Source organism: Pholis gunnellus (genome assembly GCF_910591455.1).
Source record: "Pholis gunnellus genome assembly, chromosome: 12".
In the NCBI taxonomy this organism is placed as follows: Eukaryota; Metazoa; Chordata; class Actinopteri; order Perciformes; family Pholidae; genus Pholis; species Pholis gunnellus.
The window spans coordinates 23,754,169-23,826,257 of NC_136539.1; the positions used below are offsets into that span (position 1 = coordinate 23,754,169).

Consider the following 72,089-nt stretch of genomic DNA (forward strand, 5'->3'; position numbering starts at 1 on the left):
TTCTGCATGATGTCATTTATTCAATGAATGAACGCTTCACACTCTAATAACTCTTTAATCCTTTAAAACACTGAAGTATGACGACTTTCAAACAGCTTGTATGTGTTTAATACACATCAGTATAGAGTTTTACATGGTTTGAATACGATTACAATTAAAAACTAAACTTGTAAATAAAGGCCGTTAGACATAAAAATATACATTAGTATTTTAATAATTAATAGTAATATTGTTATGATTGCAGTCTGGTCAGGTTTGGGACTTTAGATCATCTGATCTTCAGAGAAATGTTTGTTCTGCAGTAAAAACAGATTTTATGTTTGAAGCCGTCGGAGTCTCACCAGCAGATGGCAGCAGCTCTGCACCACTTTACACATCAGGTCCTTTGTCTTCTCTTCTTCTTCATCATCATCAGTTTATTTATGATGGAAGAGACGGAAGCTACATGCTAATCTGCTGATTAGCGCCTCGAGTGCTGCATCATCCATCACGGCTTCATTATCCACATTCACGCGTCAGATCAGCGCTCAGCACGTTCACCAGGACGGCATCAGACTCTGTTACTGACTTCTGATCTGCATTCAAGTGTTTGGATTCTTTAAACTCTACTTTTAAAATCGCTTTTTTATTTGAACCAGGTGAACGTTGAGTTCAACTGGAGCTTCAAGTAGTCGACACGTTAAACCTGCAGCTCCTGTTTGTCATTAAAGTCCATTTATATATAAATATATATATTTAAATATATATATAAATATATATATTCATGCTCCATTAAATCGACATCTGGAGGAAATTAATTTCTTCTAATGAGACGCCGACAAATAACATCTTGTGTAAATAAATAAATAAAAAGTGAAGTGTTTGAGCTGAATGTGAACTAAAGTACGTGAGCGTAGTGAGTCAACTAGACATGAAGAGAAACACGTTAGAGAATAATGACACAGAGATGAAACGTCTCAGAAGCCTTTAATGATCTTTAAAAGAGAAAGAATCCTCAAACAGGAGCCGACATGTTTCCAGAGGACCACACCGAGATGAAGCAACGCTTTAAATCACAACACATTCCACATCTTCTGCTCCGTGACCTTTGTGTTCTGACCTTTAAAGAAAGGCCCGACATCACACCAGAACCCTAAACGTGAGAAAGTAACAGCACAACAACACACACGCATCCTCAGCAGCTCCTCCTGGAAACGACCACGTTCACCTCCCGGACTAACGCCGTAACTCACCGTTCCCGTCCGTGTGAACACAAACAGTCTGATTCTGGTTCAGGTCCAGTCTGTGAAAGCAGCATGAGGTCATGTATGAGGTCATGCATGAGGTCATGTAGGTGTGGTGCCGCTCAGAGAGCTCAGAGAACCGATCACATCGGCCAGATGGACACGAAGCGAAGCTTCTCATGAAACATGACTCACTGCGCTCCTCCAGTTTTCTAGTGTTTGTTGGGAATGTTTGCAGGAAATCTCCTGAAATCTAATAATAATAACACAACAAATCAAAGAGTTTCATCCATCACACGTCAGTAAATAACTTAATCGTCTTAGAAAATGATCTGCAAAATGAAGTTGGGGGTAAATGAGGGCAGCATTGCATAGTTTATAAACAGAGACCTGAACCAGAGTCCTGCACCGGGTCCAGGTCCACACCAGCACATGTGCAAAAAAGTGCATGAAACACACGAAAAACACCCAAAAATGAAATGAACGTCCAGTATTTAAATGTTCATCTCACCAACAAAGTAACAATACGAGTGAATAAAAGAGATTACATCTGTTAGCTTAGCTTTAGCCTACGTGGGTAACTGGCTGAGCTCAGGAAGTAACAGAGTCCTAAACGAGTCTTTAAAGCGGTAATCAGAGTGTTTGATGCTCAACGGGACGCTTCTGATCACTAGTCTGCAGGATGAGGACGAGTTTCTGCAAAGAACTGGACACATGCAGGACTCATGACAAACTATGGCTGCACGAGAACATCTTCATCAGACAGTGGGGGGGGGGGGGGGGGGGCTAACAGCCAAAGGAGTCCACACTGAGGTGTGTCCACACTGAGATGTGTCCACTGGTGCCTTTGTGTTTGTCCTCCCTGCAGTGGGGGGTTAGTCTGCGTCCTCAGTGCCGCCGTCTCTCCGCTGCGTCTCAGAACATGAAGGGCGAGGGGCCCGTCGTGTTCTCCGGGTCTTTGCAGTAAAAGGTTCCTGGTCAGACGTTGTAGTCGGGCGCTTTGCCCAGCGGCTGCCTCAGTTTGATCTGCAGCGTCATGAAGGCTCCCACCGCCACGTGGAAGAGGATCTGCCACATGTTCCTCAGCTCGTACAGATACATGTTGGACAGACAGATGAGCGCCAACGCCAGGAAGGACTTGCTGTTCCTCCACACGGAGAAGTAGGCGAACAGGTAGCACTGAAAGAACAGAGCGACAGGAAACGGGTTTATGCCGCCGGAGACACAGGAACAGGAACTCACATGTTCACGTTAACGCACTCAGAGAGCAGAATTAAGAGGCTAGATCAACAATGCTGTGCTCTATTAAACAGTTTCATTAAAGAACACAGGAGGGGGCTGCTGCTCGTGGGCAGAGCGGGTCGTCCTTTAACCAAGAGGTTAACTAGGTTGGTGGACTCGAGTTCGGCATTACAGCCGTCGCCATCTTGGATATGTTATCAGCCAGTGAACAGGAAGTGACCACATCTGGACTGAGGAGGAGTGACGTAGAGACCTGTCAATCACTGTGTAGCCCCGCCCCTAAAGCATCCCCTGCTTCATGGTCTGTGTGACTCTAAATGGACCATCATTCACTAAATGAACATCATGCTGTATTGAAGAAGACTTGAAACTAGAGATTGAGACCATAAACTCATGTTTACAATGTTTACTGAGGTAATAAATCAAGAGAGAAGTAGAGTCTGATATCAGTTCGTCCCCTCGGTGGATTCAGCAGCTGATGGAAACGTTGTAAGAAGGAAGCAGCGGTCGAGAGGCTCGGAGCTTTTTGCTAATGTTAGTGACGCTGACAGGCTGCTGAGCTGTAAAGTGCAGCGCTGTTAGTCAGCCGGTCGGCCGGAGACGAGCTGCAGAGCATCACTTACCTGATACAGACAGGCCGCCGTGCCGAGGAAGAAGGCAATCACGTAATTAAAGTCTTCATCGTCGTTCTGCAGACAGGAGGAGAAGGCAGCTTTACTTTACTCGTCCAAGTCTAGACATCCGAAAACCAACACGACAAGAAGACGAACGCCATCTTTTCATCTCGTTCAATAGAAACTAATTCAGGTTAAAGAAATAACATCTTGTTTTGAAACAGGTTCCTGGTTCTGACGATCATTACAACGTGTGATCGTGTTACGACATTACGATGGAGACGATCTGAAACCACTTAGTTAACCTCCCTGTGTTACATGATGCAGAACTACAGTCTGTACATCGGGTTCTGTATGGATTTTAAAATGAATTTACTCGTTAAAGCACTTCATGGTCTGCGTACGTCTGTCATGTTCACAGTGTATGAGCCGGTCCGGTCCGGTCCGGTGGGTTCTCCACAGTCCAGAACTAAAACCTTTATGGAGTCTTTCATCAGTCTGTCTGAAGCTCCCTGTTCAGACAGACTCTGATGAAGAACGGTTCATAGAAATGATCTTCATCATCTCATTCACTTTATTGTGTTCCAGTTGTGGATTATTTATTGTTAAAGATCATGACCGGCTGTATTTCTGAGGTTCTTAACTTTAAAGAGCAGCAATAGAACCATCACAAGCTGTCATGAGGTGTTCAGGGTCCATTAGGACCCCAGGATTAAACCAGAACATCACTGGTAGCGTCTACTGAGCTCAGTGGTGACAGACTAAACCTCCAGACAACCTGCTCACCTGCCGTCTGAGAGGAGACACACAGGTGAATTGGGACGACGATCTAAATCTCGATGTGCGAACCCGTCGTACAACGAGCGCCCTCATGAAGTCTGACGTGGTCTCAGCTCACCTGCAGGATGCTCTCTATAGCGTGGACTCCTCTCAGCAGGTTGAGGCCTCCACACAGGACGCTGAGGACACAGGACACGATGCCGGAGAGAGTCACCGGCTCCAACACCTGGGAGGGAGCTGGAGGAAGGAAAGGAGACGAGGTGACATCCTCATCTGTCTGTCTATATAGATATGCATGTAGGTGTGTGTTATACATCATTACTATGGTTTGTGTCTATTCTTTTGCTGCGCTTCTTATCTTTAATGTTAATGTATAGCTCTCAGCATTTCTCTGTCCCTGCTGTTTACTCATCTATTTATAACTTCATATATTTAGTGTATACATCTACGTCTTCTACATCTACAGGACACGTTGGATTGTCTGTTTTTGTCTCTGAAATGATAAAAAGAAGAAATCTGCTTCCAAAGGACAAAACATACACTTTACCTGAAACGTAATTATTTATAAAGACTATTATGTTCCAGATAAAAAGGATGAATCCTTGAACAGCGATGAATAAAAGCAGCACGTACGTTAGTTTGAATCCTCTGACTTCATAAATATTCTGGCACGGTGGAAACGACGCGTCACTGTTATCAGATTAGCATATTCTTCATCCCTCGGGACAAAGTGATTTATGTTCAGAGTAAAAACCAGAGACGGGCAAGGGCGACGGACAGGAAGTGAACAACGAGGCGGCGTCGCTCAGCTCGGCTCGGCTGAGGAGCGACGCCGCGTACGAGAGGAGACGTCTGCAGCAGCAGAGCAGCCGTTAGAGAAGAACTTTGGGACTTTTTAACCCGTTAAAGTCTAAACGTCTACACGTCTGAAGGGGACGAAGGCATTTTAAAGACTGGTCCAGTATTCAAGGAGAAACGCTGCAGACTGAGGCCGCTTTTTACAAATGAAACCTTTGTCCTTTGTTTTTGTGTCATGTGACTGTTATGAAGCAGGATAAAAAGAACAAAGTATCCTCATATACCTGTGTGTGTGTGTGTGTGTGTGCGTCAGCTCCTACCGATGTTCTTGTACTTGGAGGCGCTGCGCGCTGAGAACCCGTTGACGGCCTGCAGGTCCTCAGCAGACAGCTGGTACGGCGGTCGCAGCCTGACCTCCGTCTGCATGTCAGCCAGGTTGATCTTGGTGGACAGAGAGCGAGGGCTGTTGTAGCGCTGCTTGGTCTTCTGGATGAAGGTGTCTGATGGAGGAAAGGCAACAACATCCACATGTCAGAGCTGAGCTTCTGTCCGGGTTAAGACCAGGAGTCAGTGTTTACTCAGTAATAAACCAATCAACAGGAAGATACTTCACATTCACTTTAGTTTCATTATTTGTGCCAAACACTCTGGTTTTTAACTGTTTTTATATAAAATATTTGCAGTTTTCTGACATTTTACGAGCTGGACGATTAATAAATAAATGATCAATAATCATGCAGCCTCACTCAAACACTGATGTTTGCTTAAAGGGTCATTTATATACTGTTTATACTTTTTCTCTACCTGCATTTTTTACATCTGCTACAGTTGTTTCCTACATTTCCCAGAATGCCTTTTGTTGAGCTGGCAGAATGGATCTTTTTTAATTTTTTCACCAACGTCCCAAAAATCATTTCAACGCTCTGAAGTCAGAAAAACTTCAACAATACTAAATGTTGTACTTTTACTTTGTTTTAGTAATTTATAATGTTGTTTTTCATTAAACACAGTTTTACTGAAGTATAATAATGAGTTTAGAGCTCGTGTTAGAAACTTTTTTTAGTAACTTTATTTACACTCTGATGGTTAACGTTAAACTTTATTTACATTCTGATGGTTAACGTTAAACTTTATTTACACTCTGATGGTTAACGGGAAACTTTATTTACACTCTGATGGTTAACGTTAAACTTTATTTACACTCTGATGGTTAACGTTAAACTTTATTTACACTCTGATGGTTAACGGGAAACTTTATTTACACTCTGATGGTTAACGTTAAACTTTATTTACACTCTGATGGTTAACGTTAAACTTTATTTACACTCTGATGGTTAACGTTAAACTTTATTTACACTCTGATGGTTAACGTTAAACTTTATTTACACTCTGATGGTTAACGTTAAACTTTATTTACACTCTGATGGTTAACGTTAAACTTTATTTACACTCTGATGGTTAACGTTAAACTTTATTTACACTCTGATGGTTAACGTTAAACTTTATTTACACTGTGATGGTTAACGTTAAACTTTATTTACACTCTGATGGTTAACGTTAACTGTGTCATTGCTCACCAAATTCGATAAAGGAGTACGGCCTCACGGCGCTCCCGATGCGTTTGGGGTCGTACGTGACGATGAACTCTTTCTGCAGCTCGTCCAGGAAGCAGAAGGCCAGAACGTTCGGGTAGTTAGAGGTGCAAACCATCAGATACCCAATACCCAGCGCACTCGTAAAACTGACACACACACACACACACACACACACACACACACACACACACACACACACACACACACACACACACACACACACACACACACACACAATTAGTTTTGAATTCATGCACTGCACTCTTTTCTCCTGAGAGGTCACCAAGATAAAAACAGAGCAGATTAAAAAACAACACGATACACATTTCTGATCCTGAAACATTTCAGCATATTTGTGGCTAAATTTCACACGTTCACAGATAAGTTAACACGTTCACATGCAGCTCGTCTATCTTTGAGGCCCTGCAGTGTGAACTGATACGCTGAGCACAGACAGACTCGTAACGATACTTTCTTCATCACGTCTGTTAGATTAAAGTGTGTAGAAAGTAAAGAGCCTTCTTAAAATGACCAAACATTATGAGTATTAAACATAAGGTCCCATGTGACCTACTTGACGTTGTAGGGTCCGGTCTTCAGCGTGCAGCGGTCGGGGAACTGTCCGAGCTTCTTGGAGAGACCCTTGAGGTGTCTCTTGGTGTCCTGCAGCTCTTTGTCCTGCTCATAGTCCGTGGACGCAGAGAGAGGGAGGCCGTCTCCGACCCGAACCACGGAGGCAAACAGCACCGTCGACATCTTACAGCTCAGGCAGTCTCACTGAAGCCCTGGGACCAAAGCTGGGAATGTGAGATCTTAAATACTTGAGATAACAAAAACATAAATGTATCTGAAACTATTGTGGTAACGAATTAATCCATCTAATAACCAAATATGCCCAACATTTGCTAACTTTAGTTTTTGAGCAAGTCATATCACATATTCAACCCAATACGAGCCGACGTGGTGGAGCAGTGATGAACTTTATGTTCAGTTAAAGTTTCAGTCCTTGTTCACAGCATTCAGGTCCAACAGGAGGGTCTACGCGGGTCTACGCGGGTCAGACTCTGACACATCGTGTTTCTGTACTAGTTTAATGACAGATTGGAGAATTTTATGCCGCTATTCATTTATAATAATTTCCTTTTTTAGCTGCTGTAACAGCTGAATTTTCCATCTGGCGATCAATAAAAGGCTCATTAATCTTTATCGAGACAGACTTGAGTTAGATTTAACTTTCATCTTCATTCAACAGGCTAACGGGTTAAATAAACTTCACAGAGACACAGAGAGAGAGAGAGAGACAGACAGAGAGACAGAGAGAGACACACACACAGAGAGAGAGAGACTGAGACACAGAGACAGAGAGACAGACACACACAGAGCGAGAGAGAGAAATACACAAACAGACACAGAGAGAGAGAGACAGACAATCTCACGACGAGCTCATATATATAAAAAAATCAGACAAAGATGAAGTGACTCAGCATGAATAAACGGTTTACTAAACGTAAAGAACAGGAAGACGTTACGATGACGAGTTGACAGGAGAGGCGTTGCTAGCTAACGTTAGCTAATGAGCAGCGGGTAGCTAAGGAGATAGTAGGTTTATATACCGTAAACGTGACATCTAATGACGTAAAACCTAACGCATTAGCTAGCTACAAGGTTCGTGTTTCACACCATGTTCCTAACATGTTTTAAAATCTAAAGAAAGTTTAAAATGTAAGCCAACTAGCTACAGGGTTAGCCAGCTAGCTACCCGTTAGCAGCTAACTTCATTAGCTTGCTCGCAGATACATTTCTCTGCAGCTAGCGTTAGCATGCTAATGAGCTAACAGCTAGCTAGCTACTCGTACGTAACGCACAAGACTCAAAGGCACAAAGTTAATATAAATGTAAAATACAAATTACCCAAAACGAGTGTAGCATCATGTGGACATCTGTCATGTGCAGCTGTGCTAGGCGGCTAGCTAACACTCTTTATAGTAGCGTGTTGACGTGGCTGTGACGCTGTGCATTGTGGGTAAAAAAAAGCCTCTCATCAGCATCACGTCTGTTGAAATAAATAAATAAAACACCAGAATATAATATATATTATATATATATATTTATATAAATGGGAAAGGGTTTTATTTATTTTTAAAAACATTGAAATGCTTTTGAACTATGTGAACCTTTTCCAAATATAAATACAATAAAATAAAATCCTAAAAACTGTCCCTGTTTCTCATAAAGGAGTCATTCTCTCATTTATATTTATACTCTCTCACGTTGACGTATTAATGTTCTTGTTGGGTTCATTGAAATAAAACGTTAAAAATGTTTTGTGTGGAACATAAAAACATAATTTACTTACTTCATTTATTTATATTTATTTTGTTCTCAGTTTTTTTTTCCTTCTACAAAGTTGTGAATTTGTCTCTAATTGGAGATTTAATAATTATTATACCAGCAACAGTTCTTACAATTCATTTTGTGGTTTCTTATTTTTTTATGGATTTTTTCTCATTTTCTCATAATTATATTATATATTGCTTTTATTAATTACTTTGGCAACAAACACCTAATTAAATTAGAGACTATTAACTAGAATTTAAATAGTATGAATTGATTAATTGAATCATATATCCCACAGCCAATGAGAGGTATGAGAGATAATAAATAATCATTCTTTATGCAGGGCCAGTTAAATAGATTATGTTGTTCAACATCTTAACATTATGACATCGTCAGCGTCTGAAACCGGCTCAGAATAAACATAAAGATGATCTACTGCAGAGTACAGTAAACACTGAGCTCCTGCAGTAGATCTCCCTTCATTAATATTCATGAGCTCATTAACTTGATGTTATAACAGATATGATAGAGTCTCATAATCTAGATTTTAATTATATCTCTTTATTCTCTTCTTCTTTTTTCCCGTCTTAAAGCCGTAAAACAAATCGTCCTTCTCCCCCGAGCAGCGGAAGATTTATTCTAATGTAGAAATTAAAATAACATGAAAAATGAATAATGTGTATAAACCCGGAGCCCACCGAGCTTCTTCATGCTAGAAATAGGACGTCCGCTGACATCAGCACTTTTCTCTCCTCTACTCTCAAACTCTCAAACGTAGAAGAAGACACAACTGAGGAAAGAAGGAAAGAAGGAAAGAAGGACAGAAGGACAGAAGGACACAACACAGAGACGCTGAGAAGCCTCATCCTTCACACAGACCCGGGAAATCTCCCATGAGCCCCTGTGTGTGTGTGTCCGTGTGTGTGTGTGTGTGACAGGTTGATGAACAGCACAGGTCTCAGCAGCGTTGAGGTTTTTAGAGGCGGAGCCGTCATTCACAGTGACAGACACTAAACTGAGGTCTCTGTCTCCGGATGTCATCATTACACGATTCAGACCTGGAGCTCACTATGACACTTCTAATGTAGATATATATATATATGTATATGTATGTATATATGTATATGTATGTATATATACCTGCAGAACATTCTCTTAGTTGAAGTGCAGTATTTTGACTTTTTTTTAACAGAAAATTCATAAAAAGATAATATAGATATAGAACAAAACAAAAAAACTACATAGAACAAAAAACTTTAGATTTTTATTTCATGAAATGTGATTTTTAAGGATTATGTGTCTTTGGTGAGAACCAATAATAAGACTAAATGTCTAAAGTAGTCGTCCTCAGAGACCCAAATGTTCTTCACACCAAACAATAAAACCTGAAGAATAGAAACATGCTGACGGCTTTATTAGGTTTGTTCTCAGAGAAAGGTTTGTTAGAAGAAGAGTCCAGAGAGAGAGAGAGACAGAGACAGAGAGAGAGAGAGAGAGAGACAGAGAGAGAGAGAGACAGAGAGAGACATAGAGAGAGAGACAGAGAGAGAGAGAGACAGAGACAGAGAGAGAGACAGAGAGACAGAGAGACAGAGAGAGAGAGACATAGAGAGAGAGAGAGACAGAGAGAGAGAGAGAGAGAGAGAGAGAGACATAGAGAGAGAGAGACAGAGACAGAGAGACAGAGAGAGAGAGACATAGAGAGAGAGAGACAGAGAGAGAGAGAGAGAGAGAGAGACATAGAGAGAGAGAGACAGAGAGAGAGAGAGAGAGAGAGACATAGAGAGAGAGAGACAGAGAGAGAGAGAGAGAGAGAGAGAGAGACAGAGACAGAGAGAGAGAGACATAGACAGAGAGAGAGAGAGACAGAGACAGAGAGAGAGAGAGACAGAGACAGAGAGAGACAGAGAGAGAGAGAGAGACAGAGACAGAGAGAGACAGAGAGAGAGAGAGAGAGAGACAGAGAGAGAGACAGAGAGAGAGAGACATAGACAGAGAGAGAGAGAGAGAGAGACAGAGACAGAGAGAGACAGAGAGAGAGAGAGAGAGAGAGACAGAGAGACAGAGAGAGACACATACTCCTTTATGTTAATGAGTAACTTTAATGTGCCGTCCTCTCTACCTTTATGTCTCTGTACCTCTGTTCCTCTGTGGAACATGAATATTAAGTTCTAACGTCTGTGTTCTCACTGAACTGTAACAGGAAACCTACGCTGCGCTGTGATCTGATATGCTGCATTAATACATATCTGCGTTGACATTCGGTAGCTAGAGTGAGTCTCACTTACACTAACAAGATGCATTATGGGAAGTTGCACCACATCGGATCATTCCTTTTAAATTAGTCTCTTGGGAATTTATTGGACTAATAAAACTGTCGTGGAGCGCTTTAAAATATTGCTGTGCTCCTGCACGTAGCTTTAAAAAACTAAATAATAATCCTGAGATTTATAGCTGTAAGAACTCAGAGCCAGCGAGGAGTCTACGCAACAACATCTACCTTAAAGCTCATTCTACGAAACCTGGAGCGGACGTCTCATTTAACCTGCCTGGACATCCTCAGGGGATAAAGACAACGCGTGAGGTATTTGAAGGACAGTCTCCAGATTTTCAGCTTTCATATCAAGAAAAACTGCTTTCAACATAAAAGCAACAACATTAACAGTTAATTCTCCAGAATCGGACTAAACGATCAAACAGCTGTGATGATTTACAGGATGTTGAACAGACTGTGAGGAGTGAACTTTAAATGAGGATCACGTGATCACGTTCAGGTTCAGGATCAGGTGTTGGTGTCTTTAGATGGAGGAAGATCTTTACGTCCTGGAGACATGATGAACAGCAGACCACGCTCCACTTCAACACAAACACAGTCATCCTCATTAATAAACACTCATTGTGATTCACCCTTTTGTCATCTTTTATTATTCTGTTTCATTCAAACTGTCCGTGATGTTCACGCTCTGTGTTAAACAATGTGCAGCTGAGTTCTCTGTTATTTCTGTGCTCACATAAAACTCAATAACTGTAGTTTATTGTAGAAAAACAAACTTAAATAAAGATCATTTTCAGTCCGATGCAGCTTGTTGCATCATCTGACCTTAAGCGTTCCTTCTTTCTCTCAGTATCTCGCTCTATTTGCAGAAACAAGCAGCTTTTCATGATGATCTCTCGATGGTTTCTCGGCTCCATCAGAGGGAAACATCTGAGACGTTAATGTTCGGCTCTGATGGACGTCTTCAACCATAACTCACAGATTTCCCCGATCGATGGGATCATAAAGAGGAGGCAGAGGACGGCTCCATCGAGTGGATCTCTGAGGATGCAAATCTTTGTTTACGACGTGGTGAGAAGCAGCAGCTGAAGGAATCCTTCTCTCAACGAGTCGCTTCCATCGACATGTGGAGCTCATCTGTCTCGACGCAGACGTGTGTGAGAAAGGAAACGATCAAGAAAATCAATAACCCAATGAAAGAAGGTTCATGTGTGGACGTCTATGTGAAAGCTGACGTCACAGAACCGGTTCCGTCAGAGACACTGGATCCCTTCTGGTATGAACAATGTGAGCTTCAGCTAAGCAGCAAAAAGTGCTGCAGCTTCTGACACGGACTCTCTCTGACGAATCAACCGGAACCAGAACCTTCAGCATAAAGTCAGCGGCCTCTGATTGGTTCACCTGGAGGTCCGGCTCCGCCCCTCACGGTCCAGACTCCAGTGATCTGCTGAGCTGCTCACGTTCTTCACATTTCTGTCTGCATGCACACAATGAAACCAGTTATGTTCCTGAAACTCCTTATGCTCTTTAGCACCATCATATCTGTTTTAGAGAGTCGTTTGAGTTAAATGGACTAAACTGGAGTCGCTGATCTTTAACTCTTTGAGTTTAGTTTAGCTTGTTGGATGCTAACATTAGCTCATTAGCAGTAAACAGTAGAGCGTCAGAGGATTATGAGTTATTACATGAACGGATCAGATATCGGAGGAGAAGATAAATGATTTAATAAAGCAACACAAGCAGAGAAGAAGAGTGAACTTGTGTCCACTGAAGGAGCTTATGACTAAAACTCGTTAAGTTGATTTAATCGACAGTTTCTCCAAAAAATCACAAAAAAGCACCACTTTATATCAAGTTTCTTATGAAAAAACAACATAAAACAATAACTGACGTATAAACGACATGAAAATGTGAATATTATGTCTGGGGCTTTTATTGTGAAAGGTAGGAAGCAGGAACCTTTGTTAAGGTTGTAAAGAACAATAAAGTTTGAGTCTGTGTTGAGGACTTAATATTCACGTTCTGTATTAAAGTATTTATGACAAACAGCTTAAACAAATCTATGAACATGTGATTAATAATCAGTGTGAGAAGCCTTTGATTGGGCAGCACTAATAAAAACAAGTGAACATGTTGGAAATGTTTGATTTTATTATTTCTTTTTAACGGGACGAAAACTTCTTATGGCTGAAAAATAAAATATAATCAACAAAGGAAACGATGGAGGAGAATAAAGAGATACGATGACACACAAGTGTTAGAAATAAAATGTTAAAGTCTCACTGAACAAAACGAACTGAACAAACTGAATAAAACGAACTCAACGAACTGAACAAAACGAACTCAACGAACTGAACAAAACGAACTGAAAAAAACGAACTGAACGAACTGAACAAAACGAACTGAAAAAAACGAACTGAACGAACTGAACAAAACGAACTGAACAAAACGAACTGAACGAACTGAACAAAACGAACTGAACTGAACAAACTGAACTGAACAAACTGAACTGAACAAACTGAACTGAACAAACTGAACTGAACAAACTGAACTGAACAAACTGAACTGAACAAACTGAACTGAACAAACTGAACTGAACAAACTGAACGAACTGAACAAACTGGAATGAGTCCGTTAAAAATCAGAAACATCTGAAGGACGACTGCTTTTATTGGGGATAGAAAAGTAAACAATATTTAGTTTTGGTGACTTAAGGGCTCAAATATTCTTCAGCTGGAATGAACAAAAAATAATGACAGAACAAACTAGTTCCCTTTTAATTGTGTTTCGCTTTCCCTGAGAACCTTTTTCATAACGACGGAAACCAAAAGTCTGGAATAATGACACAAGTTCAGCCACAGATCAGCTTTAAATATTAATGAGGCCGAAGAGTTAAAAAGAAAAGTCACAAAACAAGTGGGGGGGGGGGGGGGGGGGGGGGGGGGTCTGGAGACCTAATTACTCAAGAGTGCCCCCATTTTGGCTCCTCGGTGTCGTTCAGCTCCGCAGGAAGCGGCAGACATAAAAACACACCCCTTCAAACTAAAAGCCCTGAACGCACCACAGTGAGGTCTGAGTCATCCAGAGTGCAGAGGGGGATTGTGGGATATTTTGGCTGGAATCCATGATTGCTTGCAGCGGGAACGAAGGGATGAATTCGTGATTCTGACATTATTTTATATTTGTATGATCATTATGTAAATATTCAGCCTCTCCGTGCTCAGTATGTAAATGAGCTTAAACCTTGTTACATCACTACGGCTCTGAATGTTAATATTTGGAGATGTAACGAGGAGGATATTTGGCGTTTCTTCTTCCCCATCTCTTATTTTCTTCAGCTCCAGCAGGTTTTTATTTCACATCTTTAAGGCCACAGTTAGAAGCAAAAAGAAAAAAAAATCAAGTCCTTTCTAAATAAAAAGTAAAAAGTAATCACAGCGGGTTGATGTACTGGACCCCTGTGGTGCCTCCACCTTTAACCACCACCACCACCACCACCACCGAGACCCCGTGTTGCATAGATTAAGTATAGGTGTCGCTTTTCACACGTGTTGTCACAGTGTTTTTTGGGGGCAAAAACAACAAAAGACTTTGTTGTTTTCTGCCCGTCAGAAGTCTCGAGGTGTCTCTGCAGGTTCAAACGTCATCGGTATATTAAAAAGAAGCCTTTTTGCTGAGGTCATCAAGTCTCCCACCGTCAGTGCTGATTGGGCCCTTGTCAGGGTCAGAGGTCACAGTGCAACGCGTCCTCAGAGCTCCTCCTTCTTCTTCACCACCTTCTCCTGGTCTCGACCTCGCAGGCTGCGCATGAACCCAATGAAGCCGGCCTCCTGTGGAGAGACGGACCGTCAGGAACCTCAACAGCAGCGGCTCTTTCTGGAAATATCGTGACTGAAGATACTTCTCAGGCCTCGTTTCACAAAGGAACTATTTTCTTTCTACCGAACTACATCCGGCAACCGCATCACCGCGCAGAATGAAGCGTGCATCTGAACCGCTAGCTCGCCTAGCACCTCAGAGCTAACGTTACAGCTAACAGCTAACGTTTACGTCTAATGATGTCACGAGACCCGGCCACGAGTAGAGGCCACAGACTGTTTTTCAGAAGTGGACGTTTTGAAGCCTCAAGTTTGGTATTTTGTCCGTCACCATGGCTTTTTTTGCAGCCAGTGAACAGGAAGTGACCATATATGGACTGAGGAGGAGTGACGTAGAGACGCCGTATACGTCTCTGCTAGAGACCTGTCAATCACCGTGTAGCCCCGTCCTAAAGCATCCCCTGCTTTATGGTCTGTTTGACTCTAAATAGACCATCATTTACTAAATGAACATCATGCTGTATTGAAGAAGACTTGAAACTAGAGATTGAGACCATAAAGTCATGTTTACAATGTTTACTGAGGTAATAAATCAAGAGAGAAGTAGAGTCATTTTCTCATAGACTTCTATACAACCAGAGGAGTCGCCCCCTGGTGGACATTAGAGAGAATGCAGCTTTAACGCATGAAGCTTTGAAGAACTTTGAAGAACCAGAGGTTGTCTCCTGGTTTCAACATGTGTTACTCTAAAGATACTCACATGAAGCTTTGGCTTCACTCTTCAGAACCGGAGGATAATAACCTGGTAGATGCACGCTTCCTTTTACGTGATGATTTAATTTTGATTTAAACTTAAGAGTTACGAAGCAGAGATTGGTTTTTAATTGAGCAACAAAGCTCTGCTTAATTCTAAATCTAAATGTACTCATTTTAATTTTAAAGAACTACTCTTAGATTAAATGAATCCTTGTTGGTGCAAACCACTATTTCACTGGCTGACACCTGCAACAAAGAGGCAACAATTATATGAAAGTGACAAGATAATCGTTTGCAACATCAAACACTAAAGGGAGTTGTACATGAAAGATGTTGCTACACACTATGGAGCCTTTTAGAATCCTTAACCACTAAAGACTGACATTTAACATTTAAAGACTGTTGTCCAGATTTACTATTAAATGTGTGATCTAATCAAGTCTCCTGAGGCTCAGTCGGGAGGTGAAAGCCTCACAGCAGGACGTCGACTGACTCTCCATCACCCTGGACATGTGTGATGGACACATTGGTATTTTAATGAAGTCTCTGGGGAGTTCCTGGCTTAAGCAGAGAGCTTATGTCTGCTTTTTACTTCCTTTATCACCCACAAAGGAAAGAAAAGGGCTCATGTGTTCAGTGTGTTCGGCACTTACCCCTCGATCTCCGTTGTATTTCTCCACAAACTTGCCGTAGTTGTAGTGGACGAACGTCGGATAGCCCTCCACTGCTTCCTGCTTACAGAGCTCGTTGTTCTGTCCTCTCGTACAGTCCACGGCGGCGTACACAATCTGAGGAAACACCAGATAGAAGTGATGTTTAGAGATGTTCCTCATCATAAAGGGAAAGAGGTGAAAATATTCTAAATATAACGTTCACTTAAACGGATATAGAATCTTTTAGGAGTCTAAGATACGTCCACAGCTGAACATCTACTGAAGTAAAACTCTGAGGAGAAGAATGTGAAATCAACCCTTTTATTGTTACACTGTTAGCACATTAGCACACTTCATAGCATGACTGCTATTTGGGTTAAAACTCATATAAAAGTCTTCTTTTATCTTTGTTTGAGGAGAAGTTGAGACAATAAAATCTGTGGTCCTTTTCTCTGATAATAAAAGCCATGATTCAGTTTAATGTAGGTCGTCATTTACTCTGCTGGATATTAAACCTGAGATCTGAAACAGCTTTCGCCTCCAACAACCTTCTGAAAGCAGGTTCATTAAATCATTTGGCTCATGTTTTATAATATGTCCCCGTTTTATTGTTCTGTAACAATGATATTAATTCACAACCGGCATGTTTTGGTTCAATTAGTTATTGTTACTGAACTCACTATATTTCCAGAACAAATAAACTTTATTATAACTGTAAATAAATACAATATGCGACTCCACTACTTTACATTTATCAACTGTAACATTTACATGCATTCAGAGCAGTTTGTATCCAGGTCACAAAGACGCATCGATGCTCGACTGAACCACTTGGAGTTGGTGGAGTGGAGAGAAACAAACAGAAAGCCCATAATAATCACTCCTACATAAAAACAACAAGAGAGATTTATGTTCCGAGGCTGTCGCATCGATTAGTGACGAGTCGCCCCAACGAGTCCCTCTGGGCGGCTGGAACGTCTCTCGGGGATGATGAGCGCCGCACACTGAACTCGTCACAGCCAAATAAATCGCTTCCCGTCTGAACGTGGAAATAACCGATCTGCTGCAGGAGGAAACACATCCGACACTTTTCTCTGCTCAAAACCTCGTCCTCATTAAGAATACAAGTGTTTGGTTTTTCTCCCCGATGCAAACACTCAAATGTTGAGAATCTGCATCAGCAGCATCGTGATGATGAGTGGACTGTTGTGTCAACCTCCGGTTCTTTAAAGTGAAGCCAAAGCGTCATGTGTTAAAGCTGCATTCTCTCTAGTGTCCACCAGGGGGCGACTCCTCTGGTTGTATAGAAGTCTATGAGAAAATGACTCTACTTCTCTCTTGATTTATTACCTCAGTAAACATTGTAAACATGAGTTTATGGTCTCAATCTCTAGTTTCAAGTCTTCTTCAATACAGCATGATGTTCATTTAGTACATGATGGTCCATTTAGAGTCAAACAGACCATAAAGCAGGGGATGCTTTAGGGCGGGGCTACACGGTGATTGACAGGAATGTAAGCAGGAATATGAATCCTCAGTTATGTAAACAGATTAGTAGGAATGTTGTAAACATTATATTAAAGCTGAGTATGTGGTGCATGTAAACGTAGTTGGTGCTAACTTTTCTACCGACTCCCTCTGAGTGAAATCAATCAGAGCTGCTGTGAACTGACGGGAGAGAATGAAGCCGTAGAGTCGCTGCTCTTCAAAGATCTTGCAGTCAATTCTCTTATTGATCCGTCTTCAAGTGACAGAGGAGCCCCGCATCACTTCATTGATCCGATAGCTACAGTTCTGAGGAGCAGCGGTTCACCAGTCGGGTCTGGTTTCAAAGTACTGGTCTGCAGGACTGGAACTGGAGCAGAACACAGAATACTTTAACTGATTGGTATCAGTTATATTAATGATGATGAGGTGTTACTGCCTGGATATTTTAACCCCAACAAGGTTTTGCTCAAGTTTTTACTTTGTTAAACTCCAATCTCTTCTTTTTTTCGTCAACAATATTGCATGTTTTATATCCTCCCCGTTAGTGTTTAAAAACGTCATCGTCCTGTCAATGTCCCGTCATCATCCCGTCATCATCCCGTCATCGTCCCGTCATCGTCCCGTTATTGTCCCGTCATCATCTTCGTTATCGTCTCGTCAATGTCCCGTCATCGTCTCGTCAATGTCCCGTTATCATCCCGTCATCGTCCCGTCATCGTCTCGTCAATGTCCCGTTAACGTTCTGTCATCGTCCCGTCATCGCCACCGTCCCATTATCGTCTCGTCATCGTCCTGTCAATGTCCCGTCATCGTCTCGTCATCGTCCCGTCATCGTCCCGTCATCGTCCCGTAATCATTCCGTCATCATTCCGTCATCGTCCCGTCATCGTCATGGAGATAAAGCATCTTGACCAGACTTTTCGTTGAATAAATTAACTCTGAAGCAGCACCGAGGTATAAATACAACAAATTCTCAGATGAAACAGTTTTCTTATTATAGAAACAACAGGTGTTGCTCCTGTAATGCAGCTATTGATTAGAATTTTGGGGGAAACACAACGGCTCAGAACAAAACCCCTGTACACACTCCCCCCCCGCTGTCACACAGCACAGAATGAGGAGTTTTGATTGTTTGCGTCTTCTAAGCTGCAGTTGAGCTGGTGTTTGTCTTTGGTAAACGAGGCGAGACTGTGAGCGTAACACACTTTGAGCTTCTCAAACAGAGGACCGCTGAGCAAACATGTTCAGCTCTCAACATTTACTCTGCTTCACACCTCCGCCGGCCACCACGAGAGGAGGAAGAGGTCAAACGTCTGGATTTAGATAAACATCAAGAACGTCAAACTGATCCAAACCTCCAGCTGCTGTGTCCGATAGATGTTTCAAAATAAAAGATTTGTGACTCAACCTTCCCCTTAAAATACAGAAGTCAACATGCGTTTCCTTGAGGTGGTTCCGCTCTCAATGGTTTGTTTCATGGTGGCCATTTTGAGAATCATCGCTCCGAGTTTGTTTGACTTGTTTCACAGTCGATGTCACAACTATTATTTCTCCCTCATGTCTTTCATACCGTAGAGGACATTGTGATGATCTATCGGATGTATTTCAGTGTTTACTCCTGTACCAAGCTCCAGAACACAAACAACTATTTCCAGATCATCTGTTGATCTTTACTGTTGAGGACAAATGTTACAAAGGATTGCCTCAGAAGAAACGGATGACCGAGTGGCTGAGGACACGTCACCGCTTCACACCATCTGACAGTGATTTTGAGAAAATTCCAACCAAATGAGAGCGACGCTGGCTGACTGCTAATGGAACCGTGCTGAGGTTCAGAATCTCAATGAAACTATGAAATCAAGAGTGTGTTTTTAAGGTGAGGTGTCGCTTTGAGATGATACATCTGAGTTTTGCCAGCTTCACCAGCTTTGGCCAAGCTTCTTTCTGTGTGTGTGTGTGTGTGAGTCACAGAATGAAAGAGGTTTGGAAATACTGAGCCCTGCAGTCAGACGGTATTAAGAGGAGGAGTGGGAGGACATGAGTCTGGAGGGAACAGGAATGAAAGGAGGAGATGATGGAGGACGAGTGAGACTGTGTGGGCAAAGTCCTAACTCCTGTAAGTTTGCAGTTTGCACACATGTCAGACATTCTGAGCTTGTATTATCCCTCTGAACCCCAAAACCCGCCAACAATCGCCAAAACTACACCGTTCACGACAGCCAGAAGCTGTAAAAACTGTCATTATCAACTTTCCTACGGCATTTGAACACATCATGTGTGGCGAAAGCTTTCATCAGAAAAAGCAGCCGAAGCTAAGCTTATAATCATAATTCATTAAAAGCATTTTATTCTACATGTTCTCATTTAAAATGTCTGCACTAATAAACCGTTTACTTTAACCAGATTGTGTAAAAACAATAAACTGTGAGCTCCTCAGTGAAACGATGACGTCATGATTGATTCATCTGAGACCAACAGTCATGTGACAACAAGAGAGGAGGAACTTTGACTGAACTTCAGGAAGTGAACACAGAGGAGAGGAGAGGAGAGAGGAGGAGAGGAGAGGAGAGAGGAGGAGAGGAGAGAGGAGAGGAGAGAAGAGAGGAGAGAGGAGAGGAGAGGAGAGAGGAGGAGAGGAGAGAGGAGGAGAGGATGTTAAAATGTAAATAGTTTAATATTCATCACACGTAGAGACTCATTTTTTCCCTCCACTGTTAACACTCGTTGAATGTAGATTCCATTGGTAGATTTTTGGGACGGTGGTTTAAAATAGTCTGGATCCTTTTAGACCAGCTGCTCTAATCAAACAACAAAGAGATCTGTATCTGTTCATATGGATCATCAATGATCAGCTGTTAGTATCAGAGATTTAGAAGTTATATCTGCTCCCTTATTAATGTAGTGCCGCTCCAAACCGTGAGTGTAATGGTCCGCTGCCCCACTAATGTGTCATCTAATGCATATGACATACATGTAAACAGCCCCACTAACCTTGCGGTCCTCTCTGAAGAGCTCTGCTGCCGTGGTGAAGTGAGGAACGGCGTTTTTACAGTGAGGACACCCTGTGGAGGAGGACGAGGACACGTTACTATTACGGCTCATCACCACGCATTCAACACCACGACATCATCAACACACAAATCACTCCCATCCATCACTCACTGGACCTCACACATCGTTCATAAAGCATGTGGCTCCTCCACAGCGCTTTCACGCCACATTAGAGCCGGTTCACCGAGGCCGTGAATCTCTTTATTGCCGTCATAAACGCAGCTCGGGCAGTCGATACTCACAGCTACATTTACACCAGGGTGTGTGAGAAACATCTGATTCTAGCTGTTACACCATAAGAACTGTGACGACGTCTTTCACTTCCTGTTCACTACGATCCAATGTTGGAAACGAGGAAAAGGTGACGAAGACATTTTACAAGAAGAAGAAGCAGCAGCAGCAGCAGCTTGTCAGCAGGTGAGTGCAGAAAAGCTTTCACGCAGAGTTCAGATTAAATCTCAAGTCACAATCAGCCGGAGGCAGAAAGTCAATATGAGAAAAATATGATGTTTACGAATGTAAATTCAGATTTATTCAGCGAGAGATGTTGAGGGATAACTGGACAGTCGGGGAACGTTTGGACTGATTAATAGTTCATAAATTAATGATAATAATAATAATAAACACTCCAGACCTCCAGATGTTGGAGACGATGTTTCTTTAATGTAGAACTCTAATGAAGCTTCAATCCTCTGCATGCGTTTATGTTTTCTGCATGTTTTTAGTCTCTTATAATGAAACATAACTTTCTTTCTATTCAACATAATTATCCCTCATCTCATGCATTTGCTTTGCATGTTGTAGTTTAAGAAGCTCTGAGTTGCACAATAGAACTTTAATCGTGTTGTTAACAGTACTTGACAATGTGGTCTAAGGCGTACTAATAATAAAACTCTCTTCTTTTGTTATTGTTTGCTTATAAATGATAAATGAGGACTATCTTTGTAATTTTAATCCCATATTCTGTTTTTGAATGCAACATCTGTCCAGGGACTCCAGATGAAAAATAGCCTCTTGGTGCATTTACAGTTTTATTAATGTGCACCGTCCCGACCAAACAAACTCTACTTTATTTAAATTAAGAAAATAAGCCACAGCGTAGATCAGCTGATTATTATTATAAATGTACACGACTCAATAAACATGGACTCCCTCACTGAGGCTCCTTTAGCTGCAACATTAAATAACCTTTAAACCTTTAAAGGTTCTCAAACAGACACCGGTAACGCTCACTTCTCTCCTCTACCTGCTCAGGTGTGTTCACTCACAGACAGAAAGACGTCCTGATAACTACAACCTGTCTGTGCTTAAAGCTTCCATTCTCATCCTACGAGACGCAGGACATCTGGAGCGTCTCTTTGTAGCCCGACCCGTCTGCTCTGTGAAGCCCTCGTCAGACTCAGAGGTCAGAGGTCAGAGGTGAACGTGAGCGCTGATGAGTCGGCCGCTCTGTGATGAAGAGGGTCATAGCGGTCGTTAACGGGGAGACCAAAGCAAATAAAACGGAGGAAATTCATCATCATGAATAATTTAAAAATGAATTCTATAAATGCGGCAGTGGAGAAAACAATGTTACCGTCTCTCTGTGACTGTGTGTGCGCTGGTCTGGAGTCAGTGTTGTGCACATCTCTCCTTTAGTTACTTTCTTTTAACATCTGGTCCAGGATGTAATCTAAAGGTTGAAGATATTCTACCTTTAAATGAACCTTCAGGTGAACCAGATGAGTGTGAGGTGAGAGATGAAGCTGCATTATGAAATGTTTTCCAGCAGAAACATTGTTTTCTTGCTCAGATCTATTCTCAGTCCTCGTCTCTCTGGGGCTCAGGTGGGTTCACTCTGCTGATGAGGAGCTTGACAGACAGCTCACGGTTACGTAAGCGCTCTGATTCAAACGCAGGAAATGATCACATACGAGTCGAGTTCACACTTAGTGTTCTGATTTAAACAGCAGACCATGAGACATGGAAGCATTGTGTGTGAGGTGTCTTTAGCGGAGCTTACAGGGAGCGTAGAACATCACCAGAGCGTGTTTCTTCTTCTTCAGCGCCTCTCGGAAATCCTCCGATCCAAGATGGCTGACGCTGGAGGGCTTGTCCTCCCAGGACTGCTCAGGTGGAGGAGGAGCCTGAGGACTGAAGACACAACGGAGAGGACAGATGTTTAAAATAATAAGAAAAAGACATTTATTAAACGAGGTAGAAGTGGTGTGAATAGAGACGTGAGGTGAGCTTATAAAGAAACAAAGGTTGAACGTTTGATTTGGCTGATAAATATTTACTCGCATACAGATTTTTAACACTTCCTGTTTCTAAAGCGTCTAAAACAAATTGTCCTTATTTGTAAAATCCTCAGACATGGAAATAGTGTTTTTATCAGTGAATATTTGTGACGTCTGGAAAGCTCTGATGGTCAAGTTACAATAATTCAGAGATACACGACTAAGCGAAGCGACCACTTGTACGACAAACAGGCCGTGAATACGTGATTCTGTGGAGCGCCGGCTTCACTACCACGACAATAAACTGAGCTCAAGTCTCAACGTCAGCCTCTTACAAAATGATGGGATGCTGGTGGACTTTGTCAGCTGCCCTGATGTCACAGCAGGTCCTCCAGGTTTAAAAAGATGCACCTGGTCCACTGCAGGAGCCCGTTAGAGGCGTTAGAGGTGTTAAAGCTGCTCACTTGTGCATGAACTCGATGAGCTTGTCTTTGTTCCGGAGGTGCGGCAGCGTGTACTTGTCCTCGCCTCTCTCGAAGTACTTGACGGTCGGGAAGCCGGAGATCTTGAAGCGTTCGCCTACGGCCTTGTGCACCGTGGTGTCCACCGCCGCCAGCACACCCGGACTCTGTGGACGAGACCCGTCACATCAGACCAACGAGGACCGAAGCTCTGCTTATATGCAACGTGCTGGTTATTGCTTTATTCCCTCAAACACCAGAGAACACTAACACCGTCTACTTTAGAAACAATAACCAGCTCACCCTGTTTGTATCTACGCTATATTAAAGCGCTGCAGTAGTTAGTAACTGTAGCAGAGCGGGAGGAGGAGATAACAAACGGCATGCTGGGTCTTCAGAGGCTCCAGTCCGTCCAGACTAGATGAGAACGGCTTTTTAACATTGACCTCCAGCTCTGGGCAGAGAGCCACGAGGAGAAGGTCCAAGCATCGGGCCGGAGGGGAGGAGGGGGGGGCGGACGGATGACATAATTGCTGCAGTCACCGGGCTGGAGTTTTACAGGAGAGCGTTAGATTACACAGAGGACGGAGGGACACGCCCCCACTAATCACAAACACATCCAGAGGAAAGCTGCAGCACATCACCACCGAGAGCATGATTATGATCCGTTACCGAGGAGCCAGAGAGCACACACACACACACACACACACACACACACACACACACACACACACACACACACACACACACACACACGAGGAGAAACTCACGTCTGAGCCCTTGTTGAGTATTTGAGCAGCTTCGTCGTACTCCGGCTTCATCTTCTTACAGTGTCCACACCCTGAAGGAGTCACAGCTCACATTAGTACTCGTGACTCGTGACTCACATCCACTTAGTAATATCACAAAAATGAACAAACACTTCTGTTTATACAATGTTGAGATGAAACGCATGAGCTGCTGCAGGACGTCTCACAGTTTACCATCAATGAGGAATGTGACGATACAGAATGTTACTGCAGAGAACGATATAAAACACTAAATACGTTCATGGTGGTGAAATGACATCATCAGGATAATCGAGTACATCTGAAATTACATTTACAACTTTTTTTAACTTTTTATTGAAATTGTATCACAATATAAATCTGTTTTTTAATATTAATATTTAAGTAATCAATTAAAGTTTTAGTATTTATTTCATCATTATTAATATTACTTAATATTATCAATTATTGAATGTTTTATTTATTATATAATGTTTGTATGAATAAACATCTGTATTAATGTCTAATTATATTGTGTTAATATTTGTTGTGTGATATGTGACTTGACTAAACAACGTCCCATAGATTGTTTATTATGATTATAATAAGGATCTTTGGTTCATGAACACTTTGTTGACACAGAACAGCTGTGATGTGTTGTTGGTGTTAAACACTCTGCAGTGTGTGATGTGTGTGTTTACAGCACGACTACGCTGCAGTATAAAGCTGCTAATGATGCTGTGGAGAGACTCTGTTAGTTTTTATAATAAAATATGAATATAATGTGACCTAAATGAACAGAAAACAGGGCTCGAGTACAAAGAGAGAAAGAAATCAAAGCAAGGCATTAAAAAAAGCTGATGTTGCGTTTTACAACAACCGAAGAGACGAACGACTTCTACACAACCGGGTTATAACCGAAGATGGTGAAGACATTTCTGAATCGGCTTCTGTTTGTTAAAGATATAAAGGAAATACAAACGCTTCAAACACTTCAAACACGGATCGGAAATATAAAATCTGTGAAAGAAAATGTTTTTAACAGCAGATACGTAACATTCTGCCTCTTTGTTGCAATTAATGAGACAACATATTTCAGTACATGTTAATAATATTGTACGTAGTCATATCTTATGCATATTCATTTTATGTTCTCTGTAACATTGTAACATTTTATAATGGAGGCTTCATATGAGCTCTTCCTGCTCTGTGATATTATTTATCTGTTATGTTTGTTTATTTTATGGTTTAAATTGTGCAAAATAAACTAAACTAAACTAACAGAGTGTATATATATATATATATATATATATATATATATATATATAAAGTCTGATTCCACAGAGTCACTGGATTAAAATATGAATGATCTCCCGGCTCTTGAAAGGAAATTGAAATAGAATCAAATAACTTTGATCATCAGGGAACGATTGTACCTCCGTGTCCTTTAATGAAGTAGTACTTGTGTTTCTTGTAGTATAACTGTGTACTATCTGGAGTGTTTGCAGCTTTTTCTCTTCCACAAATCCCCTGGAGCTCAAACCGGAACAAATAAAACCCCCGTCTGGTGTTGAGGTGCTTAATATTGCATGAGCAGCGAACTCTTTATTGTATTCTTTGCGTCTGAAGCACAATATATCTGGACTTTATATGTGATGAATATGCCGTTTGATGGAGGGTGAGCGCTGCTCGTTATGTGCTCAGAGCTCCGTCGTGCACAGATGCATGAAAACAAACTTGGTGCATTTCCAAAAGCTGCTAAATTGCCCTTGTCAAAACAGTTCAGGAATTCTTTTATTCAATAGACAATGCGGAGCCGACAGCGGCTATAAATCAAGTGTGATGTATGACTCGTGTCCTCTTTGAAGTGTGACATCACATCAGAGTGTGTTCAGAGGACAGACGGAGACACCGAGAGGACAAAAGCCTGACCCTTCAAAACTGATGAGCAACAGAGAAAAACCCTCCGAGTGTCCGTCCTGCATCAGCCGCATTCAGAACAAGTGGTGCATGATGGGAAATACTGCTGATTCAGACTGTGGAGAGGAGCTCACAGTCGACCACAGAGGCCAGAATAAAAACCACTCACGCTGAGGAGGGAGGAGGATGGATGGAGGGAGGGAGGATAGAGGAAGGATGGAGGATAGAGGATGGAGAAAGGAAGGACGATGAATGAAGGATGGATTGAGGATAGAGGAAGGATGGATGGATGGAGGAAGGAGGAAGGATGGATGGATGGAGGGAGGATGGATTGAGGGAAAAAGGAGGGAGGAAGGAGGGAGGAAGGAAGGAGTGCAGATGTCTTTCGTGCAGAATAACAGAATGACATAAATCATAAAAAAAGATACAAAAAACAAGTTTAATTTGTTTTAAAAAGTATTTTCCATAAATTGGAAACCACAGAAATCTATACATCCATTTTTCCAAGAGTCCAGAAGTGTTAACAATGTTGGAAAGAAATGGATGCTCTACGTGTTATAAATATTAAACTACCAACTTCCAGCCTCTCTCCTCCCCATCTCCCCCCTCCTCTCTCCCCTCTCCTCTCCTTCTCTTCTCTCCTCTCCTCTCCTCCCCTCTCCTGAAGTTCAGTCAAAGTTCCTCCTCTCTTGTTGTCACATGACTGTTGGCCTCAGATGAATCAATCATGACGTCATAGTTTCACTGAGGAGCTCACAGTTTAATGTTTTTAACAGAATCTGGTTAAAGTGAACGCTTTATTAGAGGAGACGTTTATAATGAGAACATGTAGAATAAAATGTTTTTGATGAAAAATCACGATTCTAAGTTTTGTTTTTGTTGCTTTTTCTGACGAGGCGTTCATCACACATGATGTGTTCAAGGACCGTGGGATTTTTATACATCTTCTTGCTGTGATAAACGGTGTCGTTTGGGCGACTACTTAAAGAAAACACGCTTTATAAATCCCGCCGGCTGGTTCTGGGGTTCAGAGGGTTAAAGCCATCTCTGCAGGAACAACCTTCTGTCTTCAATCATTTCATTTTTCTTCCTGCTAACAACATCGGCGGTCTGTTTAGTTTTTCTTCGGTCCTGAACATAATCAGGCTCACGGAGCGCTCAGCTGGAGGTTTTTTAGTTTTTTAACGCTGTAAGGAAAGCTGCACGCAAACAACCCCCACAGAGTGCTGCTCAGAGGACGCAGAGACGTGGACGGAGGCTGATGGTGGAGGTTTGGAGACCATTAATCTCACTCTGACAGCAGGGCCATTAAGAAAACTGCACTGAGGCAGCAGGGCGAGTGTGTGTGTGTGTGTGTGTGTGAGTGTGCGAGTCAGAGATATGCGGGGTAATTGTGTGCAATAAATGTTTGTGTCACGCTATGAAATATGTGTTTGATAGGTGCACAGATATTTATGAATGTGTGTGTGTTAGTGTGTGTGTGATGCCGTCTGTTTCAGCTGAATAACCTTGATGTGTGTGTGTGTGTGTGTGTGTGTGTGTGTGTGTGTGTGTGTGAGACTGGCTGCTGTCCACAGGACGAGCACAGAGCACTCAAACATTATTCTGACCGTTAAGATGAGGCTAGTGAATAATATTCAGTTATGTTTTCTGCTCTAAACGACGACGTCAACTAACGACACTAAAATAATTCTGCAGGATAATGTTGCTGAATAGTGAAATAAAACAAGATACATTGGATGTTTTGAAGCCTCCAGTTCTGCGATTTCGCCGTCGCCATCTTGTTTTAATGCAACCAGTGAACAGGAAGTGACCATATCTGGACTGAGGAGGAGTGACGTAGAGACGCCGTATACGTCTCCGGTAGAGACCTGTCAATCACTGTGTAGCCCCGCCCCTAAAGCATCCCCTGCTTTATGGTCTGTGTGACTCTAAATGGACCATCATTTACTAAATGAACATCATGCTGTATTGAAGAAGACTTGAAACTAGAGATTGAGACCATAAACTCATGTTTACAATGTTTACTGAGGTAATAAATCAAGAGAGAAGTAGAGTCATTTTCTCATAGACTTCTATACAACCAGAGGAGTCGCCCCCTGGTGGACACTAGAGAGAATGCAGCTTTTCTTACATTTTATTATATTAACATATTTCGCAGCATGAGCGAGTTAAAAGTCATAGAAAGCTTTCTTTTATCTGTTTGAGGAGAAGTTGAGTAAATAAAAGCTGTGGTTATTTTCTGTGATGTCCCTTTAAGACATGAAGGAACATGTTGACCTGATACATTAATTGTCTCGTATTTCTCTGCGGATCATATTTCCATAAATCCCTCGTCGCTACATTTCGTTGGTTTAAATCTGTGAGTTTCAGGCAGTGAGTAATGAGTCGACGTAGCAGTGAGTGAGAGTTAAAGACGTCCTCTTTCTTTTTTCATCACTTTAACAGCTGGAGTGGGTTTTTTTCCTGCGCTCTGGTGTGGAGCACAGCGCTACCGGCAACCCGGAGGTATGAAAACTCTGCAGCAAAGTATGTGATGAAATTTAGGAAAAAGAATGAATCATCGTTATGGTGAAAGCTCGGGGAAGAAGACTCTCTTCTTATTCACGGGGGAGGGGTGGAGGTGGGGGTGATGTAGTCAGAAGTAAAGAGTACACAGAATGAAAAGTAATCAAAGACCAGGGAATATATTGCGTGGCCGTAGCTGTTGAACGTGATTGTGATGTATCTGCATGAGGCCAGATCTCATGTGGAGGAACACACACAACCAAAGCAGAGCAAACTGAGAGAAACACCAGCGAGAGAATGTGGCTTCATGTTCACAAACATTGTGCGCAACAGCAGCAGCGTGGTGTGTGAACAACACAATGACAAGCGGGCTTATGGGAACCATATGGCGGCCATGATGAAGAGCTGTGAGGATGAGTGTGATGCTAGAGAGCTGAAGTCTCTGATGTATTCGTCTGACTAAGTAAAGAGTTCTGCCCGAGAGCGTGAAAGCGATGTTTGACCCGGCAGGAAGGATTGAAGTGGAACTCTCTCACATTCCTGGTATCGGTGTAGTGTGCATAACTAGAGTTCATATCTCTCAGGTTTATGGTTGTTGGTTTGTTTGGGTTCTTGATTGTTACTCACAGGGGGCGTAGAACATGATGAGCGCTGCAGGATGCTCCTCCAGGAAGCCGTCAAAGGACTCATCGGTCAGGTGGAACACCGGGGAGTCCGTCTCTGTCCACGGCACCTCAGGGGTCTTCGGCTGGGGGGGCTGAGGGCTGAAACAGGAAGTGGGGGGGGGCAGCGAGGGCAACAGAGGTGAGGGACATTTAAAAAATGTTTTTAAATAAAAGCATTCACGTTCCAGCTGGCGTGTAATCCGCACGGAGCAGAAACCAAACACAGCTGTAAACCCGCTCCCCACCCAACATGTCACACACACATCTGGACCGAAGCAGCCCCGCCCTCCATGACGGAGTCCAGCGCTGCAGAGCCAACGACCAGAAGTCTCTTCTAAAAAACATCGTGCATCTCCTCGTCCTCTCCACTTTTATCCAGAGTCATCGGTTTCATGTGCATCCCTCTGATGTATAAAGAGCTCAGGATCAGGATCAGGGTTCATCAGGTCCAGGTCTGTTCTGACTCTCACGTCTGCGTCCACTGATATACTAAAACTAGACTCCAGAGTAAGTAAGTCGGGATTGGTACCAAGTAAACGTCGAGTCATGTTTTGATGTTAGAAAAGTAAGAAACTTTCAGATTGTGACTTCTGTTGAAAAAAACACAAAATCCTCAAAGAGTAAAGATTTAATCTGGTGAGAACAGAAATGTAAAAAACGAGACAGCTGAATCTGAAGAGAAGAGAAACTAGAGTTGAGAAACAGGGCAGAGGAGATAAAATATCTGTTTATTAAAGAGCGGCTGGCAGGAGGCCGGTCCTCCTCCGTTCTACCATATGGAACATATTTAATGTGCAAATGAAGGTCAATCCATGAAGGTCAATCCATGCACGTAAAGACAGTTTAGTTTTGGGCCAAATAGAGGAGGAGAAAACAGACAGAACTCTGTTTAAAGGAGCAGTAACATGTAAGGGCTTTAGTCAATGTGTTGTATTTAGCTTAGAAAAGTCATCTTCATCTTTATAGGGAGGTCGTCTTAAAGGAGCCCGCCATGTTTCTACGGCAGCCCAGAACGGACAAACACTAACAGACACTCTGGAGACGTAGCAGGGATCAGCGCAGAACAACGGTGTTAAAGGAGCCCCGAAGCTGAATAATTAAAGATCCTAGTATTGATAAGCTCCGACGTTACCGGTCCCCTCTCTCTCTCTCTCTCTCTCTCTCTCTCTCTCTCTCTCTCTCTCTCTCTCTCTCTCTCTCTCTCTCTCTCTCTCTCTCTCTCTCTCTCTCTCTCTCTCTCTCTCTCTCTCTCTCTCTCTCTCTCTCTCTCTCTCTCTCTGCGACTCCGGTTGCATGCTCTGTGTTTCTCTGCAGCAGAAGTTTAGTAGTTCTGCTCCTCTGGCTTAAAGAGAGCAGAGCTCAGAATACATCCTCCTGGCCGTCTCGCTCCGCTTCCTGTGAGAGCGGTTAAAAAGCGGCGTGCCCTCTGCTTTGCCCCGTCGGACGGTCACGGCTGTCCAGAGCCGGGCCCTTAACACAATGAAGGGAGGCAGGAGAGCCAGAGTCGTGGAGGGGGAGACACGGGGTCACAGGCAGAGAGGTGAGAAAGGAAAAAGAGACGGCGACAGAGCAGCTGCAGATTGATGACACCGTGGCAAGGTGAGTCAGGGTGAGGAAGAGGTGTGATGAAGACCAGGGCAGAAGGAAGAGGTGATGCTGGACATTTATACAGCGACAGAGGGAAGTACTCCTCTTATTGCAGGAGGCTGAATGTACTTTATACATCAAATAAAACCTTTAAAGGGAGAGCTTTCAGACGCACCAGACTCCAGAAGAACTCAGGAGTTACTGCTCTACCGGTTAGGGTTATGGTGCTGCTGAGTGACTTTAGTAAATCTGAACTAACTCTTTAAAACACTAACGTCACATAACAACAACACAGACAGTAACAGATGGAGGCAGCAGCAGAAGCTCCTGTTCATATGGAGTCTGGTGTTTGTAGAGATCAGAGAGAACAGCTTCAGTTCCTCTTCATGAAGGTAAAGAGGAGAACACATTCTAAATATAGTCTTCACTTAAACTGATATAGATTGTTTTAGGAGTCTAAAATACACACTAAGTGCATTGCTTTGCTCCATCTACTGTAGTAAAACCCTGACTGTGTAGAGGTACCTCATCCACATCACTACTGTCCCTTTAACAAGTCTAAAAGCATCTCCAGAGGATGATACTCACTTCTTCATCCAGTCAGCGATATCTTTGGCCGTGGCTCCGTAGTTTTCATAGTGGTGGAGGAACTTCCCCTTCCTGAAACACAACAAGACCATCTCTGAACCATCGAACAGACGTGGACACCATGAAGACGGAAGAGTTTTAAAACCACATGAAATCTGTTAAATGTGATACAAAACCATTTTTCCTCAAACCTCACTTGACCGGTCGTATTTCTACAAACGTACTGCCTGCAGTATAGTAGTAGGAAATACAACCGTGTTTTGTCTGAACTACATCTAGAATGAACTTTACAAAGTCATTTTAAACATAAACCAGCTGAGCACGGACTTTCAGTCTCTGATACAAAGTCAACAAGTAGTGAGGTTTGATTTCTTCAGTATGAAGGCTCTTATAGAAGTACTCTTCTGTACGAGCATCGAGGGTTCTTCTTCTGCTTCTGTGCTTCACAGGAAACGAGACGCTACCAAGCGGACCAATCACAACCTGTTGCTGTGACGAGTGGTGACATTTCTGGGGTTAGTGCACATGAAGCGAGGGCAAAGAATATCTGAAACAAGTGAAACAGAACGGCTCAAATCCAGCAGGAAAATGTTTTACGAGGAAAAACTTCAACAGTGATTGATAGTCATTCCATGTGTTCTGCATGTTAGCATTTAAGAAATGCCAAGCGACTCGTCGTAATGCATTTGAAATGAGCTCAAAGCATCTCTGAGAAGATTTGCTTCACAGTTTATCTACTGCGCTCTCGGCCCCCCCAGGAGCTGAAGGATCCGTGTCAACAGGAACCGGCTCTGGGCAGCACTGAGATTCTGTAAAAGCACTGGAGGCTGGTTTAAAGCTCCAGACGCTGTTAGAAAGGTGGTGCACCATTACAGCACTGGGTTTTGCAGCTCAAAACTTTGCATTTTTAAGTGAACTGCTGCTTGGAATTCAATCAGGGAGATTTATGAGCGGCTCTATATTCTCTTCTTTATCTCTGCTGCAGTAAAACACACAGAAACATTGCAGGAATCAAGTCTTTCTTTTGGTTAAAGGACACAGCAAGGACCCCGGAGCCCCAGTAGTTCACTCTTATTGTTCCTCTGCTGTGTTGTCAGCTTTCTTAATCTGCAGGACTGGGAAAAGGAGCAAAGACCTTGAACGCTCGGGTCTTATGGTGCAGCGGACGAGATTAACTCCAGCGGCGGTGATGCAGATTTGAACCCAGCAGTGATTAGCTGCTGTTTATCAGCGAGGGCGCTCATTACTGGAGCCGATGGGCTCGGACGGTCGTTAGCCCTGACGCTAATGCGCCGCCAGCTAACGGACTGGCTCCGGCTCAGCTGCACACATGAGTGCACGTGTGTGTGTGTGTACCTGCACACACACACACACGCACACACACTGACTAACCACAAAGGCACTTAATCAGTCCCGGTCTAATTAAAAGGCCGGGGCTGGAATGAGAGTGTTTAATGTGGGAAATGGGGCTGATAAAGCTGGAGCAGGAGGAATTAGAAGCTCTCAGTTGTGAATATGAGGACGAGGCTCCAGGCTGGGGGGGGGGGGTCCGAAATTAACAAACACCATCAGTCACACTCTCGGCCCCCCGCTGTGTAAGCTGATTTGATGTACTTGTGAGCCAGTACACTGAAATGATCAGATTTTAAAAGCTACATGTTCTGTGACCAGAGTAGCATTAAAGCTAGCGAGCTAGCTAACAAACCAGCTGTCCGCTTCACCTGATGGCTGATAAATATTTACTCACATGAAGAGTTTTAACACCTCCTGTTTCTAAAGAATAATTGTAAAATCCCTAAAGATGTTAATGTTTGTATCAGTGATTGTTTGTCACAGTCACGTGATCGCGGCTTCACGACGCAGAGTATAAACTACGCTCTGCAGTTCCTTTGACTCTCCTTTACACCGCTGCAGGTTTGTCCGTGTGCCGCGGTCACGTCCGTATGAGAGGCCTGGACGTTTGAAGTGGCCTCGCTCTGATGTTCGCAGCCTTGGAAGTGAAGGGGCCGAGCCTTAAGTGAGACGGATGAGACGACTCAAACTCACTCAAAGTAGCAGAAGGTCGGGTAGCCTTTGACGTTGTACTCCTGCTTGAGGCCGTCAAACTCAGCCGGGTGCACATTCATCCCCGCCAGCACCTGAAAATAAATGAATACAATAAATGAATAAAAAGCAAAAGGAGCCGTAGGTTTGGAAAGAGAAGGCAGAAGAAGATGAAACATGAAGACAGGTGAGTCGTCATCAGAGGGCTTTGATTCATAAAGATGGATTACAAGAAGAAGAAGAAGAGACGGCTCTGTCAATCAATGTATTTATGAGTATTTATTTTATTAAAGTTAAATATGTGGACAGAACAGGAGAAACCTTTATCTAGGTGGAGACATTTAATGAACTTAGACAATTTAAATAGTAAAGTTATTAATTTAGCATCAGGAGTAAAACACAACGCTACCGTTAGCACGATGACGCGTTAACGCCGGCAATAAATCTACAGAAAACAACTCTCCACATTAATCTGAGACACACACTCCTCTGATCTGCACAGAGTGTGTGTGATCCTGGTAATTACATCTTCACTACTTAAAAAGCATGTTTGATAATCAAACAAACATGCAGTTAATGATCTCTTAATTCCTTCCCTGTCTCCTCAGGCAGCTGCCTCCCTCACATTCTTCTTCTGTTTGTGAACACAAAGCGTTTGTTTCCTCTAGCCGATCACACACGCCCGTGGTTGTGTTTTTTTCATGCATCTCTGGGAGAAAACCACATTACAGCAGCTGAGAGCAGAGCTCCTCGCTGTTGTAAACGCTGCTCGTCTGCGAGCTGACAACGTGGGTCTTTAGGGGACCCGAGAGACCGGAGAGGAGAAGAAAACAGGATGAAAAGAGGAGAAAAGAAGGAGCGCTAGGCGGTAAACACAAAGGGTGGACAGGCTGAAGTGACGTTTAATCCATACAGAGGGTGTAAACTTCAGCTGGAACCACATTAGGCCTTACTCGTTGCTACAGGTGCCAGCTGAAAACCACCTCAGAAACACATTATATACAAACTAATGTCATACCTGTACAGTAACACAAAGCTCTGAAATCATTAAAATAATAGACTTGTAGGTCTGACGCTGTAATATCTCCGCTGGGTCGATGCAAACCAAAAACACAGAGTAAATCAAGTCCAGCAGAGACGGGATCAGGGTCTCTATGTTACCTTTAAAGGCCAACTGTGTTCTTATCCTGCTGAAGCAAAAGCTATCGTGCAAAGGTTGCTGAGGTTTAGCAGCAAATATATACAAATATATATATATGTATATGTATATATAAGCAGGGGCCAGACGGACACACTGCACTCCTGCAGAGAGCTAACCGTGCAGACATCCACTGCTGACACATCTCATCTAATCTGCAAACATCATTAGAGAGAGAGGGACGGCTGCAGATCACAGATCAGCTGACGCAACATAAAAAGAGACTTCAGCAGACTCACGTATCGTCCTTTGGTCTCTGTGGCCGCTTGCTGAAAGACGGGCTGCATTCTCTTACAAACGCCGCACCCTGAAGGAGGAATAACACAACAACAGAATGTTTATCAGAGGGAAGCTTCGCTGACTGCATCGATACGATCACACGTCCCGTCATCTGACGAGGGGATCGGTTGTTGTTGTCAACAGCAGCTTGCAGAGTGACAACTGAGACCAACACATGGAAGACCCAATATAAAGTCTTTAACATTAAAAGAGAAGACCGCTAACTCCTCACTGACTAAACACTGCGTGATCATATATTCACTGATTAAAACACTGTTAACATGTTTAGGGATTATACGAAGAAGGACAATTCACTTTTAGATTCTTTAGGTGTTAAAAATCTACATGTGAGTAAATATTCAGCAGCCAAATCAAAGAGTTTACAGGATAATCCTTCTGTTCATCAGTAATAGTTGAATTCATTCACCGTCTGCAGCTCCTACGTCGTCATCTTTTTAATGTTTTATATTAGTGCAGATTGAATCTATTTGTGTTTGACAATCAAAGTGAAAATGTCCACTTGAACACCGGAAGCAAGTGATTCTAACAGTTTTCTGATATTTTACAGACTAAACGACTGGAAACACATAATCAGTAATGAAAACATATATAATTCAATATAATTCAATATAATACAGTACGTTCAAAGATGAGAACGTTCCAGGTCTGTATCGAGTCTGCACCAGTCCACATCTCTCATGGTATGTTTTTCATTGTTCTGCACAATAACAGCTGTTTATTCTCTGTGAATATGTTGAATCAATCTATAAAAGGTCATAATAATAATAAAAGGACTCACAGGGAGCGTAGAACATCAGGAGGACCGGCCTCTCCTCTTTCTTCAGAAGCTTCCTGAAGTCCTTCAAGAGAGAGTGAGAGAGGGAGAGAGAGAAAAATGATTATTAAGACGTTATATCATCTATTAACTAAAGATATGTACACTATATATATATATAATAAGCAGAGTGTTGACTAAAGCTTGGTGTCAGGGTGGATTTATCTGTTTAACATACAGAGCTCTGAAATTAAAAAACACATCATCATCATCTTTGTTTTCTCAGCACTTTATGTGACTGTTTACACAACATGAAGAGAGAGAACACAGGACTTTCTTCTTCTCCTCCTTTAAAAACACACCCGCATTCAGCACCATCCTCTGTTGACACCTTCAACAAGCCTCCGGGTTCATTTCATCAGAGCGTTCAAAGCTGCTGCATGCATCCACGGTTTTTAGGAGTTTGATATGAGTGAAGTGTGACTTCATGAAGAACGCTGAGCAGCTCTTTGATCTTTGATGCTGAACCAAGATACGATACTTTGTTTCATTTTGTTGACATGCTGCTGAGTCAGATTATGCTGCTGATCAAGAGAGAAGAGGAGAGGAGAGGAGGAGGAAGAGAGGAGAAGAGAAAGGAGGAGAAGAGAGGAGAGGAGGAGGAAGAGGGGGGAGGAGTGGACTGCTACCTCCTCAATACCCTCTGATCTCGGTCTTGATACCATCTGGTCTCGGTCTTGTCTCGGTCTTGATACCCCCTGGTGTCGGTCTTGTCTTGGTCTCAATACTCTCTGGTCTCGGTCTTGATACCCCCTGGTCTCGGTCTTGATACTCTCTGGTCTCGGTCTTGATACCCCCTGGTCTCGGTCTTGATACTCTCTGGTCTCGGTCTTGATACCCCCTGGTCTCGGTCTTGATACTCTCTGGTCTCGGTCTTGATACCCCCTGGTCTCGGTCTTGATACTCTCTGGTCTCGGTCTTGATACCCCCTGGTCTCGGTCTTGATACTCTCTGATCTCGATCTTGTCTCGGTCTTGATACTCTCTGGTCTCGGTCTTGATACCCTCTGGTCTTAGTCTCAGTCAGCTACTTAGGTGAGTGAAATGTGGGGGAGGGGGAAGGGGGGGGTGTAGAGGCAACGTTGGACAGAAGCTTGCGTGCAATGCATCCTGGTCCATGTAGTTGAATTTTCCTCTTTAACGTCCAGGACGCCTTCAGTTAACAGTGCAGCCAAACCTTCTGTACAGTTCACCCCAAAGCTCTAAAGGCTCTTTAGGTCAGTACTTACTTTCTCTGCCTCTATGTGGACGATGTCTTTGGCCTCAGGGTTCTCCTCCCACAGAGCGGGTCCTGACGGGTCCTTCAAGAACGCCACCATGGACTGAAGGGAGCAGAAACAAAAGAAGAAGACTCTTTTAGAACTTTAGATCATCCAACAACTTCACTAAATGATCCTGTGAACGACAGAGTGTGTGTGTGTATATATATGTATGTATATATACACACACACACACACAGTATATATAGACAGATCTGAGCTCATATAGACCAACATGTTCGTCCATCCAAGAGGTGTCAAAGCTACTTCAGTACCTCCAAGTCTCTGCTGATGGGCCCGGTAAACCTCCGTGTAAATATAATGAACCATATGTTCACGGAGGCAACAGCAGGAAATATTTCCTCCAGCAGCGCTGCAACATGACAGCGTGGACACGGGCGGAATATTTAGTGTTCTTGATGCTATTATCGGGATTAACTTGGTTATTAATAGTTTAAAAACTCAAGACTTTTTGGAAGTTTTATAGTTTCAGAGGCCTTTTCCCATCTGCCAGGGAAAGAAACACGAGCAACACACACCAGCATGTAGAATAATAAATCAAAAAGTTTAGAGTCTCTCGTGAGTTCTCATTAACTCAGATGAAGTTTGAGGATGACGAGTTTGAAGACGTTTAGTCCGTCGCCATCTTGGTTTTTTTACACGAGAGGGTGGAGCTTAAGTACAACTGAACGCTGAATACTGCTGTCAAGTATTTGATGAAGTGAAAACACACTTTGAAAGTATTAAGATTTGTAAATCAAAAACAAGTACAACGCTCTGGTAGAGACCTGTCAATCACCGTGTAGCCCCGCCCTAAAGCATCCCCTGCTTTATGGTCTGTGTGACTCTAAATGGACCATCATTTACTAAATGAACATCATGCTGTATTGAAGAAGACTTGAAACTAGAGATTGAGACCATAAACTCATGTTTACAATGTTTACTGAGGTAATAAATCAAGAGAGAAGTAGAGTCATTTTCTCATAGACTTCTATACAACCAGAGGAGTCGCCCCCTGGTGGACATTAGAGAGAATGCAGCTTTAACACGTGAAGCTTTGGCTTCACTTTAAAGAACCGGAGGTTTGTCTCCTGTTAATGTATGAATCAATGAGCCACTGATGCTGAATGAAATCAACTGACACGGCAAGAACAAAAGCAATGTTCCACGATCAATTTGCAACAGAATATAACAAATATAACTAAATGTAAGTGCGGCCTTTGTTAATGAATGATGTAATAATAATATAATAATAATAATAATGTTTCTGAATGATGTAATAGTGGAGAATCTAACCGATGTAACGATGTGTAACTTGTCCATATTGACTAAAGTTACCTGGTGGTTATTTGTAGCCACACCTGGAGAGTAAAAAGAGCCTGAGCTATTCATTTAATTAATTTAATTAAAGTTTCTTTTACGTTGGACTATTAATACAGGCCTGGACATAATACTTTGAAATGGAACAAAATTAGTCAGAGATATCACATTATTTATTTATATTTCCCTTAATTGCTCATCCACAATCTTAATGAACAGGCGGAGTGAAGTCGCTCTTATCAAACTAAATGAACACATTAAGTGGTCACGGACACACTGGGCTGCACAGGGAAGCACAATATAGTTAACGTCAATATAATGAATGGTGCACGTGAAGAGCCATTAGTAAACACACAGCTGGTGTAATGAATGCAGGGGCTCAGATGATGAACTCACCTTGAAGGTGGCCGGCCGGCTGTACTCCGTGTGGAACGTCCCGTCTCTGAAACACCAGGAGAGTAGACGGTGAACTACTCGCCTCTTAAGACGAGAAACAGCGGCATCACTTCCTCAGAAAGCAGCGAGGCGTGTTAAGAGTTCCTCGTTACTCACTTGTAGTGCAGCAGCTCTGCTCCTCCAGGCTTGGAGCTCGGGTCCACCTTCACTTTCTTACAGAGCTTACGGCCCTCTGAGTCTCTGAGAGAGGGGACAAAAGAAGAGTCAAAGACACCACAAGGATCTGTTACCTGGTCCTGAACCAGCCTCAGTGTAGTCCTGGTCCTCTATCAGACCTCCATCAGTAAAGAGACCATCAGAGTGAAGATGGTCTGTTTCTATAGAGTTATTCTTGATGCTCGTCATCGGAGCCACCGGGTCGGATTCTGGTGAAACCAGATGAACTCATGCAGGTTCACCAGAACCTCCTTCAGCTCAGACTCCAGCAGAGACCGGTCCACCGTGGACAGACCCAGATCCTCCAGCAGAGACCGGTCCACCGTGGAGCTTCTCCTCTCTGGGAGTCATCTTTATATAATCCACATGATTCTCCTTCAGCTACAGCTTGTTATAGATTCCCTGTACCACTACTATTATTTATACGATACTGTTTGTGTATATGCTGTGCCAACATGTTTTTCTTTCCAATAAAGCTTCACTGAATTGAATTAAGAGAGGAGAGAAGAGGCCACATAACTGCATCAACACTTTACGTTATGAGATCAATCTACTCGGATCCACTGCGCTATTTAAATAAGGCTCGCTGCCACACACACACACGCACGCACACCACAATGTGGATTACATCCTACACTCTACATCTGGCTCTCTAGACGATTACTCCTGTAAATAAATAAATATGCATCTGGCCGCCTACACATACTTCACACTAACTACAGCGAGGCATTAAACAATAAAGAGCAGGACTCTATGCATGCATTTAGAGAGCGAGAGAGAGAGCGAGAGAGCGAGAGCGAGAGCGAGAGCGAGAGCGAGAGAGAGAGAGAGAGAGAGAAGGCCGGACGCTGATAAAGTCAAAGAGGTGGAATTCAATTATGGCTGTAAGACCCACGGCGAGCAGAACATTTGTTCAGTGTACTTTGTGCGTTATGTTGAGCAACGGTGTTTCAGGTAATGACTGTGGGCTTAAAGGAAACTTCTTAAAGGAAAAAACTACATTTTACAGATGACATGTGAACACATCATGATGACGTTATAATGTACCTTCAGCCAGTACTCATGTTCACTGAGCAGAGCCTGAAGGCATCATGATGTCACTGAAGTGAACCTCCGTTGGTTAGCCGTTAGCGGTGCTGCTAACGGGACTGTAGACTGAGGGGGTCAGTACGGATCGTGGATCCACTACGGCCCGTTACATCACTAACATTTTCACATGTTTTTGTGTCTTGTGGGGACTCAGATTGTTATTATATGCGTCTGACAACATTATGGATGATTTCGACAACAAGTCACCTCTCGTGATATTTGAGAACGAGACTTCTCAAAGCAACACTTGGTTAGACAATAAAAAACAGGCCTGATCAAGAAAAAGGTTGTATTTGTCTGTCGGGTTCCTTTCCATAATGTTTTTAGACAGTTACAATCACAAAAACATCACTTTTAATGGACGTACTTAGAGCGATTACGTTACAGCCCGTTCAGCGGCTGCAGCCTTCTCCTTCAATACCGGACCAGTTTAAAGAAACTGCTGAAAATGACCAAAGGTACCCTTTTAATGCCCTCCTCTGCTGACTCATGGAGGCAGATGGCACCGGTTGGGGCACACCAGGAGCAGATGTGACCTCGACACGTATCTGGAGATGACGCTCAGTCATCCGATTCAAAAACCAGTCTGCTACTTCTTGAAGCGTTGCCACAAGTGACAAAAGACTGTGGGGACAACAATGTCCCCAATAAACCCTCAAGACGAGATTTAAAAACCCATCACGCCAAGGAAACAACGACTTGACGGAGTTATAACAAACCCTGAAGACGATCAACCTTGTACACTAACTAAGCCCTGATATGGAGGCCACGATGCTTTAGCTGCTCACTCACATGCATGCTGTCAGGAAGTGAAACTGCTCATTTAATATGATTTTGACGTCGAAATGTTTTGTTGATTTAATTGTCAGATCTGTAAAAAAATCCCAGAAAAGCTCCACTTTAAATCTTGTGTTTACCATAAATGTGCTCATATTTTTCTAAAAAACGACTGATTGAAGAAAGACATCTTAGTCGACTGAGACCTAAACTACCGATGAGTCGAGTAATCGACTATGAGGGGACGGCCTTAATACAAATATTCTGACAAAGCACTGACCTTTATAAAAAGTCAGACTTATTCCTTCACAGATCTTTGTTGCTCCAAACATCTCCTCATTCTTTACCGTTTCCTTTTGGTCTGATTTGACTGTTATTTGAATCTCCTCAGACTGCTGCTCTTCTTTCTCATTTAAATGTCTCAGACACTAACGTTTCATACCAGACGGACGGGGAAAAAGCAGCGTTATCTTTTTACACAACATTCTTCAAAGAGAAGATTCCACGGTGCATGCAATACCATGATTAAATTGCACTTTTTTGGAAGAAAGTGAAAAGGCCACCCAACTGGGTACGGAGCAGTGTAACAATGAAAATCAGCTTTCAGCCTTTTACTCATTTGGTCGTAGAAACACAAGCAGACCGACTCAGAGCATAAAAAGGCTGCGTGGCATGTTGTTTCTGTGAATCAGCTAATGAAACAGCAGCGCTCTTCAATCCCAGAACAAAGAGAAGAACGGGGACAGAATGAGTCATTAGCTAATGTTCAGAACAGAGAGAACAAAGATCACGAAGGGCAGCACATCAGAGGCCCGTCCACCAGACCACCGCCGTGCATTCACCTCTAAAGGTAGAGTCAGGCGGTGCGTCAGCGCTAAACATTCAGCTGTGACGGTAGGAAGGATGTATGAGTGAAGGATGATGGGAAGTTATGAGGTGCTGATGCACAGATGAGGTGAGGAAATGCTTAGGGGATCAATTACTTGCTTATAACCAATAGAAACATTGGCAAAACCAATAACAATAAGTTTTAATAAACCACAATTAAAGCATACTGAGGAATGTTTGAAGAAAAAACATTTGTGCCCTTTGTCTTCTCCTTTTGTGACATATTATGTTGTTAAATAACTAAAAATACTTGATGTAACGAGGTTGTTGTTCAAAGAGCAATCATTAAAATAAAATATAAAAAGTTGGAGTTGCAACGCCGCATGTTCCCTTTGTAAAGGCTTAACAATGCATTCATCCTGCAAAGAGGATGGAGCTCTGCACGCCATTTAAATCACCACTCTTTCAAAAACACAAATCATAATGCGCGCTGTGCCCGGTTCTGCTCCGTGGTTCTCCGGTTGATCCGGACTAGAACGTGTTCTAAATCTGCAGAACAGAATGTGGGAGCAGGGCAGCACTTCCTTCCTGTATGACATCATCCCTCCCTCTCTCTCTCTGGTGGATCCCAGTTGGACCAATACTCAAGGTGCTGTCATCTGTTCAAAGGGTGTCATCCCTTCAGTGGCCCCTTCTTCCCTTGGCAGGAACAACCATTCTCACGCTGGGATGTGGCACTCTGCTTTACTCCCTCACTCCTTCCTTCCTTCCTTCCTTCCCTCCCTCCTTCTCTCTCTCTCTCTCCCCCTACCTCCTTCCCTCTCTACCTCACTCACTCCCTACCTCTCCCTCCCTTCCTACCTCCTTCCCTCCCTCCACCGTGGAGCTCACAGCTGGAGCTTTTGGATTTGGGAAACCGGCCCGTTTGAGTGTTGAAATACGCCGAGTAGCACAATGCTTCTCTGCGGAGGCCTGGCAGCGGATCCAGGCGTCCTGCAGAGGATGAACCCGGCTCAGTGTAAATAAACCAAACTCTCCAGTGAAACAAAAAGTGTGTTTGGGGAGAAACGTGGACTCCAAAACTTTCCTTTCAGCGTTCAGCCTCTCTGCGTCCGCTCCGGTGTTCGATGCCGGAGAAGCTTGAGAGGTGAACGCTGCACTGAGCAGCAGGCGTCAGAGGGGAGTTACTGACTTCCTCTACGGTTTACCGGTTCTATCAAACATTTCTTTCCTCTCCGCTGAAGAAGACGGTTCACGCTGTTGACGAGTTGACAGGTATGTATGTAAGTATATATATATATATATATATATTATATATAAAGTGGAATAAAGGAAGTGGAGCGAACAGCAGGAAGGACAGAAAGAACAATAAGTCAGATGGAGCTCAGAGTCTTAATGTAAACTCTTCCACGGTGAGGACCAGAGATGTGCTGCACAGAGAACAGTCACACGTGTGTCGTTCTAAAGGAATAAAGAATAAAGTGAGGATTTTAAAAATAAATTGTATTTTCCACTAATGAAAACACTGGTGGAGCAACTTGTTGATGAAAGAGTTCACTTAGTAAACAGACATAACCGTGTCCAGCAGCGCTGCCAACTAATCACTTTATGTATCGATCAAGTGATTAACGGCTCGTCTGGAATGTCAGAAAATTACTCTGGATTAAAAAATGACCAATAATTTACTGAAGCTCATGTTGACATTTTCAAACGGCTTGTTTTGTCATTTTTCTATTATATTAGACGATTAGGTTTATTAGAGCTAGACTTTAAATGATTTAGATTATTACAATAGTTAATAAAGGTATTGTTTCTGTACCTCGTCTTGTTTACTCCGTCTTTACAACAACATCATCGCTGCATCTTGAGTTTAGCGCCACAATAAAGACGTAGATAAACGTGCATATTTTCATAAAAAGCATAGTTCTGGTCTTGGAACCAAAACAGTATTGTGTTGGCACGTGTATCAAAAACACCAAATTGTTCAGTGAATGAATGGGTGAACGGTAATAAGTAGTGTGAAGAGCTTTCAGAAGAAGGCTCTCTATTAATGTGACTCCATTTATTCTTTCACGACTCGTCTTTTGGCTTTTCCCTCAGAGGGCAGAGAAACATTAGTGCCGTCATTCATTCACCATGTTCAGGATAAAACACACAACAGGGAGAAGAGAAGAGGGGAGAACTTAAACGGTATAAAAGAGACGTATCACATTAGACCCGATGCTGCAAAAAGCTCCGATAAGTGAGCGGCCTGCCGTCAAATTGAGCCTTTACAATAGAAAGAACGGTGGAACGAGGCCATTTACACCTCGCTGGAAAAGCTATAAATCGTGCAGACGGATGGCGGTGGAGACATTCTTGAGAAGCACACTAAATTGTTCTGCTGTCAGAAAATGTCTTGTACAAAAAGAGGCTGTGATGTCAAAGAAGAGAGGGAGTCAATGGGAGGGATGGAGGGAGAATCCTCCCATTACTTACCCACAGTTGACCCAGGCAATAGTCCCCTGGCCCTTGACCGTCTGGGCCACATCTGATAGCAGTTTCAGGTGGGAGTCCCCTGATGTAGCTGCAGACACAGAGAATAAACCGTCAGCCCGGTCACCAAAAACCTTCAACCTCCCCCACAACCTGGAGACACAGGAGCACAGTGTGGAGCCGGACACAGCGAGGAGGAGTTGAGTTTCAGTGTCTTACTAAAGAAAGAGATCACTGAGTTTGGGATGGAGGGAGGGGTTGTGTAATACCTTTCACTGGATTTGAGTTACATCAGCTTTCAACATCGCACAATAATACAATAGTGTGGCTTAGCAGGGGGACGGGGAGGATTATACGGAGGCTCAAAAGACCCAACGTTTGCAGCAGCAGGTGGGTTTTTTTGGTGGTGTTTGCACCTGCTGCTTACTGACATACTGTTAAACCACGACGGCCATCACGAGGGAACTCCTACACGGAAGAGTTCACGACCACCTATCGGAGAGTTGCACAATCTACCGTGTCAGAGAGGAGAAACTAGAGACGTGATTAACTGAACCAGCTACAGCAACAAGCGCAGGGAGATTACCGATTTCAGATATGGCGAGCAAAGCAGATTCCTGAAGGAGTAAAGTAAACAGAACGCAATACATCATTTTTATACTTCCTCCCCTTCCCCGAAACCAAGCGTGTCTTACTCTCGATTCCCCTCTCAGCGCTCCGGGGCCATTGCTATATTTAGATTTAGGGGCGCTGACATGACTCCCCAGGGTGCCGCCTCCAACAACATCTGGCAGCTCGGTGTCAGTTTATTACCGTGTACGGAGTACGGTGGGGTTTCTAATAAGCTCAATGTTGAGTTTGATGAGCGCTAAGCAGAGCAGAACCTCCACGGGGATGTCATGTGACTGACTGCAGGAGGTCAGAGCGTGAGGATGAGAGTAAGTAGATAGAAGTGATCAGGTCAGTGGACGGTGAGGAGGGACATTAAAGGAATACTTCAGCACCTTTCCCTCATGTCTCCACAATGAACGAAGAATCAAAGAATGTCTTGATGAATTCAAGTAAATGGGTGCACTTGACAAAGCAAAACTATATCTCACAGCAGTATGATCCTCTTTACTATCCTCTAGTTTAAGTTACTACTTAACAAACCCATGCATCTTCTCTAAAACACACTCCTCTGGTTGTATAGAAGTCTATGAGAAAATGACTCTACTTCTCTCTTGATTTATTACCTCAGTAAACATTGTAAACATGAGTTTATGGTCTCAATCTCTAGTTTCAAGTCTTCTTCAATACAGCATGATGTTCATTTAGTAGATGATGGTCCATTTAGAGTCACACAGACCATAAAGCAGGGGATGCTTTAGGGGCGGGGCTACACAGTGATTGACAGGTCTCTACCAGAGACGTATACGGCGTCTCTACGTCACTCCTCCTCAGTCCAGATATGGTCACTTCCTGTTCACTGGTTGCAAAAAACCAAGATGGCGACGGGCAAAACTCCAGACTTAAGGCTTCAAAACGTCAGTCCACAAACCAATGAGTGATGTCGCGACGACTACGGTTTGAAATAGTCCGTTTTTAGCAAAGATGCATGTGTTTCAGAGGTAGTGAGCATACGACTGGATGAACTCATATTCAAGCAGCAACCTCCGGTGTTGAGAAATGAAGCAAACGCAGAAGTGCCAAGAAAACTGCAGTTCCTCAAATGTCCACTTGAGGCGATGTGTGTGTGACTGTCAGTCTGTCTGTGTGTGTGACTGTGTGTGTGTCTGTGACTGTGTGTGTATGTGTGTGTGTGACTGTGTGTGTGACTGTGTGTGTGACTGTGTGTGTTTGTGTGTGTGTGTGTGTGTGTGTGACTGTGTGTGTGACTGTCAGTCCGTCTGTCTGAGAGTCCTGTGGGTTCACTGATGTACAGGAGGAGTCTTTTCAAATGAAAAACCCACATTTAATATCAAGCAGCTCCATCTAGAAGCTGCTGAGTGTGTTCGTCTCCTCAGAAAATATGCAAATGAAAATGATATTCAGATCTACTGGGGTGCATTAAGGATTCCCTCACGGCTGGAAGAAAACTCTGCTTTATAACTCTGACTGAAGAAAGTGTTTTATTTTCTATTTCATTTCTCTAATTCGATAAGTATTTCCAGGTTCATTACCGAGAGAAACTGCAGCGCACATCGCCTTGAAGCAGGCTGCAGAAATCTATTCTATGTATACGTCTTAAGATGGTAAAATGCTTTTTAATATAACAGCTTTGTGCAAAGGGACATTGCACAACTGCATTTTCATATTCCAGACAGAGGGTGACCAAAAGCATTCCACATAATTTAGTGTTTTAATTAAGAGTTGGGTGGATTTCCAGTTACTCTGGTCTACAGTAGAAGTTTAAAGGCAGGGTTGGTCGTCTTCTTCTAAGTCTTTCTGAGTATCTGTGGCTGTCACAGGACAGTAATACAAATCTGCGTTATTACAGAATATTTAAAGCAAGAGTTAAAGCAAAAATAGTGAAATACCAACGAAGAATATTTACTAAGTTAAGTTGAGTTCTTTTAAAGCTGTCATAGATCATCTGTAACTTGGTATAGTTTCAGTTCAGGTCATTATGCAGAGAGAGGCAGTCAGAAGGCTTCATTCACCTCTGATCGTAATAAAATGATTAAAATTGTCTCTAATTAAGTACAAAAAGACGTCAGCATTAACAGCGTACCGGGCTCTTCAACAAATAAGTATGATCATTTAGATCCAACAACAAAATAACATAGTTTATCTCAGTATTTAACATAATGTATATCTATGAAATATCTGAGAGATTAGATATTAAATGACGTTAATTGGTTTTCCAGCTCTACACAACGACGTCTCCAGTGACGAGCTGTTAGAGAGTCACAGTGTTAACGAGCATGATTACTACGACGTCCTCCAGGATCGATGTCCTCGTCCTTTAACACAAACAACAGACGCTCTAGCAATGAGACGTCACTGACGGCACGTTTAACCCACAACTAGACACACGTTTCTGTTCTTGATATCAGGCCCTTAAAATCGATCAAGTCGTCTCTGACCTGTGTTGGTGTAGACCACCAGAACGTTGGTTCTCGTCCTGAGCAGCTTCTTGAAGTCTTTGTGGTCGGTGACCTTCTCTATGAGGGGAGACACCTTCACCGCCTCCAGCACCGGCAGCAGCCACACCTGGTGAGACACACACACACACACGTTACCAAATCATTCATGTGACCCTCCAGCTGTGGGTCCAGACCCTCCAGCTATGGGTCCAGACCCTTCAGCTGTGGGTCCAGACCCTTCAGCTGTAGGTCCAGACCCTTCAGCTATGGGTCCAGACCCTTCAGCTATTGGTGCAGACCCTCCAGCTATTGGTGCAGACCCTCCAGCTATAGGTCCAGACCCTCCAGCTATAGGTCCAGACCCTCCAGCTATGGGTCCAGACCCTCCAGCTATAGGTCCAGACCCTTCAGCTGTGGGTCCAGACCCTTCAGCTGTAGGTCCAGACCCTTCAGCTATTGGTCCAGACCTTCAGCTATAGGTCCAGACCTTCAGCTATGGGTCCAGACCCTTCAGCTATTGGTGCAGACCCTCCAGCTATTGGTGCAGACCCTCCAGCTATAGGTCCAGACCCTCCAGCTATAGGTCCAGACCCTCCAGCTATGGGTCCAGACCCTCCAGCTATAGGTCCAGACCTTCAGCTTTGGGTATTAACTGAAAGAATGAGATCGCGATACAAGCGGCTGAAATGAGTTTCCTTCGTACAGAGTCTGAGCCCGGACTCTGAGATAGTAAGGACCTTAGATTCTTCACGTCGAAAGGGACCAGCTAAGGTGGTTCCACATCTGATCAGAACTCGCTGGAGGGATTATATATCTTGGTTCCCCAGGAGGATCTGTAAAACGTCGTTGGGGAGAGGAACGTCTGGAATAACCTGCTAAGAGTCCTGATCCACGACCCGGGCTCAGATAGACGGTATGTATGAATGGATGGATGGAGTGTGCTGCTAGTTTAGGTAATACAAATATACTACTGTCCAGATTTGTAGCTATCTGGAATAGTCATAGACAGGATGACCCATAATATATTTGGTGACCCTCTGACCTGAAAAAATGAAAATCTAACATGCAGATTACAATGAAATTGCATATTCATGCTCCCCAGACTTTAACCTGTTCTTATTTACACGATGAAGTTAAATATAGCGCCACCTTCAGGTAAAGCTTTACAGTCTGAGCTGCATTTCTGTTAATAATTCAGTCAGTGTGCTGTTTTATTCCACCAGACAAGTTCATTCTGTTGGTTGTAATAAAGCTTCGGGGGGCACTGCCAGGGTTTGGACTTAAAGACTTGTTATGAAATTAAAATGTCACAAGCTACGTGAGAAATGAATCAGTTTGATAGAATTGAAATGAGTTTGATGCAGAGAGGCAGAGCTACAGTCTCACAGCACTCTGAATCACAGAGCTGCTGTCCTGAATTACCTGTAACAGTTTTAAAGGTGGTATTTACTCTGAGCTGGAAAGCATCCATTATCTGTAAACTCATATTCATAAACTACTTTACTACCGTTATACAAACCCTGTAAAGAAACAAGTCAAGAATTAAATGTGTTATAAAGAAACAAAGGTTGAACATCCTGTAAACCGTTTGATTTAGCTGCGAAATATTTACTTAAATGTAGATTTTTAACACCTCCTGTTTCTAAAGCATCGAAGTAAAATCCACAGACATGTTTATCGTCTTTTGTTACAAAATGCCGTGATTACGTAATATTCTGGCGCATGCGCCTCATGACGGCGAGAGTAAACGAAGCCTGAAACAAAGCCCATATTGAGAGAGCTACACTTTAATCAAGTTCAGAAGACTAACCACACTTCGAGGCAAAGTGAAGTTAATTCCGTGCATTGTAATCGTCTCCGTGCAGTCACCATTCATTAAAAAGCTCTTCCTTTCTGCTTACGGAGAACTAAATTAGACACTCAGCGGATCCTGCCCGATGACGGATATCACCTGGAATGAAAACAAGCACCTGTCAGCCTCATTTCCTAATTTTAATTCCAAACCGGGCTGCTCTTCTGAGGAGAGTCTGACGGGAGCACGATGCTCTGCACATCAGTAAATCTCTGAATTAGCATAGAGCAGCCAAAGGGCTTAGAGGAGGATGGATGGATGGACAACTAAAGTGCCCAGTTATGTATATAGTAAAGTACATATTTGAGAAATTAAAGAGTATGTTTTTAAGTATGATTCATGTTGATTTTGTCACATAAAATCAGAGTTTGATGAGCGACGACAAGATGAACACGAGCTGCGTCAGTGTCGGTTTGGGGGCTGATAGGTGGCCATTTAGTGGTCATTACATCGAGGAGATAGGATTCAGGAAGAGATGGCAGGAATGTCTGATATATCGAAGTGAGACAGGAAACGTGACGCCCGATGGCCGACCTGGAAGGATTACTGAGATACAAACACCACAACGCTCTTCCTCTCTCAGTCAACGGTCCTTCTGGTAAACACAACGACGAGCCTAAATGTGAACAGCTATGCAGTGTTTACATGTTGCCTATGGAAGACGTGACGCTGATGGAGGAGGAGGAAATATAAATGTGGTTCAATATTCTAACAATACGGGAAAAGTGATGAGCTGCAGCTGAAACATGGATCCAATATCAACCAAATCATGTCGTGTTTGTTTCAATACGCAGTTACATCACACCACCTCATTCTGGAATATATACTGTATATACACAATATATAAATACGTTCTATATTTAATGGAATATGAATCCTCACTAGCCATGTAAAAGGATTAGTAGGAATATTGTCTTTTTCAGATTAAGGGCTCATAAACTGAATATCTGGTGCTCGTAGACGTCATTAATGCGGTTACCAAGCCAACACTACATGTAGCTGTGATACAAAGTGATTTTGAATTGTGTGACGTCTTTCAGTGACAAACCAACAATACAAACAAATAACACGACTGTGCTCATTCAGCTGAACTATTAGAGAGCTGTGTTGTGTTAGAGAGCGACATGAAGGTTGGAAGTAACTACATTTAAATGATGAGAATCCCATTTATTTTCTCACTCTGTGAATTATCTCTGAGACGATAAATGTGATGATGAACTCAGCTACAGAGCAAGACTTTATCAGATCACAGCAGTCTTGATCAAAACACTCGGCTGGTTATCTCTCAATACTTCAGCTCACAAGCAATTTCACCACAGGCCTTCTCTGAGACGTCCACACTCTTCAGGAGACGACAGGATTCACAACTCTGAACCCATTTCTGCACAATAAATCTTTTGTTTTTGTATTTCTATTCTTAGTCCCAAGTTTAAAATGTAAACGAGTGTAAAAGTTATGACATTGGAGGATCCTATAAGTACATTTTTACAACTATATATATATTAAAAGCTCATATTGGTGTTTCTTATAGGTTGCAGCTTCACTGGGCTCCACTTAAAGCTCTTGTGGTTCATCACACCTGCACCAAATGGGTTCAGTAACAAAAGACTGAATATTCTGGATCCAGTCTGTGCAGTGATGGTAATGAAGGTCAGTTTCTATGGATTCAAGGAAACAAACAGAGCTCCTCTGATCTCTTCAGGAATAACGACGAGGAAGCGGTGCACTCGTTGCTCTGAGCCTCGTGTAGAGAAGGTAACCATAGATGTTACACCCCCCCCCCCCCCCCCCACCTCCTCGCCGTGATCGGTGACTAGAAAGCATTTTCTAGTGATCAGCCGATCACACATTTTTCGGTACATCCTTAAAAACAAAGTTTAGACTACTAGAGCTGTGAATCGCTGAGCAATCATTATTGTTCTTCATCCATTGTCATTCTGCAACGAGGTCAACAATCGCAAAATTAGAAACAGAAAGAAATATTCTACAAAAAGAGAGAAACGGTAGTGTCTCTATTAGTTCACCACATGTAATGATATGACACCAAACAGCACCATCAACAGCTTTTAAACGTCATCTTTCAATCTCTCTGCAGCCGTAAACAAGAAGCGAACATTGTCATTTTCATGAAGGTCTGATTAGATCAGAACCAGCGCTCTGTTCAAACGCCACTAAAGCGCTCAGCGTTCGCAGTGAGACAACAAATGAAGTATCAGCTGGCACGAACAAAATCCATACCTGGAACTTCTTTCACCATCAATCACACCAGGACCTCGTGATAAATGAGGTGACTTAAGAGCGGGACAAACTCAAGATCCATTAGTGCGCTACACACCGTCATGAAGGGAAGTCCAGTCACGTCGCTGACAACTAAATAAGAAAGTGGCGCTCACTAGGCAGCCGGTGACCGGCCCCACCTGGTGACACATGCTTTAAAAAAAAACATACCGGTCTATGGGCAGTGCTGAATCAGCAGAAATCACACCAGTGTTTGTCAAGCACTTGGAGTTTTGTCGGCCTAATGATGGAGTCAGGCGTGTGTGTGTGTGTGTGTGTGTGTGCGCGCGCACGGGGCTCTGATATAGAGGCGTCTTAGCTCTCAGAGGAGCAATCCATTAGCAGAGAGGAGAGGAGAGGAGAGGAGCGCTAACATGAGACACAAGCTGCTGCTGTGGAGGAGACTCACAACGTTGTTTTAAATGGTACCGACCAAAACGTGTGAAAAAGAACCGAGAGAAGGCGTGTTAACATTTTTAATCAGATATCGGTTTGAATCATAATTGTCTCATTAAACTCACAGATCGGATCAGCACAGGGTAAAAAAAGAGCAAATATAACTTTCAGATCTCTGATCACGCTTTTGTTTTTGCCGCCAATACTAATTATTGATCACTGATGATTCATATGTTCAGATACAGATCCGAGGATCCAGACTATTTGGGTTTTTTTGCAACTGTCCAAAAAATCATTTTAGTAAACCATCAAACGTTCTTAATGTTTTAATAATTTATAGTGGGTTTCTTTCTTCATAAAAACACACAATTCAAATAAGGAAATAGTGTGTGTGTGTGGCACAAAGGCCGTAAAGGCCGTTCTTCTTTCACCGCGATTCTCATCCCGCAGCGTTGCCAACACATGCGTCAAAATACATCAAAACGTGCGGCCTGATCAGGAATGGTGTGCTATGACTTTTCTCAGAGATTCGCCCAGCGGCTTTCCTGAAAATCCCAAACAACGTTGCAAACATTTCTTTGGGCCCACATTGACTAGCCATACTTTAACGTAGAATGATTCAAAGTTTAAAACGTAGACAAAACGATGCACCTTATTGAGCCAAATGGACATTTTGATAGCTAGCACAGTTTTCATGAAGTTTAGGTTTCGGGAACATTTTGGGTCGGTTTCAGATTTTATAATGGGTGTGTATTGCACGGAATGTTCAGCTCTAGAGCGATGACATCACGGTCAGAGTGGAGCAGAGCATGAAAATATTCTTTCCAAACGTTTCCAAACAAATTGCTCCAGGTCCCACAATCTTTACTCTTTATACACCATTTTTGGTCAAAAAGATTGGAAATGTGCTGGTCGCAGTCAAGCGTCTGTGGAATCCAACGGACTTACACATTTGGCTCAAAGAGCCGCAGAGCGACATGAACTCCAACCAACTGCTCCATTGGACTCCATGGGAGCGATAGCTCCCGTCATTTCCAAAGATACTGTATGTAATTTGCCCCAATCAGCAAGGTAAACAGTGACGCATGCGCTGTCAACTCTGTTTCTTTGTTCAAATACAAGATTCAATTCAAGAGTATGAATCTAAAATGCAGAAAAGAGAGAAGCGATATCTCAATCGAGCCTCAATGACACTACCGCTAACATTGGCGAGTATATATATTGCAACGTCTTCGGCTAGTAGAAGCCACACTGTCAACATTTCTTGTGAAATGTTCCAGTTATACTACATTGACATTTTGTAAAGCTAAGCTAGGCTACTTTCATCACTAGAGCAGAAAAGATGAATTGTCAATAATTGTGATGGTTGATTTATCATTTAAGCAAAAAATACCAAACATTTACTCATCCCAACTTCTCAAACTTTGAGAATGATCTGCTATTTCTGTTCTATATTGTATTAAATAGATCATCTTTGGGTTGTTTGACTGTTGTATTAAATAGATCATCTTTGGGTTGTTTGACTGTTGTATTAAATAGATCATCTTTGGGTTGTTTGACTGTTGTATTAAATAGATCATCTTTGGGTTGTTTGACTGTTGTATTAAATAGATCATCTTTGGGTTGTTTGACTGTTGTGTTAAATAGATCATCTTTGGGTTGTTTGACTGTTGGTTGGTCAGACATCACCGTTGGCTCCTCGAGGGAACTGTGATGGACATTTCTGCTATTGTCTGACGTTATAGAAACTAAACAATAAACGAGTTGGTTGATTATTTAGATAAAAAACATTATCACTAGAATATCTACATTCATCGTTTCACCTGTCTGTGTATCAATAAGGAAAAAAATGTAACAAGACCATATCTTTGAGATAAACAGAGATCAGGGAGTAAAATCTGTTTAGGTGGGAATAGATCAATAATGGCTGCTGTGTATTCTGTGAATCTGCAGACAAAATGCCACCGTGTCACACATATTGATTATTCTTCTGCCCTGAAAATACAGGGAGATAACATTCTGAGTGAACCAGCCATGGGCCAGTGATGAATAGTTGATTGTGTGTGTGTGTGTGTGTGTGTGTGTGTGAAGTTTGGATTAAATAGTTTTGACAGGCAGACCTCTACCTCTCTACCACCCAGACATCTGCAATCTAACAGAGAGCTGCAGTGGCTTCATCTCAATACACTTTACAGTACACACACACACACACACACACACACACACACACACACACACACACACACACACACACACACACACACACACACACACACACACACACACACACACACAAGTAATGGGCAACGATTAAAATTTTTAATTGAAAAATCTGATTTTTTTCCGATTAATCGCATTGTTAGGCACAAAATTCAATAATGAATTCAAAAGTAGTGTATTGCGCACTTAAAACTATATGAACAAAAGTGCAATAACATCTGACTTTAAACACATCAGGTTCTTTTTAACAGCAGTATTCTCTTTACACAGTTGCAGTTATAACAGTTATGATTCTGATCATAGATATTCAGCCGGTGTTCACAACTTTATCTTCATGTGTGTAAGAGATGAATTTAAATATACATCTTGAAAACTGCAAACCTATCTACGTCATGTTTTTATGTTTGTTAAATTCTCAGTAGTGATAACTAAATGATATGATTATTATACATATTACAAACTAAACACTTTAAAAACTCTAAAAAAATTATTTAAATGAATCATTAATTTGTTGCTATTTTGGGTATGGCTGGTTCTTGTGTTAAAAATGTCCGCTTAATAATAAAAAAAACTGCGTTAACGCGCGATAAAATAATTGTCGGCATTAATTAATTAATGCGGTAACGCGATAATAACGCGTTAACTTGCCCAGCACTAATACTAATGTGCTGGGCAAGTTCACGTGGTCGTGTTTTAGGGGATCAAAATAAAAGTTAGAGTTTGACAGATTTCAGTGAAATCATTTAGACGTATTTAACTGTGAGGATGAATACAAACTTTAACGTCAGGGTATTTGAACGGTAAAGTATTCCACTTCTATTATATAAATGCAGAAGATTTCTTAAGTCGATGAGTCGTATTTTTAATGCAGTTTTCATGCTGAATGACAGAATTCATGTCGCTGGTAAACACAAGATTTAAAATGGTGCTTTAGTGAAATTCACTTTTACAGATCTGTGGATTAAATCCACTAATGGATAAATTGTTGAACTGTGTGAGTGTTAGTCAACGTAGTTTCTTTGGTTGCAGTAAAATGAGGTCTAAAGGGACTCTGGTGCTCAGAAACACTACCACTTTCCTCCACAGGGGCCGCCAGAATCAACACTAAATACAAGTTTATCTTGGTAGCTTTAAAAGACGTTTATCGAACAGAAAATCCTAATATTATTACTTTAAGATTATGTTATCTTGTCAACGTAATATTTCCTACACTGAACATGGGTTTTAGATATAAAAACTGCTAGATTAAAGCAGCGAATAAGCTTTTTAATAAGTCATAGTCACACCTTCATGTCATAGCCAGTGAGTCGTGGCACAGTTCCAAAACACCAAATAGTGTCACTGTTCTAATTATCACAGAGTGAAGTGTACACACACACCCAAACTACACCCTTGTTTGCAGAAGCAAAGCAGAAAATGGTCTCCTTTTATTCGCAGTGTCCACTTTATTAGGGACACGTAGCTACATGGAGGTAGGACGCAATGCATTAGACTGTGAACCTTAATAAACTGAGTGCATGTCATAACTTAAAACGTATCCTCATCACTTTGTAAAGCACTTCACGTGAACTTGAAACACTGTGGAAGAAGGCTGGTGGATATGGTTGAAAGCTCCAGAAATAGCTGCATAATGAAGTTAAGAATATTTACCGTAGACATCTTTTGGGACAGAGGTTTTTAAAATCTACAAACAATATATATATGACATTAGTTTTATAGAGATAGAGTAGTTTTGGGGGATTTTACCATCTTTCCCTCAGTAAGAATCTAATGAATACCTCAGGACGGACCTTTTCAATGCAGTTGGTGTCTGAAGATATGTCAAACAGCAATAATCGACCATATTGGCTCAACGGTTGAGTGCATTTGGTATCCAATAACGTAACCAGGATCCCAGAAGCAGGATGTTAGTGAACAAGTAAACTAAGAAAAGTCCAAACTACAAAATGATGTGTTAGCCTAAAACTAAACCTGCTAAATGAACTGAAGAAATAAGGTTGATTTAAGTGAAGGATCCAGATTCTAATCTAATCTAGTGACTACCCGATTCTATATATTATATATATATTATATATATACACACACACACACACACACACACACACACACACACACACACACACACACTAGTGTCCCACACAGATGTTCCAGGTGTGACATCCAGATACATCCAGTAGCTACAGGTAAGAGAACCAGAGAGTCTCTAAGTTATCAACTCCCTTTACAAACACTGAGTCACAGGTTCAAATGTTACCGTGTTAGTTAAGGCTCACACGCACACGCACACGCGTGCACACACAAACAGGCGGCCGTTTGAACAGAAAAAAACACCGAGCCGTTACATCCGGTAACTATATAAGAACACAGTGATTTTTTTAGCTGCGTCACAACAACCGCGAAAACCACCCGTGTCATTACGGTAGTTAAATCTGAGCACCAACGGTAAGTTAACGGCTGTCAACTTTACCTCCTGCACGCGCACAGACCAGCAGGAGACGCGGTAAACGGTTGAGGTTTTTTTTCTTTTTATATCTCTCTTGTATTCCTAACCGGGACGCACACACAGACTTCCGGTGTCCACACGCTAGAGAGACCCGTTACAGAAACCTACCCCGGCTCCCGGTTAACCGGCCGGTTAATGGACGTTTTTCGTTTTGAACTCACCAGCAACACCAACACCAACATTTTCGCCTCCCTCATCCGACTCCCGTGGCGGTTCCAAGAGGCCATGATGCCGTTGCCACGTCTGGATACGCAGGCGCAGTCGAGGTTTTTTTTCTCCCCACGGATTCTCCAGGCACGGCGCAAGGCTCCATGGGAAATGTAGTTGTTGAGGGATATTTTGTCGTTTCACCTGTTATTTTGGATTAGCAGTGAGTGTAAGGAGCAGTAGTCTGCGTGTTGTTGCATATACACAGTATATATATATACATATATGTATACAGTATATATATATAGGCCTATACATATATATATATATATATATATATATATATATACATGTCCAGAAGTAGCCTAAATATAGAATAGAATAGAAGTAGATCATTTAGTTATCCTTATTTCTTGTTTATAATAAACAGTTTTGGGTTTGTTTTCTTTTGAATGGAGTTTGATTTATACTGTTTATTTATATTTAATAGAATAGAATAGATGTGGATCATTTACTGAAGTTAACCTTATTTTTTCAGATCATAGGTTTAGTTGTAGGCTACTAGGTCTACTGTATATACTGAGGTTTATAAATTAATAAAACATTAATAAATAAAATGGTATAAATAAGAATGAGGTTTGTTTTCTCGTCACAATGTTTAAAGATGGTGTTCAACATAAATTAATGTTTGTATTAATGGAGTTTGTTTTCCTTGTTGTGATGTAGCTCATAATGTAGTTTATACTCTACTGTGTTTAATCAGAATATATTAGAATAAACGTGGATCACTCACTTTAATTAACTTCATCATTCAGTTCATTTCAGTTTCAGGTTTAATTCAACAATATGAAAATAAAGAAATAAAACAGAACAAATGCACATTTATGAATAGAGTTTGGTTTATTTTCCTCAGATCTGATCTGAATAGACTAGACTAGAATAGAATAGAAAATAATAGAATAGGATACAATAGGGTAGAATAGAATAGAAAATAATAGAATAGGATACAATAGGGTAGAATAGAGTAGAATAGAATAGAGTAGAATATAGTAGAGTAGAATAGAGAATAGAATAGATTCGGTCCAGACACCATCACCTCCATGTTTCCTCTGATGTCTGATTGAACATCAGAGGAAACACCTTTGTATCACCTTTGTATCGCCAGGTAACCCGCGCACGCACGCGGACCCACAGCAGGTATACTCCTGAGACCCAGACAAAACAACACGCGGGGTGGGGGGGGCAACCTTTTTCTTTTCTTTCCCAGCAGCCTCTCTGTCTCTCTCAGGGTCCACGCTGTGAATCCACTCGCGCTGTTGCGACACTCTTCCAGCTCTCTCCGGGGGGTGTCCATGAGCACTACGATATTGCGCTTTGCAATCGGCCCCATAGTTGCTTACTTACCCCCTCCACACACCACCCCACCCCTCAACCCGGTGGTATCGTCCAACGCTCAAGGAGAGAGAGAGAGCGCGAGAGAGAGAGAGAGAGCGCAGTAGTCGGCTGCAGGTCGCCGGAGAGAGAGACGCACACAGCGGCACTAGAACCCGTCTCTGCTCGGTCTCTGAGTCTCATTCTCTCCTCGTATCTGCGGCTTTGTCATCAACTTGCGGAATACAAACATCTTGAAAGGTAAAAAAAAAAGAAGGAGAATCACTTTCTGTCTTTCTTTTCTTTGTGGGATGACTGGTAGAAAAGCACTTTTTTATTGTATAAGGTGTGTTGTGCACGAGCGTCCAGCTTGTGTCCCGCTGTAGATCTGATGGAGATGGATGGAGGAGAGCAGCAGCCTCCTTCAGCTTCAGAAACCTGCTTCGAATTAAAACCAGTAATGGATTGTCTGCTCTGCCCCGCTGTGGGCTCTGGTTTTTATCTGGATCATTTGTGCAATGTGGTTTATGTTTGAAATGTTTTACATGTTAAACACTTTTCTGCGCTTTTTGCCCACTTTGACCGTGTGCGCCGAGCTGATGTGTCCGCTGATAGCGGGTGTTATTCGGGGCTTGTGAGCGGCTCCTTTATGCCCCCCGAGCCAGCCAGCTTTACTTTCCGCTCACGTTTCATCCCAGGATCAGAGGAGCGTTTGTGGGGCTGCAGGAGCTGCTGTTGCTGCCACATTAGCGCGCTCTCAAACTTACTTTGCGCTGCATGCGCTGCCCTGTAGCGAGAGATGTGCACTTTGAGAATAACATGCAGGGGGAGCTTCAGGGATTTCATCTCCAGGGAAAGAGTTGTGCGTCTCTCTTGCAGTTGTTTTTTTGCACAAATTGTCTGTTTTCCAAGTGGTGACGTGATTTAATCCGAACACATGTGCTGTAAAAATGAACCTCTTGTCCTTTCCTTAACTTTGCTTGTGATGTTTTTGTCGTCTGACTTAAGACTGCCCATAATGACCTCATTGCTTATCAATTTCCAATCAGCACATTGGCTTTTACGCGCAGCCTTTTTGCGCACGTTCCCAGTTTCTTTCGTTCCAAATCCCAGAAACACGTTCGTGATAGTGATTGTGCATGAAACCGCTCAGACAGTCACTATTCATGAGTCATATGGACGCGTTGCTTCAGTCAGATGTGTTTTCTTAGTTTGGAGCAGAGAGCTTCTTGCTGTGGAACAAAGAAACGCAGCGTGTAAAATAGAACGTTATAGTGTTTCATTCCACAGAAGGCTTTGTTGGAGCCGCAGAGCGACAGAGGGCAGTGTTGAGCGGCCGTGTGAACACCTTGCCAGGTGAAGTTTGCTGCATCATGTCGGACAACCAGCGGAGCAGAAGGTGCAGCACTCAGCCGAGCTGTGACACATGAAACCCGGGGACGCGCTGCCTTAATGGGTTATTGCCTTTGTGGTTATTTGTATGATTTATTTGAATGTGCTTCAGGTGATTACATGTCGAGCACCTTTCTTAACAAGCGTGTATCTGCAGACAGCTCTCAGAGACGTTTAGTCCTTTTCCAAGGCTTCAAATATCACATGAATTCATCCAAAAGCACCGTTTTCATGTCACAGCTGTTTTACGCTCTGTGGCCTTTAGGAGCTTTCTAAAGAGCTTCAGTTTGTCACATTTTTACTGAGCCCCGTGTCTCTTCAGCAGCATCAATGAGGACGCTTCATGATTCATTAACACTCAGAGGCTCTCAATGCTTGGAGTTTTGGGAGATGATGACATGAGAGGTTTCTTTTTTTAAACCACTTTGCTTCTCTTTAAAACATGCACATCTCTGCCCAACAATAAGTGATTCACATGATATCATCACTCTGCTGTATTGTTCCTGCTGCAGACTAATAATCTCTCACATTCATATCACAGAATCCTGTTTCATATCTAAACAACCTCTGATCCTCCACGTCTGGAATTCAAAACAGCTTTTTGGCACAACTTTCATTTAGCTTATTCATCAACACGTTGGAAGTCTCATATCTCTCCATCTTTTCACTGATATTCATATATCCCCCACATGTGTCATCATGCTTGTCTTGTGGATGATTAACGCTTTTGTGATTTGAAGAGCTGTTTTACTTTTAGTCCTTTCAAATGGAAAACAGGGTTTTCATCTTTGATGAACTTATGAGGGCTCTTGACAGGTCCTGGGGGGGGATAAAAGAGATCTGCCCCCCCCCCCCCTCCTCTTGAACCACCTTCCCTTTCCCCGTCTCTCCTTGGTGTCCTTGTGTGGTTTCCGTGTGTGAAAGTGTTTTTTTGATTAGAGATCTCCGGCGTTGACATCAATGATTCATTTTCATTAACTAATGTGGTCGACGTGGAGCAGACGAGCCGGCGGCTTCTTCATCAACATTTGAATGATGCATATTTAAACTGTGCTGTGTGGAGGGGCTCTGTTGTCGGGCATCATCTGAGACATGAAAGTTTAATGTCTGGAGAACTCGATCTCTGCTCCATCTGATATCCTCTCTCAGAGAATCTAAAGAAAACGACACTCAGTGTTCAATATGTTGATGTGTGTCTGAAGAGATAACAGACCCTTCATCAGTTACCCTTCAGCTCCATAGAGCTACAGGTTTGAAGGAGTGTTGACGGACTGCTTTGTCAAAGTGAGGACTTCTACAGTGCCACATTTCTGCCGTTAGTCTGTCATTCAGCTTCTCAAGCACGTCAAACAAGCTCTGCAGGGCTTCTGTCGCCGCTCACATGAACCAGAACGCTGTTCACCAAAACCTCGTGCTCTGTTTCTTGAGTCCTGCTCGAGAGCGGCCATCGCCAAAGAAGCATTTCCACGCTTTTAAGAAAACAGGAAGGATGCCTCTAAAAGGCTCTGCAACCCTGAGCTCGGCATGAGAACGTGAAGCGGAGAAGATTTTCAGACCTTTAAAGTGTAAAGTGGCCTTTTCTTGAGCAGGATTCACATGGTAATTAGGTCAGGACACGCTGAGGAGGGAAACAAAGATGTCCTCATGCAGAGAGAGAGCAGGAAACATGTTTCAGGAGAGCAGAGATGCTTCTAGACCTTGTATTTGTAGTCCTTTTGTGTCTCTGTGTAGTTGTTGTGTGTCTCTCTGGTAATTCAGTGTCTTTTTCTTTTTTATAGTTATTTTGTGAGCAAAAAATATTCCGCATTTTTCTCAAGATGTTTCAACGAGAGCGGAGATGCTTCTCAACCTTTCTCTGTGGACATCCTGTGTCTCTCTGGTCATTTTGTGTCCCTTTTGGTTGTTCTGCCATTTTTGCAGTCGTTGTGTGTATTTTTGCAGTTGTGTGTCTCTTTGCAGTCGTCGTGTGTCTCTTTGCAGTCGTGTGTCTCTTTGCAGTCGTCGTGTGTCTCTTTGTAATCGTTTTGTGTCTTTTTCTGGTGGTTTTGATCTATTTTGTAGTTATTTTGCGTCTCATTATCTTTGAGAGCAGAAAACATGCTGCGTTTCTGACGAGATGTTTCAAGGAGAGTGGAGAGAGACGCTTCCTTAAAGTGTCTATATATATATATATATATATATATATTCAGACCAGCCATGTCGCTGTCTGTTATGTAAATAAAATGGCACATTTGGAGTCACAGTGTGACTTGTGTTGGCATCCTCAACATCCACCGGGGTCTTTATACCCAGAACACAAAGCTCTGCCACCTGAATGTGACGATGCCGTCCCCCAGTGTGCCGACATAAATGCTGCCATTTCACAGCCACCCTCTCCGAAAGCCTGATTGAGGTCACGCGCCTCAGCACACCTCGTATTTATTTGAAATGAAATCATTCCTCCGCTGCTCGACTTCTGCAGAAACACAGACAGATGCACTTTGCTTCAGTCTTGATGAGAATACGCCTTCGACTCAGAGTCCGGTCTTTTGTTCAGGACGGAGCAGGTTTGACAGTCTGAGCCAGTGGGTGGAAATGAATAATTCCACCATGTCTGTCTGGGTCCGCCCCCCCCAGGATCTCATTGTTTGTGATGCAGAGTGTTGTCGGCGTGGCCTTCGTCTGTGTGTCTGTAACCTGGCCTCTCTCTCCGCCTCAACACTCAACCTGCTCGTCTGTGAAATCCGACGCGGCTGCAGCGTCTCTCTGCTCTCCGTCTGCAGCCTCGATAATTAATGCTTGATGCGACCCAGCGCTCTCAATTTGTGTCCGGACCGTTATCACCTGTGTTTGCCCCCCCCCTCACTTCCTGTCTTCTCCTGTACCTTTACAAACAGGCTGACTAGAGATGAACAGGACAAGCAGAGGAACACTTCATGGTTCTTAATCTGGTTCTTAACATGTTTTAAATGAAGCGGTTTAGAGCTGCAACTATTCAATTAATCACAAACTATTATTCCAGCTTCTTCAATGTGAATACTTTCTGGTTTCTTTCCTCGTCTTATTGGGATTTTATTTATCCTCTAATTGAGAAAATAAACAACAGCTTCATTGACATTGTAAATAATCAATAATTGCAACCTTGAATGGATTTATGGTTGAATCATCGACGTCCTGTATGATGTTTCCAGCCTCTTGAACGTGAAGATTTGCAGCTTGTTTTCCTGTTAATTTAAAATGTTTGGAGGAAAATGTCTCTGGAAACTTGTGACGGACAATTTTCTGAGATTTTAAAGATTAACCAATTAATTAAAAAACGATGAATAAATAGTGAGAGAACAACGTGTTGCAGCCTGGTTCAGTGTTCCTGCACATCATCACACCTGAGGAGCTCCTCTGTTGGTCATTTCAAGGTGTTTGTCCATCAAACTATTCAGCGTCTCACACGTTCTCATTGTCGTCCCGCGTAGACGAGGAGTGTGAGTGTGTGTGTGTGTGTGTGTGTGTGTAAGCATGCGCTCATACGTTGGTGTGCGCATGCGTGCATGTCTGAGCAATTAGATTTTTCCTCTTTTGTGTGCGTGCGAAGCGGACGTGAAGGCATGCGCCCCTCTTTCTCTGTAACGTCCCCTCCTCCATCAGGAGAGGTCTGAGCGGGACGAGAATAAAAAGGGGCGCAGGAGGAGGAGAGGGAGCTCCCACAGTTGATTTGGCCATTGTGTGTGAGGGGGGGGCACTATTCCCATTGATGCTCTGGACGCATGGCTGAAACCCCTAGAAGCTTTAGGGAAGGGAGCTTATTCAAGCACTGGGGTTGTGAGATGTGGTATTGAGCCCATTGTGGAGGCGGCGGTGGGAACATTGTGCTTCAGCTCCACTCTGACCCACCGGCTCTGAGAGCCGGACCCTCAGTCCTCTCTCATGTTACAGGTCTGCAGAGTTTAGACTCAGAGACACCTGAGAGACGTTATTACCAGAGCAAAGCATTTCATTTCACTGTTTAGATCAGATCATCTATGCAACACGGGGACACATGAGAAACAAATGAAAAGCAGTCGTGCATGTTTGGAGTTCATCATAATGAACAGAATCAATTCTCTGGTCAGATGATGAATAAAAACTCATCATGATGAAAACATTGTGCATCACCTCTGACTGTCTGAGCACCAAGCAGCGTGATGGAAACACAGAGTCCTCCTCCTCTGGTCCCCCAGAGTCCTGCTCTCTGTCCTGCAGCCTGATCCTGGACCACCATGGATCCAGGTCTCTGTGAAGACGTGGACTCAACAGCAGTGGCGGGCCGTCAGGGCCTGCAAAGCCTTCTCTGCTGGCCTAAACAGAATCACAAAGTTATAGCTATTTTATAATTTAATATTTTTTCTTATATGTATTATAATTTATAAAAATATTTTTCCCATTATCTTATTTTCTCATTGCACAGCTACTGTGCTCCTCAGTTGCTCTGCTTCCAGTGCAGCTTGTTTTAAGTAGAGCTTTTATCCAATCAGATTTCACCTCTGTGTCTCTAGGTAGAAGAGAGGCCCCAGCCTGCAGACTCACCCAGTGCTGCCATGTGCCGTTTAAATTGAATGGGGACGATATTGTTGATTCAACCAATCAGATCTTTAGTTTGGGATTCATGGCCCCACCAGAGCAGTTTGCAGGCCTAGTTACGTCAGCTCAGAGTCCAGATGCCTCTCTGCCAGCAAGGTGCAGAGTGTGCTGTGATTGGTCAGTGGGCGGGCACGTGACTATGTGCCCGCGAAACATGATTGCTAGCAGAGCTTTGTAGCAGACAGAGTTCAAGTGGAAATATTTGAAAGACATTTTACCTAGCTTTGTTTTTTTAATATGAAATGGCGGAAGGAGGAGAAACGGATTTAGTGGCGGAGTTACTGAGAACGCTTTTCTCAAGAAGGACATTTCTGAACAAACTGGACATAGTAAGAAACGACCCCACAGCTAGCAGCCCTGACCAGCCAGGAAAATGATTTGTATGCAGCGTCAGAAGCGTTGCACATGTTATGGCTGTGAATGTGTTTCATTTTAACTGAGCGTCGGTACTTTTGGAGAGACTCGAGTGGATCTACAACTCACAACCGCGGCCCGCCCTTCGCCGGTCCACGGCCGAAGACGACCACAGAACACGGTCGAAGACGACCACCGAACTGCGGCGGAAAACGGACCACCGACCGGCCGCGGAAGACGGACAAGCGACCGGCAGCGGAAGACAACCGAACGAACGACGACGACCGAACAGCGGCGGACCACGGACAACCGACCGGCGGCGGATCCGGTTGGACTTCTTACTGGAACTGATGTACTGGGATTAAACTCTTTGTCAGCATAGACAGCATTTGGTAAGTGAACTTCGTTTGTTTACCTCTACTGTTCATTTGTCTATCGTGGCGTTTTTATGAATAGTATTTGAATGGCTCGTGCTCGTGTGGTGGAATGCGTGGATCCGCTGCAGGTCTGCTGGATTGATTTGTTGCTTTGTTGTCATATGAATATATGCGACTGCTCTTGTGAGTTTGTCATTGTGTTACATTGATTTGGACTATATTGTCCGTTAATGAAGCAACGTCCCGTCATGCTCGTATTCATGTATCTGCACATTTTATTTCATTTGTCAAATGTTGCAGTGTTATGTGAATATGCGGCTTTTACACGAAACAAATAATAACCCCCGTAGCTGTGACGTCATAATGATGTTATTAGAAGTGGAGAACAGCACTGAAGGCCCAGGTATAAAATCCACGGCCCGCCACTGCTCAACAGTCACGACCTCCCGCTGCTTTCATCGTCTCATTGTTCTATATTACAGTTATTTTGAGTCTTTGTAGTCGTTTTCTGTCTCTTTCGGTTCCTTTGTGAGGAACTGTGAGTCTTTGTAGTTGCTCGGTGGTTTTTATTTGGTCATTTTTATATTTTCTTGTCACTCTGTGGTCATTTTGTGTCTTTTCTTGGTCGTTTCTTTGACCTTCTTTGTAGTTGTTTTCTGTCTCTTTGGAGTGCTTTTGTGTCGTTTTGGTTGTCTTGCCCTTGTTCTAGTTGTTGTGTGTCTCTTTTGGTCGTTTCGAGTCTCTTTCTGGTTGGTACGCGTCTCTTTGAGTGACAGGGCCCCCTGACGCTCTGGGCCCTGGATCTGAGCCCAGGTGAGTAATCCATCAATGCCGGTTCAAATGTTCATTGCACAAAACGCAAATAAATGTTGAGGGCGACATACGTGTGGTGTTTTAAAGGTGTTCCTTGTTCCATCACATCATAAACACCGTAAACATGAGATCTGATCCTGTTCCAAAGGAAGACGTGTGAACTGTTGTTCGGCGCCTTCATCAGTCCGTCGGCTCTCTCTGGGTCTCAGGTCTTTGCCCCGTTGAGCAGCGCCTGAAGACATCAGGCTCATTTCGTCCCGCTGCTCCTCTGAAATGGTTCTATCTCCTCCTCATGGAGTCACAGGGTGAGCGCTGACCTGCTGTCTGCAGCCTGAGCTCTGTGAAGTCATAGCTTTGCAGTAAACCCTCCAAACAAGGCTCGGATTAGGACACACTGCTATTTATTTTACACACTGGCAGGAAGAAATAATGATTATTATAACAATTCTTTTTCTTCTGTTGAGTTTGGGATTATGTGAGCGGCTGTCGTGATGCAGTTTGTCGTCTGACTGTTCGCTGCAGCAGATCGAGTCCCTGACGTGTTTACCTAAAGTTTGATAGCATTGGTTTCTTTCCCGTGTCAGACTTTGATGAAGTGCCTCCGATAGCTCGTATAACCGGCTCATTAGAGAGCACATGCATCCGGGCCGGTCAGCAGTCTGCTGTTTGTCACTTTGCATATGCACGTGTGTGTGTGTGTGTGTGTGCTTCCTATATATTCAGTAATATAGCTGGGAAATCAGCAGTTAGCGATAGCAGGCAGCTGCTCTCGCCGTTTTTTTACCCACAAGCCCCCCTGTCCCCGTAGGGCACGTGTAATTGGACGACCACATGTCAGGCTGCGATTTGCAGTATGAGCCGATAATGATTCTGCAGCCTAACTATGATGAGAGCAGTTGTCACCTTGTCAGATGAATTCACTGGAGAGCAGAGGAGGAGAGACGACTCAGTGTGTTCTCCTCAGTGCTTTCTACCAGATCACGTTCTTCCAGATGTTTGCAGATTCATTCCCTCTGAACCCTGACATGAGGTCATGTTCATGACACAACGATGACGATACATTTGGAGTAAGGTGTCCTCTTCCTCATGTTGGCCACAGGAGACACATTTCTAGTAGAAACTGGTTGTAGCTTCAGCGGTAAACATGCTGCAAATAAAGAAAGACAGTGCTGCAGAAAGCCGAACTAAAAACGTGATACAAAGTCAAAAACTGCACCAGAGAAACTATCCATCAACACAACGGAAGAGCTGTTGGTGTGTATTCGTCTTTACCGATATGAAAGCAGAGCAACAGGTTCATGTAGCTCTGTTATTATGATGTCTTGTACTGACGTGGTTTCTGAAGTTTCTCTTCCTGAGATCCTTCGTACTAAAATCATCCATGAACTACATCAGAAGTGAGCCAACGTGAGGCAGAACACAGCATGCACCGATGTGTTCTATTGTTGTGTTTATTGTTCTCAGGTCAAACTTCATGCAGAAGCTCTCAGAGTTCAGAGGGGATGAATGTGGATCAGGAAATGTTCGCGCTAAACAGGCGCTGTGACAAATCCTCAGCATGTTTGTTCTGCACCACGTTTTCATTTTCATTCACGTTTGTGAAGCCGTAGCCGGTCACCGCTCTGTACGAACACATACCACTGGCTGGTTGAACGTCATGTTGTTGTTGTTGTGTCAGGTTTCATCATATTGGATTCAGTTCCCAGTGATGGTGAGTGAATTTGGTAGAGATCTGGACTTCCTGTTGTATTCATAAAGTGTTTCCTGTTTCCTGACTACACATCCATGTTCCCCATCTCGTCCTCGGCTCTTGACGTGTTTCAGACGTCGCCCCGCAGTGAGGACGCTTCACAGAAAGCCTTTGAACACGACTCGGACGTGAAGCAGCTGGAACAGACCTCAGACGTCTCACTCTGCTCGTATCATCACGGTTCTGACCCCAAACTACTGATCTCAGCTCAAAACCAGCTTTTGTCACCTGCTGTTCACGGCTTTCAGTATATTCTACACCGTCACAGTCTAGAGAGCATCATCTCTCATGTGTCACTCACAGCAGTGAGCGGACATCTTTCTCCCACAATTCTGCCTTCAAGGTCAGTTCTCTCTGCAGCGCTCAGGTTGTGTGTTCGAGGTTCTGAGTCGAGCAACGAGCGACAAAGCGAAGCAATACCAGAGACCACGTCTCTGTTGTGTGGATGCCAGAAGCTTCTGAAACCCTCACAGAGAGTCAGACCGGGCGATTATCCAGCGTCTGTGTGTGTGATAGCTTTCCCTGTTCGACCTGGGTAGCAATGAGCAGCTAGCCGTACTCCAGCTTAACCTGCCAGACGCTCAGGAGAAATGATTCCGCTCCGTCTTTTGACCTCTTTGTTCGGCTCTGGCCAGAAATCTCTTGGTCTTCAGCCAACAGAGCGACTGGAGTTTGTTACTCCTCCAAAGTGGCTGATTGGTGATTCGTGTTGCGTGTGAGCTGCAGGCTCAGTTTGTGGACTGTAAAGCTTGCAGCGAGGGGACGGTGCTGCGAGAGCAGCTCCGATGGAGAGCTTGTTAGTTAACACGGAGAACCTACGAGACCGCATGTCTGTGAGATGAGCTTCAGAATAAAAGCCTTCAGTGCACCACAGACACTGTCCACACACAGGCAGAACAGATGCTCAAAGGCCTTTGGCGTGATTTAGACTTTTTATATTTAAATAAAAACAATGGACTTGTGCTCAAAGTTCAGCAGCCTGAGTCTCCTTGTTGATGGAAGAGCTTTGAGTTTTCAGAAATGTGTGCATAGTCACATTCTTTTGTGTGCAATAGAGAAACAACTGTTCTTGGGATCGATCACGTGCTGCATCTAAAGAACTACACTCGGCCGTGCCGCTTTCATCCCTTTAATCCAAAGTGCCTCGGCGCGTTGCGCTCTGGTTTTGGTTGACGGACGATGATGAAGTTGTGATAATTTAGCGGTAAGCCTCACTGATTAAACCAAACAAAGTAAATCCCTCACAGCAGCTCCTCATGAGGCCTCTGTGGCTCGGTGGCAGAGCGGGCTGGCAGGTAGCCCCGTCCATCAGTGCATGAATGGGAGTGAACGGGTGAACGATGACATGCTGTGTTAAAGCGCTTTGAGAGGTCGTAGGACGAGATACTCTATGTATTTTAAAGAACTTGTGTTTATTTGTTTAGAAGAATAATAAGGTAGAGTAGCTGCTAGTATCAATACTCCCAACAGCATAGATATCGACTTTAAAGACATTTTTGTCCACAAAATGGAACCTAAAGTTTGGTGCTTTGGTTCTTCTGAAGCTGCAGACGCTCCGTCGTAACCCGTCCTTTGTGCCCGCCGGTCCTCCAGCGCCGCTGGGGTTGGTTGGCGGTTGGCTGGGGTTACTATGGCGATGGGAGTGGGTGTCGGGGGGGGGCAGGAGGCCGAGGCTGACGGAGGAAGAGGCGTTGTGCTGACAGTGATTAATGTCCGGGCTCAGCCGGAGACAGCGGACCTCTCGGGGCTCCGTCCCTCACCACCACGACGTCTCGCTCACAACATCAAACGAGACAACGTTTAATCACAAACCTGTGAATTATTTATTGTACAAAAATCTATTACTTTGAGCGGAGGAAAGCCGGAGTAAATTGAAATGTTGGATTAAGCCAGGAAGGAGATGAGATTCACCTGTGAGTCTCCTTTAAATCAATCCTCACAATCCGGCTGATTAATGGGAAAAAAAACAATTGTCTCAGCGCCGCTCGCCTCTTATTCTGACACATCAAACGGGTCGAGGTGACCTCGCCGAGGTGTGTGTGTGTGTGTGTGTGGGGGGGGGCGGTTACCGTGCAGCCTGTTAACAAGGAAGTGAAGTGATGGAAGACCAGAGGACCAACGTCTGCATGATGGAGATAAGCATGCAAACACTGCGTCTGGATATGTGGAAAAGCCTCCAGTATGTTCCTTATAAACATCTCCTATTGCACTAGATGGATGGTTTGCTTCTGTTCACACACACACACACACCTTATTCTCACTTCATGTTGGACACACTTTCTGTATATAAGGAAGCGACCTCAAAGCTTTGCCCCGGTACCTGGTCCTCTTTCATGTCTTCATGTAAAGGGATGCGGCGGGTGATGAATGAGGCCGCCGGCCAACACGAGCAGAAACAATCTGCTGCGAGCGGAGAAGACGTTTACTCTGCCATCAAACATCCAGACACTGATTTACACATCGCAGCAAAGTGCAGCTACCTGGAGTCCTTCAGCAGCTTGTGATGGGAAATATGAAAACAGGCCCCACACACTCGTTCCATTGAGGTCGGGTTAAGAAGCCAGACAGGTGTGGGTGTGTGTGTGTGTGTGTGTGTGTGTGTGTGTGTGTGTGTGTGTGTGTGTGTGTGTGTGTGTGTGTGTGTGTGTGTGTGTGTGTGTGTGTGTGTGTGTGTGTGTGTGTGTGTGTGTGTGTGTGTGTGTGTGTGTGTGTAGGGTGGGGGGACAGACATTCCAATTCAAATTAACGTAGCAGGACGGTGAGAGCGACGGACATTTTAATGTGTACCATTGTAACTTTTATTTAAACCAAACCGACTTACAGGAAGTTGTGGACTCACCAGGAATCAACTTCCTGTTCTTCATGTGTTAAAGCTGCATTCTCTCTAGTGTCCACCAGGGGGCGACTCCTCTGGTTGTATAGAAGTCTATGAGAAAATGACTCTACTTCTCTCTTGATTTATTACCTCAGTAAACATTGTAAACATGAGTTTATGGTCTCAATCTCTAGTTTCAAGTCTTCTTCAATACAGCATGATGTTCATTTAGTACATGATGGTCCATTTAGAGTCACACAGACCATAAAGCAGGGGATGCTTTAGGGGCGGGGCTACACAGTTAAATGAGAGGTCGTCACCACAGCGTTTGTGTGTTTTCACCTCATGGAAGTTGTTGTGAAATGTATTTTTCATGGTTTCGTTGTGCTCGAACCCTCTCGTGTCTCTTTATACGGTGTGAGCACCATGTATTGCAGCTAAAGATCATCCTTGGGGGGGGGGAAGAAGCCTCTTCTTCCTCTTCCTCTTCCTCTTCAGTGACGGCCTTCAAACACTCCCTGCTCTCTGTGACTTGACCCTCCTGCTCCTCCCGTCTCAACACAAACTCTGTGATTCTTGTGTAAGACGTGATGAATGAGCTCCAGGCAGATACACAGTCCTTTGTGCATTCATTCCACTACAGGAGGTAACGTTACGTTGTCATACCCCCCCCCCCCCCCCCCCCACCACCACACACACACACACACACACACACACACACACACACACACACACACACACACACCTGTCTGGCTTCTTAACCCGACCTCAATGGAACGAGTGTGTGGGGCCTGTTTTCATATTTCCCATCACAAGCTGCTGAAGGACTCCAGGTAGCTGCACTTTGCTGCGATGTGTAAATCAGCGTCTGGATGTTTGATGGCAGAGTAAACGTCTTCTCCGCTCGCAGCAGATTGTTTCTGCTCGTGTTGGCCGGCGGCCTCATTCATCACCCGCCGCTGAGAGCAGCTGGAGTCCCGGTAGTGGTCCTCAACCTGCAGTGTTTCTAAAAATAACAAATATATTCATGCTTTAAAAAACAGCAAACATCCGTTTTACAGCCATTTACTCGTGTCTTCATTGAGTGAATAAGTCATGAGAGGACACGTGAAGAACTGAAGGACAAATCACTCAAACACAACACAAACGAGAAGGGAAACGCTCTCCACACGACCTCGAACACAGCGCTACGGGAACGTTTTCACTGTTATTTGAGCCAATCGGGTTTATTGAAAGCTGCATTTAGTTTTCTACCACAGAAGAAGAACTCCAAAACAAGATTAAAGAAACACACGCACGCCTCATATATTCTCCTCTAATACATGTTATGGGGAATGTGTTAGCAAGCAGCTGCTATTGACCACCTGTAGCAACGTTAGCATTCATTTCATTCACTCGTTCCTTTCGTGGTCTGAGGGACATAGATCCTAAACTCCATGAAGCCAAAAACAAGCAGCTAGGAGAGGCTGGAGAGCTGGAGTGAAGTCCAAAAGCAGTCACACGAGTGTGTTTGTGTTGTGTTGAGGTCATAATGTGTTTATCTCCAGTGGATTGATGACCCACACGGCTTCATCTTCCTCATTTACCAAGTGCTGCGGTCTGATCATAAACTCATGTTGGTGAGATGAAGGCAGGCAGAGGAACACTTTGTCACGTCGATGCAGCAGCACTAGCAATTAGCACGTAGGTCAAACAGGCAGGAGTGTGTGTGTGTGTGTGTTATTTAGACACATGCTGCTCTCATTTTCTGCAGCGCTCTTTGGTTTCGCTTCTCATTTCTGCTCCGGTGAATTACGATGCCCTCGGGGAGCGACGAGAAGACAACGGGAGAGAAATACAGATCTCTCTCTCTCTCTCGCTCTCTCTCTCGCTCGCTCTCTCTCTCTCACACTAACGCTGCTCAGCAACTTCTACGTTGCAGACTTTCTCCCCGACTGTTGGAGGATGAACATGTTGGCGGTCCTTCGCTCCCAAACCAACGCGCAACACCAGCCTCACCCGGCCGCCCTCGATGCCCTCACTGACCCGACCCAATTACCCACAACAAGCAGGCCCAGCCGCCCTCGATGCCCCACCACAGCCCGGTTCAGACGCTCTGTGGC

At 43.4% G+C, this 72,089-nt stretch overlaps 2 protein-coding genes across 2 annotated transcripts; both read right to left on the minus strand.

Moving 5' to 3' along the window:
- Positions 1 to 949: 949 nt before the first annotated feature.
- On the minus strand, positions 950 to 8,262 carry sec22a (SEC22 homolog A, vesicle trafficking protein). The gene is made up of 7 exons (XM_079169745.1): positions 8,164 to 8,262; positions 6,827 to 7,037; positions 6,235 to 6,398; positions 4,978 to 5,157; positions 3,978 to 4,096; positions 3,089 to 3,154; positions 950 to 2,402 (listed from the first exon to the last, which is right to left on the minus strand). The coding sequence occupies exons 2-7, from the start codon at positions 7,006 to 7,008 to the stop codon at positions 2,202 to 2,204; spliced, it is 912 nt and encodes a 303-aa protein (XP_079025871.1). The 5' UTR covers positions 7,009 to 7,037; positions 8,164 to 8,262; the 3' UTR covers positions 950 to 2,201.
- Positions 8,263 to 12,995: 4,733 nt separating this feature from the next.
- On the minus strand, positions 12,996 to 56,617 carry pdia5 (protein disulfide isomerase family A, member 5). The gene is made up of 17 exons (XM_079170629.1): positions 56,537 to 56,617; positions 47,128 to 47,254; positions 44,063 to 44,150; positions 38,831 to 38,914; positions 38,675 to 38,720; positions 36,929 to 37,021; positions 35,665 to 35,725; positions 34,826 to 34,893; positions 33,392 to 33,483; positions 31,346 to 31,417; positions 29,133 to 29,269; positions 24,081 to 24,151; positions 23,314 to 23,477; positions 22,633 to 22,763; positions 20,571 to 20,641; positions 16,092 to 16,226; positions 12,996 to 14,694 (listed from the first exon to the last, which is right to left on the minus strand). The coding sequence occupies exons 1-17, from the start codon at positions 56,600 to 56,602 to the stop codon at positions 14,614 to 14,616; spliced, it is 1,587 nt and encodes a 528-aa protein (XP_079026755.1). The 5' UTR covers positions 56,603 to 56,617; the 3' UTR covers positions 12,996 to 14,613.
- Between the last annotated feature and the right edge of the window lie 15,472 nt (positions 56,618 to 72,089).

Excerpts from the sequence above, each read along its gene's own strand:
- sec22a (XM_079169745.1), bottom strand. The coding sequence starts at position 7,008 with ATGTCGACGGTGCTGTTTGCCTCCGTGGTTCGGGTCGGAGACGGCCTC. Across the intron at positions 6,399-6,826 it reads ACCGGACCCTACAACGTCAA|TTTTACGAGTGCGCTGGGTA; the intron begins GTAGGTCACATG and ends TGTGTGTGTCAG. Across the intron at positions 2,403-3,088 it reads CGGCGGCCTGTCTGTATCAG|TGCTACCTGTTCGCCTACTT; the intron begins GTAAGTGATGCT and ends CTGTTCTTTCAG.
- pdia5 (XM_079170629.1), bottom strand. The coding sequence starts at position 56,602 with ATGGCCTCTTGGAACCGCCACGGGAGTCGGATGAGGGAGGCGAAAATG. Across the intron at positions 47,255-56,536 it reads TGTTGGTGTTGGTGTTGCTG|GTGTGGCTGCTGCCGGTGCT; the intron begins GTGAGTTCAAAA and ends GTGTCTCACCAG. Across the intron at positions 38,915-44,062 it reads ATTGCCTGGGTCAACTGTGG|AGACTCAGAGGGCCGTAAGC; the intron begins GTAAGTAATGGG and ends CCCCTCTCTCAG.